The sequence below is a fragment of the Centruroides sculpturatus genome, unplaced genomic scaffold (genome assembly GCF_000671375.1).
Source record: "Centruroides sculpturatus isolate CEXI.00-Female unplaced genomic scaffold, Cexi_2.0 scaffold2197, whole genome shotgun sequence".
NCBI lineage: Eukaryota > Metazoa > Arthropoda > Arachnida > Scorpiones > Buthidae > Centruroides > Centruroides sculpturatus.
In genome coordinates this window covers 1-63,056 of record NW_019386883.1, presented here as the reverse complement: position 1 = coordinate 63,056, position 63,056 = coordinate 1, and the positions used below count along the sequence as shown (strand labels likewise).

General features: G+C 33.0%; 1 protein-coding gene across 1 annotated transcript; it reads right to left on the bottom strand.

Moving 5' to 3' along the window:
• Positions 1–9,057: 9,057 nt before the first annotated feature.
• Positions 9,058–61,142, bottom strand: LOC111615884 (INO80 complex subunit D-like). The gene is made up of 11 exons (XM_023357326.1): positions 61,122–61,142; positions 59,565–59,830; positions 58,260–59,224; positions 38,437–38,533; positions 32,591–32,824; positions 24,904–25,004; positions 21,249–21,382; positions 18,123–18,300; positions 15,829–15,966; positions 11,782–11,919; positions 9,058–11,339 (listed from the first exon to the last, which is right to left on the bottom strand). Exons 2-11 carry the CDS (start codon positions 59,783–59,785, stop codon positions 10,279–10,281), a joined length of 3,267 nt encoding a protein of 1,088 aa, XP_023213094.1. The 5' UTR covers positions 59,786–59,830; positions 61,122–61,142; the 3' UTR covers positions 9,058–10,278.
• Positions 61,143–63,056: the final 1,914 nt, after the last annotated feature.

The following is a 63,056-nucleotide window of genomic DNA, read 5'->3' as shown; positions in this document are numbered from 1 at the left end:
TAGCGATAATTTTAAATTAATTATAAATTGTTTTTATTTGTAATAGGAATTTATTATTGATATGAATTTATTATTTATACCACAGAATGCTATACAGTACAATAACTATTATATGCCTTGATTAACTTCGCGCCATACGTATAAAACATCCCGTGACTCTGTGAACGTTGCGCATTGACTCACTGGAAATTTGTTGAAGAAATGACGGATATATTCAACATTGAGGTTTATCAGCGAAGGTAAATAAACAAATTAAACTATTTTAATTAATTAAAATATTTATAGAATCTAATATAAGCCATTGATCGCGTGTCAGTATATCTGTATGCCTAAAACGCCGACTAGGGGCGTTATAACGATGATTTAAATTAACAATAAATTATCATTACTGTATTTGTATTAGAATTTATTATTGATACTTGCTGTTACCTGCGACTTCGCCCGCGCGGATTTTGCAAGCAAACCCTATTTATATTCAGTATTTCAACAACCATAGTAATTGTTATATAACACCTACTGCTGAGAATGATGAGAATTGCCGAGAATCAAACGAACTAATTTCAATTTGGTCAATTTTCTGGAACGTTTACAATCGTTCTATAATCGAACCCATTTGGTTAAAAAAATCGAAATACAGTGAAACCTATGTATAGCGACCACCCACGGTTTCTTCAAAAAGTGGTCTTTTAGACAGGTGGTCGTCCAATACAGGTGGTGCTGTAATACCGTATTTCCGTACGTATTTTGCGCACTTTTTAGTCATTTCCACTAAGCAAAACTCGAGGTGAGCAAAAATAAGCGAATTTTTTCAACGATAGGGCTATATTGGTATTGTATTTTATTCTTATCGGATAACTCGATTTATAGGAGTCCTCATGATTTTATAAGACAGATTTAATACCAATATTTTAAAGATTAATACAATAGTCGTATTTTCTCGATTATAATGCACACTTTCTTTTTTCCGACTTAATTCGACTTGGTTGTTTTCGTTCGCTCCTCAGTTACGTGTATTACGTCATCGATATACAAGAGTGTCGTATCTCTACGTCACTTATGTTTTGGTATTCGTTAGTTTAATCTTGTTTTAACTTTAAAAATTCTGTATTTTTTAATATTTAATATTTTCTTAAGTACAATAAGAAAAATTATTAATTAATAATAAAACGATTTTATTATTTTTTCTCATTGTCATTGCGGAATCGAAAAAATGGAAGGTTGCCTGTAAAACTGATTTTTGCATTAATGCGTTTATTGTTTTTTGAATATTTTGACTGCGAAAATTACTTGGATATTATTTTTCTAAAAATATCCTGGAAATAAGGTTGATATAAAAACTATTTATCGCACATGTACTGTATATGAGCTTCAAAATAAATAAATAAATTTTATCAAACGATGAGATCAGTCGATTAATTGTATCGTGTACAATATTTTACACCCCCAAGGAAAATACTGTAGGTCTACGGTAAAATAAATTTCGTTTTCCCACAGTTAAACTTCGCCGCTAATTGCTGTTGTGATAACTTTAACACGATCTTCTAACGACAGTACTTTGCATTTCTTTCGTTTTTCATTGCTGTTGTGTTAACTTTAACACGATCTTCTAACGACAGCACTTTGTATTTCTTTCGTTTTTCGGACAATTTCGAACAAACTGAAATGAATTTCCTTTGTTGCTAGACTAATTCATTAACACCTGCACCTAATTTCGAGGGTGGGAGAAGTTCCCGCGATGGGTTCGAACTAGAGTTTAGACTAATTCATTATATTGGGAGGGGGAAACGTTATTGAACAATAGTTTAGACCAGATATATTCGCAGAAGTGGTCGCTTATTACAGTTTTTTTTTTCTTTCTTTTTACTCTTTCCGCCCTGTGGGCACTAAGAGGGCCTCTTATAGCAGGCACATTATGGGTTCGGCCAGACTCACAACGGGGCGACCGGGTGGTGAGGGACGGGGCCCGACATATCCGAACGGTCCACCCCCGAAAAATTCCTGGGAATTCCTCGACCTGTCCGGATTCGATCCCGGGTCCCCCAGAGTGGTAGGCTGTCACCTTGACCGCTCGGCTATCCGGCCGTCCGCTTATTACAGTTGTTGTATGTTGTTTCGGATCAAAAATCGATGCCTGCGGTCACGTTACACAGGTGGTCTTTTAATACAGGTAACTTATACGAAGACTCTATGGATAAACTATTCGGTGCCAGAAATTTTTGCCCGTTTTGACAGATGCCCGTCGAATGCAGGTTGTCGCCTAAGCAGTTTTCACTGTATATAAAAATATTTATAACAATGTCTGAAATATTATCAGTTTAATACATCTTAATGCTTTCCATCTCCCCCGCAGTTTAAAGCCTTAATGCTCTACTCCCCCGCAGGGAAATTTCCAAAAAGTCTTACTTGTTAGTGTGCATTCTTATGACGTACCCTAACTTTGTACCAAATTTTACCTCTAGGTTCAGCGGTTTGCTCTGGGTGATGATGAATCAATCAGTCAGTCAGGACAAGTACTTTTATATATTTAGATGAATTTATTATTTACACTACGGAATGACACCACTGCTGCTAGAACGCCTTTTCAGTTGTGGGAGAAGGTTAAGGATTACCTTCCCCCGTGGGGAGGGGGTAATCCTTAGCCCCCTTCCCCACAAAGGGGAATAAATTCCCTCATTGATATAAATTTATTATTTACTAGCAGGTAGGCCTGGCGTTGCTCGGGCAAAAGTAATGATAATAATACAGATTGAAACAAATTACACTGATACTTGTGTTACTGCCATTCAGTATAATCAGGCTTATGCAAATTTAAGATTTAATTAATGAGAAACCAAAATTATTTACATGATATATTTCTATGATCAAATAAACTTTAGAATAAGGAAACTTGTTATTAAATTCATGAACATCAAAAGGATACGTTTGTCACAATGTCTTGTATATGGCAGTGACCGTTTATTGCAAAGAACACCATCATGTTGATAACAGCAGACACTTTTTTCTAAGCCAACTGATTTTATTCTAGAATTTATATTAATAAATTTAAATTATTACATCAAATTATTAAAAAATTACAAAAAATATACATTTAAAATAATTTGTTTCTACAGTGCTACATAAAAACAAGCCAAATGATTGTTGTATTTTAATTGGGCTACTTTACCAAATTAATTTAATGTTTGAGTAATTTAATTATTAATAGTAGTGGTAAATTAGCCCAATTAAAATATGACAATCATTCGGATAATGTAGAGAGAGAGAGAGAGAGAAGGAGAGAGACATGAATAAATTAATGATATCTGAATAAAACCTAAAAGTTTCTTTTTTTTTTTTTTTTTTTGTTTTCCAAAAGATTTAAATTATTAAGATATAGTAGTTTTGTATTGATTGATAATGGTTTTAATTTTAATCTTTTGGAAAAATAAAAAAAAAGAAACTTTTAGGTAAACGGTTCAGATATCATTAGTTTATTCATCTCTCTCTCCTTCTCTCTCTCTAGTCTTCAATTGATATCGAAAGAAACAAAATCAGCTTCGCTCTAGAAACGCCGTACACACAGAGCCCCAACATGGCGACTGCCGCGATGCATCACGGTATCGTATCTTGACCTTATGTTTATAGACCTTGCTTTCACTACAGCGACAGATCGGATACTTATAAAATTGGCAGGAGTCAATTGCAAATAATACATACCCTATTATTTATGACACGTCAGTTGATAAGACAAACGAATTATTTACGAAACATCACTGTATAAAAATGATATAATAGAGTATATAGTAGATGCAGTGTTCCAAAAACATTTTAATGTTAAATTACATGAAGAAAAAGAAAGTTAGACCATGAAAATATTTACAGTGAAAAAAATCTGTTATTTCTTCTGCTGTCAGCCTCGTGGAATTGTGCGTATTCTTGATCGGAGTTAAAGAATCAACATAACTGAAAAATTAACTAACTTTTCCATGGAAAGTTTTAACGTTTTCTAAGTTATGTAGAATTTCAGCAAATATTACCGTCTTTATTTATTTCACCATCGTTGTCTTCATCCCCTACTTCTTGAAAGTCTATAGTGGCATGAGAAATAATTTCAATAATTTCTTGAAAACTTAAGAATGATGTCAGATAGAGCGCATTTCGAAATTCTAACCGGTGTTACCGGTAAGTGCTGGCAATTACTACGTTTACAAAATTTAACCTGAATAACCAACCGCGTTGAAAAATCCCGGTTATGACGTCACCGGTAGTTCTGCGATACTTACCGAAGTAACCAAGGTGAGAGAGCGGTTACAGTTGTTCTGTTAAATTACAAAACGGCGGACACATTGTATTGTGTGACGAATGTGGCCGCGACTTTAAAAATTTAGAAAAAAAAAATAAAACAACATTTTGTTTTCGCGACACAAAGCGACCAAGATCAGAAAGCCGTGTCGTCCCGAATTTCATATGAATTTCCAAACGCGCCCAGTCTTGGGGGCAGGATTCAAGTACTGTACTGTAATGTACTGTACACAACTTTTCGCTTAATATTGGGCATTTGATTAGTTGTATCAATTGCGTAGCGTTTTATCATAATCAAAACAGGATTTTATTATTCTAGTGATCTATTCTGACATAATTGAGGAAAGTGACAAAATCGAGTTGCAAGTCTGAACTGAAATCTGAGCATTAAAGCTTATCCGGAAAAACGGCTTCTACTGTACTATTTTAGATGCAGTCTACACAGGGTACGTCATGAAAACGCACACTAAGAAGGGATTTTTCGTAATTCCCCCGCGGGGGAGAGGGAGAGAATTAAGGATCAACCGGAAAAAACGGCCTCTACTGTACTATTTTAGATGCGATTTTTTGTTTCCAACTACTTTTAGTCTTCATTGAGTACTTAGGTGTATTAAATTAATAACATTTCAGACATTGTTATAAATATTTTTATCTATTTCAGTTTTAAAAATGTTCGAACCGTTTTAAATTCGAATTTGTTATTGCATATTGGTTCGATTGTAGAACGATTGTAAACGTTCCAGAAAATTGATCAAATTGAAAATAGTTCGTTTGATTCTCGGCAATTCTCATCATTCTCAGCGGTAGGTGTTATATAACAATTACTATGGTTGTTGAAATACTGAATATAAATGGGGTTTGCTTGCAAAATCCTCGCGGGCAAAACCGCGGGTAACAGCTAGTTTTCTATACAGTAAAGCATCGTTTAACCGAAACCCGGTTATCCGAAAGAATTCCAGTCGGCAAATTTAAATTTTCGCTAGTGATGTGGCGCTGTAATCTTTGGCTATATTTTGGGCTACTCCAATATTTTTTGTGTTTGTGTGTTTTAGCTGGCAGCACTGCCACTTTTGTGTGGTGTTTTTTTGAGGACTGTGTTTCATGCTGAATCAAACGTTTTCGATACTAGATAACTTCTAAAGTATAATTTTTTTTGTTTTTATATTTTTCAATATATTTATTTTGTTTGTACAAAATAAAGAAATAATTTTTAACGATACAATAGCCACGATTATTATTTTAAAAAGTTTACGTTAGGCTTAACATCGACGAAAATTCAACGCGAAGCGACACGCAAAGAAGAAAAATTTCAACACGGTATAGGTTAATGTATTTTTCGTATATAATCGGTTATCCGAATAACCCGTCCCCAATTGATTCGGATAAACGACGCTCTATTGTATTTAGGAAAGAAACTAGCTTTTAATCGTTTCTTCCAATAGTGTTAAATGTTTTAATACAATAGAAATAAATTAATTCCATCTGCATTTTAATTATGAAGTCTGTATTTTTTCTGATATGTGCTTTTTCAAAAAGATACTTTTTCTGAAATTCTGACATTTGTCAGTGGATGCCAAAATGGTCTCATGTTTTCCTTGGATATTTGTATTAAGCCATTCTAGTAAATAAAAATATCGATTAAGTATGCCATTTTAACAAACCAAATAAAGTATTATTTTAAAGACATTTTATAAAAACATTTGTACTTTATTTTAGAAAAAGGCCAGTAATTCATCCTTAAGTTCTAAAAATGGACACAGCACTTGGCCTGAATAGCAATCTTCACCGTGCTTCCAGATGTTCATTTTTAAAACAGCATCTTAAAAATGACTTGATGTAAATTAACACTTGTACTGTACAACTGGGTCTAGTGTAGACTTTAAGGCTGCCGGCAATGTTTTTGAAACTAGGGATTCTCTACGCATAAAAAGTTGCAAATATGGAAAGTTTATTTTTAACTAAAAATATAACTAAAAATTGCAGCCCGGAATTGTAACAATGTCACAATAAGCAATTGCTCGTTATTATTAGCTAATATTTAATAGAATAAAAAATCATTATGTTAGGCTAATAAGTTTTAGGAAACGGGCCTTATATATAAATATAATTAAATTCAATGAAAATTAAATCTTAACGTGGGTCATCCTTTACGCCGGATCTGATTACACTACTGTAATCCTGCTAACGTTTTATATGTATAAGCTATACATGATTTTTAGGCTAGTTAATTTAAAATACACAACTTTTTACTATAAATAGAATCAAATAATATGTTTCACTATTGAAATGACTTTTGTTTTCAAAACTGCTTATAATTTATTTAAGATTATATGAAATATTTTCATTAATATTTCACATAATGTAGTGTGTTACATACAGTAACTCTCAATAAATATACTCGTACTTAAATAAATAAGCAGAATTTATAGTTGTATATATAATTTCTTGGTCTGCATAAAATTATCCATAATTTTATAGGTCTACAATGAGAAAAACGTAGAAAAACACTTATCCTTTAAAATTACATGCAGTTTTGTCAATATTAACGTTCGTGACATCTATTTGTGAACTGATATACAGTCGACCCCCCTATAATGTGGGTTCCTATAACGGAAATTCCTATAATGTAGCGAAAAAATTGTGGCAGTATTCGTATAAAGGGACTCGTAAAACGTCGTCGCCGACTCATGTCGTGACAAGATTGGTCGAATCTGGACCAATAGTGGACGAGTAGCCGAACTACTTTCTGCCGTTTAGCGCCACGCTACGGAAAATTTAGGCGAGTAAATTGAGTTTGCTATCGTCTGCACAGTATTATATATAAATTAGGTACTGTACATATAATTATATATTAATTATACATACATTAGGTACTGTATATATAATTACAGTAGAACCCCTCTAGTCCGTCACCTTTGGGACTGGGTGTCTGCTCGGAACGCAAAAAAGGTCGGATTATCAGAAAAAAGTAAAATAAACAATCTTCCATTTGTCCAGTCTTTGTAGCACTGCTAATTTTTCATTTAATGAAAGAGTAACGTGTTTACGTTTCACTCCTGACATGTTGAAAACACACACAAAACTGTACACGTACACACAATGTAAAACATATACTATAATGAACACAGAAGAACGCCACGGACGGTGAGTCACTGACAAGTCGGGACAAGTTTCTCGAGTCCGACCACGGTCGGATTAACCGGAGTGACGGACTAGCCGAGGGCGGACTAGAGGGGTTCTACTGTATATATTAACTTAATTTATTGTAACATTATTATAATTATATATATACTTTCGGCCGTCCAGCGCCACGCTACAGAGAGTTTAGGCGAGTAAGTTGAGTTTACTATCGTCTGTACTGTACAGTATGTAAATTAGGTACCGTAAGTCTAATACAGCACTAATTTTATACATTTCTTGTGAAAGAAACATTTCTTATTCAACGGCCATAAAAATTATTTATATTAATGATGTCTCCAAAGGTCAACGAATTTTTCGCAGAAAAATAATTTTTCAGAAAACGCGGCCGCCGTTTGGTGCGCTGCTCCGCGACGAAAACAAGCGTAAGCAACGGCGTAGTCGAACGGTGCACACTCGGTAAGTAATCCTACAATTTTTTGTTTATAGCATAGTTTATACGGATTATTCCCAAAAAATTATACGTGTTTTGGAAATGTTGAGTCGAATTAGTCTAGAATCGGTTAATTTTATAGAAGAAAACCTTTCAAACAGCCTTAGTCTGTAAACTTCACACGTGTCGGGCTGTGATTGGCTCATGTATTTAAGGATTCCTACAACGTAAAATTCTTATAAAGTGGAACGTATCTAAGCGTTATAGGTGGGTCTACTGTATTAAGAACTATATTAAATAAATTTAAATCTTTTTAATTAAAGACGAATTATTGAATTATCACATTAATCCAGAGGTCCCCAAACTTCGATCGTCGACCTCTTCAGATTCCTCGACTTTTTATCGAATCCTCCCCTCTTTTTTGGCAAAGATAGTAATAATATTCTGAATTGTCATATATACAACCCATCAGATTAAATTTTTAATGGTAAATCAACGACAATGTGATGTTAAAACATCGCGCAAATAACTTTAATAGATGCAGCCAATGCAAGTAAATCTTCGATTTGTAAAGTGATTAACTCGCGTCGTTCGGGGGTGGGGGTAGCCGCAGGTATTCGAGGAAGCGCGTAAAATGGAATACACGACCAAACTCGGTAGCTACTTATTCGCGCTAACTAGTGGCCACAAAACGTGATTATACGGAACGAGCGAGTTGGGATTGCATGGGTTTGGTCGCTTCTCTCGATAACACATTCCTGCAACTAGTCGCTGGACACGTAGCCTTAGAAATGAAATAGAAACGTAAGATATTGGTACTTTCTTCTGCTTCATTACTTGTCATTTTTAGTCGACTTCCCTTCATCTATAATACCACTAACGTTTCAGAACGTACTTTAGCAATTAAAAAATATTCTCGCTAAATTTCTACACGGGAAACTGTATAGTTTCATTGCACCCACACCAAATTTACTTATTTTTTAAACAATAAAAATATAAATTATTGTTGTTTTTATGAACTACTGATTCAGAATTATTCATAATGAAGTCCGCGTTGTTCTATTCCGTTCCGTTTGAGACTGCAGATGCGATAATCTGCGGTCTCGACCAGCCCATTTCTGGAATTCTCGTATCTGACGCGACGAGTCAATTACGCAGGATAATGGAGCGCAATGGCGTAAAGAAAGAGACGAATTTCGTATCCCAAATGTAATACGAAAATAGATTTATTGATGAGTATCCAGTGACACGAATTTACAGTATACGTCTAAATCACGCCGCGTACACGCAACTTTCTCGGACAGTAGGAATTTACACTCGAGTAAAGATAAACCGACGAACGTTCAGGTCTGACCATCGGCTTGCCAATTCCGAGGCACCGTCGGATGCTTTCCATCGGAAATATCCTCCAGTTCGCACCTCCAACGGTTCCCCGGACGAAAGGTAGCCGGTGCCGCGCTCTTCTCGACTCGTCGTTCCGAACATGATCCGACTCTCGGAAGATGTCCCAATCGAAGACGACGCGTCGTCGGCGAATTAAAAAAAGCCGAAGGGGAAGACGACGCAATTGCGAGGTCGGTACACTGTCGATGTCCCAGCCGGTCGCAGTCATGCTACCAGGTCAATCGGATGAACTAGTCACGAGCGAGTGGGACCTGTCACTCGCTTCTATCGTCAACGGGAAAAGATAATTTAATCAGTTCACTGAACATGGCTTTTTCTATAAAAGTTTTGGAACATACAGTAGAGACTACATTTAATCTGCGATCGAGGCAGTTCTGGAAAGGCGGCATGTTTTCAGAAATATAACGACCAGAGACGTCGTTTTTAAAAGGATTCACAGATAAAAACCCGTCCGTAAAATGCGTTGACCCAATCTCGCACGCTCTGCTCCGTCGGTTCTTCCGTTGACAGCCGGGGCAACGCGCGGCGTACCGATCCTCGTTTCTCTTCGCGTCGAAGCGACAACGATAAAAGTGTTACGAAAAATTTTAGTTAATATCGAAATGATTTTTCGGTAAAAATAACAAAAATTACTTACAGATCGTCGTCGAGCGTGGTCCTCCGTTTAAACTAACAACAACTGAATGTACAAAGAAAAATGTAACATTTAAATATCTGTACAGGAAAAAAGCCATTCTCGAGAACGGAGCTATACAAATATGGCGAGCGTCCTCCGTCGATAAAAAACAACGACTCGAAACACGGAACGAAGACGCACGCGACTCGGAATTGAGCGGAATGCCGTCGGCGCCAACGCGCCGGTCGAGACGTGCCAAGACGGAGGACGCCCGACGTCTTCACGATTACGACTTTTCTACAATTACGTCCCGAAAAAATTTCTAAATCTTACGCTTTAAATTCTCACTAAAAAAAGCATCGTCTAAAGTTCCATCCGACGTCTCTCCCGTCGGCCAGGCGACGGTGTGCTAGGAAGCGCCTTCCTGCGCTATCACCGTCGCGCCGTTCGTCTGCTGCAACGTTCCCGTCGCACTGTTGGACGCGTGTAGATTATGTAGCAGTTCGTCACTAGCACCACACGTTGCGCCGTCGCCGCGAGTGGACGTCGCCGACGGCGTGCTACCGGAGACTAGCGAAACTTCGGCGCTGAGAGCCTGAAGGGGATACTTGCCCACCGAAGTCAGTAACTGTTGAGTGGCGGAATAGGTGGCCCCCGCCTGAGAAGTAACTAGAAATCCATTCTGATAATTCATTTGCGACAGGGCCAGCACCTGTTCCGAAGAATTGAGCAGCCAGTGGCCCGAAGAATTGGCCACAGAAGGTCCTCCGGTAGAGGCGGCCGAGTTTTCTTCTTCCCTGCCGCCACCGCCTCCACCCCCATTACTGGGAGCGGGCAGTTGGGACGTCGGGTATGACGTCTGCGAAGACGAATTGTTCTGTCCCAGGCCATATAGAATCGACGACAGAAGGGAAGGCGTGCCTGGCAGATATCTGTTCTCCACGGAGTTCTGAGTAGATGCGCTTCCTTCCATATACTGTGTGCTCATTCCAAATCCAGATTCGGGAGATATGGCGTGAATGCCTGCCAATCCGTTCAATACTTGAGTGTGAGCCACTTCCGACGTAAGAACTGGAACGGAAGCCAATGGATTATGCAAATGTCCTTCGGTGACCGAAGTGGTCAGAGTACTTTGTGCGAGGTTATCCGACGTGATACTAGAAAGGGCCTGAGAGAGCGAATTCAAGTCACTGGTAGAAAGGCTGTTGGAGATGACACCCAGTCCTTCTATGGGTCCTTGCGCTAGCTCGTGGAATGCGTTTTCATCAATGGCGCCGGCTAAGTTATCTGCACTCAGGAGACCACCGTGAATATCGATAGTACCGGCCAATTCGTCGATGTCTTGTCCCGTGGCCGATAATTTGGCCAGAGATTCTTTAGCCAAATGCACGTCTTTCGACACGGCTGCCAGCGCCCTCTCTAATTCTTCCGTCTCTTCCTTACTGGGAATGTACTCGCCGTTCCTCGCTTCTAAGAAAAAAGTCACATATTAGTTTTTAATTAAATAATTCGTTAAGAAAATATTTTAGCTTAACTCTCAGAATTATTAACATAAAATTTATTTACGAAAATATGACACTTTTCTTTTACAAAAATTGTTTTCACAGCATTGTCTCTAAAGAAATTTTTTAGAGGACACAAATGGCTCTTCAGAGAATATCAAATAGTAACGGTATGTTTTAAATACGCGAACTGAATTTTCAAATGTATATTTTAAAGTAAAATATTTTCAAAATAAAAAACATTTAACGTAAATCCATAAAGATTGTAATTAGTAATCTTTTCATCTAAATGAGGATCGAATTGAATTCGAAATTAAAGGAATATTTCTGAAATTAAATGAACGACGTTTTTATATACTCGTACTTATAATTAAACATAACTAACTATTAATAATTACAGCATGATTTACCTGAAAATAAATCGCTAAAGGCATCATCTGGAATTTTATTTAAAACTTCCGTAAAATCGTGTTCTTCTAAAAGTTTAGTTGCTTGATTAGCTAATTCGACTGTGTCTAAAGGTAGTTCTAATGATTTATCTATGGTACCTATTAAAAAATTTTTAAAATATTTTAATATAAATATATAGACATATAATCAAGTAAAGTATCAGAAAAAAACGGCATGGTTGCATTTTATGTAATCTATAGAATTACAAATTTAAAAGTTAAAATGAGGTGTTATATGTTTACATATGATTTACAAAAGTTTCAAGATTAAAGGCTAATTTACGAAATCAAAAGTTCACATTAAATAATTTTTACTTATATTTTTCTTTTTTGTGTTACAGAAAAACAAAAACTCTTAATGGTGAGAAACTGATTAAAATTGCTGAACAATATCAAGATCAAATTATAAACATACCTGGTAAGCCATTAATATGAACTTACCAGAAGAGAAAAAAAGTAAAATAATTAATTGAAAGCTTTGTGAAATTACCAAAAAGACTACTGAAATACTAAAATTGTCAAAAAACAAATCTAAATAAGATAGTTAACTCTGAATGATAAAATTCTAGACATATTAACCAAATTATCTTGGATCTCTAATAACAGTTCATGTACATACTTTTTAAATTATTGCACACTAGTATCATGTCTGAAAAAATGACAAGTTTCACTGGTGCAGAGAAAGCATATTGTGAATTAAAATTTCATGAAATGAATAAGCCAGGTAACTCTAGTACAGCAATGGTTTCTTCTGATTGGTATGATTTTGACCAATGGTAAATGTAAAACCTAAAAAATGATTTACACATGATATAAATCAGCGTTTTTCAACTGCTGGTCTACAAAAAAATATTTGACTGTATTGAAACTTGGCACAGTTGATTATGGGTGACTTCTAAATAGTAATCTAGAGTTACTGTATGTAACAAATTACATCAGTAACTCTAGGTAAGTATACTTAATAAATAAGCATAATTCATAGTTGCATATAATTACTTGGTCTGCATAAAATTATCCATAATTTTATACAAGGTCTGTTCAAAAAGTATCGGACCTTATTTTTTTCCGTGTAAACCAATGATGCGCGAGAGGCCTCCTTTGGTGGAGTTGTGGAGGGGACAGTCATGCACATCTCTGAATTTTTTCCCGCCTGCAGGAAGCGTCAGTCGTTAGCAATCGGCCTATGAGTGAGGTCATGTAGAGCGCTGTCGTCGGATTCCACTAAGCTGAAAAATGACTGAACAACGCGAGCAGCGGTATTACATCAAATTTTGCCAAAAACCTTGGCGATACCCGAGTGTAAATCATTCGCAAGATTCAGCAGGCTTTCGGGGACGATCCTCGAGGCCAAAAAAAAGCGCGGCAGGTCTGCAGCAATATCAAAGGTCATGTTGACAGTTTTTTCGACTCTCGTGGGGTGGTGTGTCGTGAGTACGCACCACAAGGCCAAACCATCGCAAAGGAGTACTACCAGGAGGTCCTTCGTCGTCTTTCCGATACAGTGCGACGCAAACGACCGGATCTGTGGTCGATCAAAACTTGGCAGCTCCATCGTGATAACGCATCCGCCCATTCTGCGCATCTGATTCAGGCTTTCGTTGCCAAACACAACACTCCTGTGGTTCGTCACGCTCCGTAATCTCCCCACATGGCTCCGTGTGACTTTTGGCTATTTCCCAAGCTGAAAATGCCGCTAAAAGGAACACGAATTTAGTCGAGAGAAGACATCGTGCGAAATGCGACGGACCGGCTGATGACCATTCCAGAAAATGCGTTCCAGCAGTGCTTTCAGCAATGGCAGGAACGCTGGGAGAAGTGTATACATTACCAAGGAGAAGGGGATTAGGGTTTTGTACCTCAAAGTCAATAAATTTATTTTTGCCGACCAAAGGTCCGATACTTTTTGAACAGACCTTGTAGGTCTGCAATGAGAAAAAGGTAGAAAAACACTTATATAAATTCAGTAAATCAACCTGAAGTTTCCACCTCCAGCAGTGGAAACTTTTGTGCAGTGCTTTGGATCTTTCTTTTTGAAAGATCCAAAGCACAATTCATTCAACCAAAGCTATGGTGCTCACCACAACTTAATTGTCATTTTGTTGGCATCTTCAGCACCAGTTTCCTCCTTTAAATCTTCCATAAAATTCAGAGGTGGGCCAATATGAGCATTAATTCATCACGAGGCATTGGTTGAAGCACAGATGGACAGCTGGAATAATTTATCTAGCTTTCTGATTTTGCTGTAAAGTCTTATGTCAGTCACGAAAAAGTATCAATCATTGACATGATTTTGTGTTTCCCACCAGACCATAAGGATGGCAAAAGACATTAGAGAGGTTGCGGCGCAAGTTCAAACGTTACTTATACACGGCAAACAGAAGTACATAGTTTACGTTTTAACTCCAAGAAAAAATCGTTGCGGCGCACGTTCACAACATCACATGACTCAGTGAACATCGCGCATTGACTCACGAGAAATTTGTTGAAAAAATGTCAGATACATTTAACATCGAGGGTTACCAGTGAAGGTAAATAAACAAATTAAACTATTTTAAAGTATTTATAGGATGTTTAATAACATTAAATAATTATTTTTAATTAGTGTGGTGTCTCCTACTGTACGATCAGACGATAGGACTACTTCATACTTTTGTCGAGGGAAGCAGTGGCTTATGTAAATTCAGAAAATTAATTTTTAGAAAATTTACAAACGTATTACACTGTTGATGGTAGAAGATGCTGTGGAAGAACAAACCTACCTTAAGATAAGCTATTATGAAGGCAAATATATGTAAATCCTTTCATTAGCTAAAAAATTGAATAATTAAATAATTTCTGGGTTAAAATTGTCTGTTTCTTTACAATATTATTCATAACTGCTTAAATAATCATTATTTTAATAAAATAAGTCATAATTTAAATCCCCAAACACAAAAAAATGAAGAAGTTTAAGCCGATCGTCTGTTCGCCATGCTAGATGCAGCGACTGCCATTATCGACCATCCAGAATTGTCAGATGGTGGCGCTCAACGGTCTGCCGTTCATGTTTTGGGCTGAATATGACGGCCACAACCTCTCTACTGATTTGTGTGTGACCTTCAACCATCCAGTCAGTGTCCATTTGCATGATTTATAGCATATTTTAGAAGTTTTGTCTTGATCTCCCACCTCACTGCCAAAATAACAATGGTACACTTTCTTCACTAGAGACATCGGTGATTTTCATTGCACTTTCAAACTCAACAAAAATTTAAATATGTGTGTTCTAAAACATTAATATTCGAAATAAGCTTATTCCAGAAGACATTCCAACTCTTGTTGTTCCTTTTAAATTGAAATTGATTTCTTTCTGTCCTGAAAAAGGTTGTTTAAGATGACCGAAAATGTTTGAAAAATAAAACTGTACTGCATTTTAAAAGTTTGAGTAGTAGTACTGTGGTTTTTGACAAGTGCAATAATAAACTTGTCATTACATTAAAATTTAAATCCAGTATTCATATTAAAGATACTTCTTCACAATAAACTACTGCTCTCCTGAAAATATGTATTATTATTTTTGAAGAAAATGATTTCATTTGCAAACTTTCATTTTTTTAAAAAGCAATCTTTATGATGTTTTAGAAAAAGCTAACCAGAACATTCTAGAATAGATTGTTTGAAATTTGTTTGAATTGAATATCATGCTGGTTCTCACAGTAAAAATAACAAAAATCATAAAAGATTTAATTATGAAAGTTTCTTTCCTATTTAAATCCTTCATTACAAATGTATACATGATAATTTAAAATTTTTAAACTGTTATGGAAAAGCCATACACATTAAAAAGAAATTAATAATATTTTTGTGTTCAGTATGACTGAATTAGCTAAGACATCAGCTATTTACTAATACTAAAAATCATGTAGACCTGGGTTATATTAAAAATTGACTACACATATACAAAATATTGCTACTTATTAATAACTGTATAGTCTACTATACACTAAATATGCATACTTATTAGCTCACCTGGAGAAAACTGTTCTTCTAAATCAGTAGCTAATTCTGTATCTATGTTTCCTCCTAAATCTTTTGTTAAAGCCACACTTGATACATTGTTTTCTGTTTCACTAATTTCATTATCATGTTCTAAACTTTTGGACATTTCTATATCAAATAAAATTTATTTATGATTAATGTTCTGAAAACAAAATTACTTTAATAATGTATTTTAAAATAACTTAAACAAATATCAAAATATAATCAAAACTAAATTCATTTTGAAAAAAGACAAATTTTTTGTATTTTTTAAAATATACTTTAAAATAATATCAATTGATCAATAACAAACACTGACTATACAATTACTAAATATTCCTATGTAATAACAAGGTAATATTAAAATTTCTTGCTTACTGCAGATTTTTCTTTATTTTCTCTGACTTTTATGTTTTTCATGTGACAACACAGAACTTACAATCTGTCTGCATGAGGAAGGCACTCCAAAGGATGATTTCCTTTGCAGTTTAAATCTGATTTTCTAATCTCCATGGAAATATTTATCTATTCTTATCTGAAGCAGCAAATATTTTTAAATTTCTAAAAGTTTTGAAAACAAATATGTTCCAATCGTTATTCTCACAAAAAAGAAAAAATGAAAACAATTCATTAGAAAACATCTGTCAAACAATACAGAAATTACTTCAGTAAAAAAGTCTATTATTTAAACTTTAAACAGTTAAAAGGCTACATTACTCTTAAATAAAAAGAACCTTTCCATTTACACAGAAAAAAGAAAGAAAGAAATTAAAGTAATAATGAACTCTCTAACATCTCAAATCATTCTTGTATATGAACAGATCTATATATTACTCAAAAATTTAAAAAATAAATAAATAAATAAATAGTAATAATAATAAGATTCAAAATTTTTCTGGAGTGCCATTAAAAAGTTGTTTCTTTGATATACTTTGTACAAAGAGACAACAACAGTTATTTCTTTATAAAGACATTTCTGCTTGTATAAGTCAATGGAAATTATACTTGAAACTTTATTATCAAATCAATAGTTCCTCTAAGATATATGACTGAGTGCATGGTCATTTTTTAAGAATTGTATATTGAAAAAATAAATTGTGCAGTTATTGTGATAGAATATGTTAACATTATTTTATTCATAAGTTATAATCATAGTTTTCTTCTTATCAAAGTTTTCTCTAAGCTGTACAGCCACTGCTCATTCACACACTTGATTCATTTTTAGCAATAGTTGAGTTGCCCATAACAATCTGACTGCTGCTCACAAAAACATTATGAATTACTTATGCAAGTAATGATGTTTTCAATCAATCAATGTTCTCTCTAAGCCAGGGGATTAGATAACTAATCCTCTGGCTTGGAGAGAACACCCATCAAGTCTTATAATTTGGCTTTTTTATTACTGGTTCCTTAAAATCACTAAAAATGTTTATTTCAATAAAAATATATATAGTAGAGAATCGATTATCCGACCCCCGATTAACCGTCACATCGGTTAACCAACCGTTCTAGCTGGCAAATTTCAAATGTCCTCTAGTGATGTAGCACTACAATATTTGTCTATGTCTTGGCTACTTTAATATTATTTTTGTTAAATTTTTGAGTGTTTTAGCTGGCAACATGGCTCGACCATTGAAGGGAAGCCAGTATTTAAACAAGACTTAATTTTCTAATTATGAATGGTTGTTTGTTTTGTGAGCAATAAAATACAGTAATTTAAAAATAATTTTTAACGATACAATAGCAACAGTTATTATTAAAAAAAAACTTTTGTTAGGCTTAACATCGATGAAAATTCAACGTAAAGTTGGTTAATAGCGATACACTAATATAATAATTACATGGGATATACTATATTAATAATGTATTTTTTTCATTTTTTTTGGTTATCCGATATTTTTTCAGTTATCCAACCAACCTGAGTCCCCAATTGAGTCGGATAATCGATGCTCTACTGTAATTCATAAAATGTATTTGTCCTAAATTAAATAATTTTATTGTTCTCTTTAGTCTAATCCAAAAATTAACAAGCCTACTTCAAAAACTTCAAAATAATACATTACATCATAGCCATTAGTAATTAATAAAGATGAATTTTTACTGTTTTATATTAAACACAACTGCTGTATCTTGAATCATATTAATTTTATTAATATGAATCATATTAATATTGAATCATATTAATTTTATTAATATGATTCAAGATATATATTAATAATAATTTTTATTTGGTATAATTCCATATTTATGTTATTTGATGAAAAATGTAAAATAATTACTTTTACCTGTTTGTGAACTATTTGAAAGCTGATCAGCAGGAGGAGATGAAGTTGGAGTCGGACGGAGTTGGTTTTGTCTTTTCTTTTTCTTACCACGTTTAGGTGGTCTTGTAAGAGCTGAAGGCTTTGATTTTTTTCTTGGCTTCTTTGGCTTTGGTTCTGATGCCATTTTATTATAATTATCCTAATTTACATAAAGTTTTCATTAATATTATTTAAATAATAATTTGTTACATATAATTAATATATAAATAATAATAAATAACTTACTAGTTATATTTAAATATATATTTTTAATTCTTTGTTACTAATATTATTTTTTAGAGAGAGAATATCAATTGTCTTGTGACATTTCCTTTTGTATTTGTAATACTGTACATGCATATATTTATATTAATAACATATTCTAAACCAACGGTGGGCAACCCCCGGCCCGCGGGCCAGTTACGGCCCGCGAAGAGTTTCTATCCGGCCCGCGAGATGTTTAGAAGAAATTATAAATAAATATTTTTCGATGTAATTCGTCTAGTTTAAATTGAATATTATTTTCTGAAGTGTTGCGGCAGCAATGACAGGAAAAAATAAGGGAGTCATTTCCTTATTCAAACAAAAAATGGGAGAACAGAATTTTTCTAAATTATTTATATCTCATCGCATCATCCATCAAGAAAATCTATGTGCAAAAGCTATGCAATTAGAAAATGTAATGTCTGTCGTATCCAACTACATAGTGCTGTTTTTATTGTGTTTAAGTCACTTAAATTTTACAAATAGGTGAGCCGTTCACAGCCCGGCACACGCATTTGTAAAATCTAAGTGACTCATACAACATGGAATTCATATAAAACGGAATAATCAACAGTGTTATAGGGGGGTCGACTGTAGTAATTAATTTATTTTTATTTATTTATTTATTTATTTCATATTTGCAGACTAAAAATTTACAGGTCACAAGGTGTCAATTAACTACTATGGCCCGCGGAAAAACCGTAAAATTTATTCTGCCATGTTATAAAAAAGGTTGCCCACCCTTGTTCTAAACTAACAAAAATTATATGAAGTGATGCTAAATATTGTATGATTTTCTCTTAGAAACAACTTTTCATCCAAAAGTTATAATTTATTGAGTTCCAAATATTTTTGTGCTATTGTTATTCAAGATTTTAATTTAATAACAAAAAAATTTATCATGACTAATCAATTCCTTTATTAGGAATATGTTAAGATTAATTCATGTATGGAATATGTTCAAAAAGTTCCAGGAATGAATGAAAGAAATCAAAACATGTTAGGATATAAAGAAATTTATTTAATATTTTTCAAAATAATCATCCTGATCTTCAATATACTTTCTCTAACAACTCCAGTTCATGAAACATCCAGAAAAATCAGTTTCTTACAGGAACTGAAGAAATAGATTTTCTTCAGTAATTGTCTTGTGTAAATTGTATTGACTCATACAGTTTTCCTTTTAAAGTTTTTTCAACTTTAGGTAAAGAAAACAGTCATTAGAAGCTAGGTCACATAATAGATGATTGTGAAAAAATAGTGTTCCAATTTTAAAGGAACAATGGTTTGGGTCAAGAATCATACAAGAATTAACTAGAATTAGAACTAAAATTCATACAAAACTCAAAAAAATTTTGCAGTCCTTGTAAAAAGTAAATTTCTTTGTACTATACTTAAAAAGCAAACTAGTTACATTATAGACTTCAAATAATCTTTAATCCAGCAATGCATTTATACAGTAAATATTTGCTGTATAATTGTATTGCTGAATTAAAAATTTAAGTTATACAGTAGAGCCTCGAAAACGCGGCTCTACTGTAATGTGGATCGAAGGGTGGCCGAGTTTGTGAAAATGCCGGGTTATCGGGAATGGGGTTAAAAAAACTAAGTATGAGTGTTTTCTCAGAAAATACTGTACTGTATTTGTATGTATTGTTTACTTGAGAATGCAACAGAGAATAAACTGCTCATATACCCTTAAACAAACGAAAAGTACGACCTTTATGAAGGCATAGAGCCTTTACTACATGAAAATGAAAATTAATGAATACACTGTGTACAGTAATTTACCTGATAAGACAGACCCCAGAAAAATACTTTATGAGGCATAAAGCTGTCTATAATGAAAATTAATTAACTAAGGACTTTTTGCCCTGCCAGGGTGTGGCCGAGTTATCGAGTGCCGAGTTTTTGAGGCTCTACTCTATTCTTTTTATTGTAACATAGTTTGATTTTTTGACCCATTCTTGGAACTTTTTAAACACACAATGTGTTCCCCAAAATTTTTGAAGTCAATATTCCTGACAATTCCAGACTTTTCCTGAAAGTTTTTAAAAAATTCCTGATTCATGTAATACCTGAAGTGCCTGTATACAGTGGTGCCTCACTAATTTATTATTTATGACCATTTCTACTATGCCAACTAACTCTGCTAACAAAAATTCAAATGGCATTTTCTTATAAAATGGTAGTCAGTACTAAATGATCATCTTTCAATATGACCTATTTTGTGGCAAAACCTTGGCCAAATCTGATTCCCATCAGATATGACCTCTCTTGTCAGTATAAATTTAAAAAAAAAAAAAAAATACAATTACAGTAGAACCCCTCTAGTCCGCCCTCGGCTAGTCCGTCACTCTGGTTAATCTGACTGTTGTAGGAGTCGAGAAACTTGTCCCAACTCGTCGGTGACTCACCATCCGTGGCCTTCTTCTGTGTTCGTTACAGTATGTTTTACACTGTGTGTACAGTACGTGTACAGTTTTATGTGTGTTTTCAACATGTTAGGAGTGAAACGTAAACACGTTACTCTTTCATTAAATGAAAAATTAGCAGTGCTACAAAGACTGGACAAAGGGACTTGTTTACTTTACTTTTTTCTGCTAATCCGACCTTTCTTGCGTTCCAACCATACCCCCAGTCCCAAAGATGATGGATTAGAGGGGTTCTACTGTACTGCAAATTCCTATATATTGTACTGTGTATATAATTTCATAAAACATCCTAGAATTCCAAACTTTAAGTAATAGTATAGTTCAACTATAAAATTAGTAAATATTTATATAAGGTCTATAAATCTTAACAAATATAAATATAAAATATATGTGAAAAATCTATACTCACTCTTTTTTTAGCATGTTCTGGGCATAAAGGTAATTCATGACATATGTCAAACACTGGAACACAACACTGGGTATTATCAGAGAATTTAGCAGTACAATGTTCAAATAATAGCTGATCAACATTATACATAATATCTAAAATCTTGATTAAAGATTTTTGCTTAATAATAGTGGAATATATAAATAATCAATGTTTTACACAAAAGTTCAAAAAAACACTACAAACTTTATATACAAAGTAACATTTTAATATTATTTAAATAATATTTTGTTTATAGAAAAAATAATTTTATGTAGAATTTAAACTTTAAATTTTTTTTAATAAAAAGATCATGTTATTAACCTTCTATTACTTGTGCTGAATTTTTTTTAAATATAAAAGTCTGTGAAGAGTGACAAATCTTATAATTTTATTTTAAAAATACACAAAAATAATAAACATAAAATAAATTATTACTCAGTTTTAAAAATTTCTATAAATAATCTATATATATAAAAATGAATGTATGTCTGTGTGTCTGTCTGTCCTTCATGCATTACCACACCGTTTATCCGATTGCCGTGAAACTTTGGGAAGTTGTTTAATATACTCCGGCGAAAGTTTGTGGCATAGTACGATTGCCATGAAACTTTGGAAAGTTTTTTAATTTTTTAATACACTCCCACGAAGTACATTTATCCTATGGCGCGCGTTTACACGAGCATTCGCGCACAGTGTGTTCAATCGATTTCAAATTATGAAGACCATTTCCCCCTTCAAAAAATATCTCTATATATGCATTTGTGAACTGTTATTTACGATATTTATAATAGTTTTTGCTTAATCACTTTATTTCGACTTTTTTTGCTAATTATGTATTCGCTCGAACTTCGTTAAAATCTTAACTGTACCCCGAACAACGACCGAAGTTGTAGGAAGAAATTCGCCTATTTTACCGATCTAGGTATCGCCCTTTTTCAAATTTTAATATCGACTCGAAATAATTTAAAAAGACAAATTACAATAAAACGGTTTATTATCTAACTATCAGAAATTTCCCAACATGCCAAGGAAGAGNACGGTTTATTATCCAACTATCAGAAATTTCACAACATGCCAAAGAAGAGAGGAAGGAGCAATTAAATAATGAAAATTATAAAGGATTTTAAAAAATATATAAAAATGAGGAATATCGCACTTCTGACAATCGCTGCAAGTGTGTGGGTTAAATTTGGAGAATCCGTGCTTCTCGCATGGACAACTGTATGTGGCCAGCTCACGCGTCGGAAAACCTTCTGATTTATTCGTGTACACACCAGACGAAAAAACAAAAAATATTGTGTATCCACAAGCACTCCAATAAATAAATAGAATTGAAACGACACTTTAAAATGTTTTCCCGATGAAAATGAATAATAATAATAATAATATAATAATAAGTTTCAATAAAAATGATAAAATGAAAATTTAATTTTATCATAACGAGTTTGCTTGAATTTCCTTTCTTCTGAGATCGCAGCAATGCACGACGGGTAAGCTAGTTTTACATAAAAACTAGTGAATAAACTCATTAGAAATTAAAATTTATTCTCAAAATTATAAACAAAAAAATTAAACAAAAAGTTAAGAATGTAAAACAAATATGTAAAACCCTGCTCAAAAAATTAAGGAATATTATAGCAACATCTTAGAACCATAACAGAACTGACAACTTTATTAAACTTACTGTGAATAGTTTAATATTAAATTTTATGACAAGATTGCATAAAAAATCAATTCTAGTAAAGTATATATTATTCTCTAATTTCTGAAACATTAATTTATCTAACATGATAAAAATGAGATTATAGTTTTTAATAATTCAGTATGAACAGTTAACTAGCTTCTAAAATATAAAATTTCTCTTTGTGTTCATATAGCAAAACTCAGAATGGCATAATTGACTTTCCTATAAAATGAATTTGATATTGCAATATATCCTAATTGTTTTGAGTAGAGTATTAATATATCTTTTAATAATTTTTTTTATTTTTCCAATTATCATAAATATAACTAGCATCGTTCTAGCCATAAAATTTTCACAATACATGTATGCTTAATAATATTTTTAAAACTGTGGTACCTTATATTTCAAACATCTCTAACTTCAAATTTGTCAAAAATTTGCTTTGGATTTCAATGAATGCTTCAAAGTTTGAACTGAGCATGCAGTGAAAAAATGCACTCAAAGCATAAAATAAGCTTCTAAACAAAGAATGCAATCTCAAATTAGTAATAATGTGATAAATTTCACAACTGTTATAATCAAATCACACATCTAAATCAAGTAAGAAGATATGTTAAAAATATACAAGTATATTCTGTTTAATCCAATAAATAAAACCTTTACTTTTTAACCATGGCATCCAAGAAGTATGTGGAAACAACAAAATCTAACAAGAGGAAGGCTGTAATATCAATGAGTGAGATGAAAAAAGGAACTTATTGCAAAGCATGAAAACAATACAAGTGTGATATCTGGTGCCCATGTATAAGATGCCAAATTCTATAATGTTCGAACAGTAAATGCAACTTTCATTTTGTTATATAATATTTACATATCTCATTTATTGTTTTCATGTTTTAATTTATTATTAATGCATTTAATTGTGTCATTTTTACCTTGAATTATATGTACTTGTTTTAAGTTTATTGAAAAAAGTATTATTTAGGGTCTGAAAAAGGATTAATTCACTTTCCATTATTTCTAATGGGAAAAATTAATTTGAACTTCAAATGATTCACAGTTTAAATGGCTTCCAGAAATGAATTAATTTCAAAGTATGAAGCATCACTGTATACATATGAGAGGGTAGTTCCTTCTGCATTGCGTCAGAGATTTTTCAATGCTGTCTGGTGAGATGTGGTAGAAATATGGCTGTTTGAAAATGATGAGTGTCATCAATTTCCACACTGGAGAAACACACTGGAGTGTAATTCAACTTTTGTGAGCATCTGGCAAGAATACAAGCAAAATTTATTGAGAAATGAATTTTTTTGTTAGGGGACAATCATCTAGCATGGAAAGATGTGAGCTGGTATTGGTAGTGTGAGAAGTTTGGAAATGGAATTATAAGCATCTGGAATGCCCAGATCAAGCCATTTTTCATCACCCACCATACTGTCTGAATCTGGAATAATGTGATTATCACCATTTTGAAAATGATGACAATATGAAGATAGCAGTTCAACTGTGGCTGCATAAACAACTGGACATGTTCTATGAAAATAATATCCAAAAACTGTGCCACAATGTGAAAAATGTTTAGCCTGTCTTGGGAACTATATAGGAAAATAGAGCTTCAACTTGGCTCTCAAATGGAAGTTAAAATGAAAAGTATTAATATTTTTAACATTTCAATTACTAAAATTATATATTTTATAGTGACAACATTATATAACAGAATACTGTAAACAATGTATAATTAGGCAAATTTCATTAAGCTAATAATAATAATACAGATTGAAACAAATTACACTGATACTTGTGTTACTGCCATTCAGTATAATCAGGCTTATGCAAATTTAAGATTTAATTAATGAGAAACCAAAATTATTTACATGATATATTTCTATGATCAAATAAACTTTAGAATAAGGAAACTTGTTATTAAATTCATGAACATCAAAAGGATACGTTTGTCACAATGTCTTGTATATGGCAGTGACCGTTTATTGCAAAGAACACCATCATGTTGATAACAGCAGACACTTTTTTCTAAGCCAACTGATTTTATTCTAGAATTTATATTAATAAATTTAAATTATTACATCAAATTATTAAAAAATTACAAAAAATATACATTTAGTACACATTAAAATTAAAACCATTATCAATCAATACAAAACTACTATATCTTAATAATTTAAATCTTTTGGAAAAAAAAAAAAAAAAAAAAAAAAGAAACTTTTAGGTTTTATTCAGATATCATTAATTTATTCATGTCTCTCTCCTTCTCTCTCTCTCTCTCTCTACATTATCCGAATGATTGTCATATTTTAATTGGGCTAATTTACCACTACTATTAATAATTAAATTACTCAAACATTAAATTAATTTGGTAAAGTAGCCCAATTAAAATACAACAATCATTTGGCTTATTATTAAAACACTGGGCACTGAGATGTTGATAAATGTTTCCATTATCAAAAAGAGAGAGAGAGAGAGAGAGAGAGAGAATCCATAACTTATTTTCTATACATAAGAAAATAACATGAATTGCATAGTAATATGAATTAAAAATCATATCATCAAAAGAATAGATTGCTATGTAAGAAGATAAAGCAGACTGTTTATTCACAGTGTAGGTATTATACTGTATGTTAAAACATCCAATGTACATAATGTTTCCACATTCAAAATATCTAAGACGTGGAATCATGCTATTACATCTTCAGAAATATGATCTTTCATAATTTTTACATTACAAACATTTGAAACAAATCAAGCATAAGAATTTGACTTCATCTTATTTTCAAACAGCCTTAAGCTAAAGTTATATATGAAAAAAGTGCTTTTTATTTAATTACTAGCAGGTAAGCCTGGTATTGCTCGGGCAAAAGTAATGATAATAATACAGATNTCTTTCATAATTTTTACATTACAAACATTTGAAACAAATCAAGCATAAGAATTTGACTTCATCTTATTTTCAAACAGCCTTAAGCTAAAGTTATATATGAAAAAAGTGCTTTTTATTTAATTACTAGCAGGTAAGCCTGGTATTGCTCGGGCAAAAGTAACGATAGCGAAGATTAAGATTATTATGTTATAGTTAACCTTACCCATTTTCACAGAATGCAAGAATTAGGTCCCCCTGTTTCCAGACTAATTAGAGAATTTTTAGATGGGTCTAAAATTATTTCGATTTCTTGTAAAAACAAAAAAAAAACTGCATCTGCATCTTGCATGTTGCTTTCTCTTAACAATTCCATTGTTACCTGACACTTCCATTGTTGATGGAAGTGTTAAGCCTTAATCCTGTCCCTCTCCCCCATGGGGAGGAATTTTGAAAAATCCCTTCTTAGTGTGCGTTCTCATGATATATCCTAACCGTGTACCAAATATCAACTTTCAACTCCAAACCATTCAACATCCCTGAACATTCTGGAATGTTGTGGAATGCTCTTGAATACTCTCAAATGTTCTGGACTGTTCTAGAAATTTCTAGAGGGCGAAACTTCCAGCCCTTATATCTTCAACAGCACGCCCTTCAGGTAAAAACGGAAACCTTCTTCATGGATGGGGGATAGAGAGCTACCAAACCATATAACTCCCTTGATCGTACCGGGACTCTTTTTTGAGTTTTAGTAGCACGCACATTGTAGACTTACCTTTATAATATATATTGAATTGATTTTAGTTCAATGTTGTTTATCTTTTAAACTTCCTTTCATTCTTTATTTCTAATATACAATTTAACAAGCTTTAATTCTAATAGTTTGTTTATTTTTTCTTAAAAAAGTTAATCAGTAAAGAAAATTTGACTTCTTGAATTAAGCCAAGTTATAACCATAAAAGCTTAAGAATTGTGATTAAAGTTTATAATTAAATTAAAAACACTTTTAATTACTTAATAAACTTATTAAAGACAATTATATAAGGAAATTTAAGAACACTTTAAAATTATAAAACATAAAACTAATATAATTGCAATAGTAGAATTTAGTGAAAGAAAAGTTGTTTTTTAATACAAAATGATATAGTAATATATCATTTTGTATTAAATAATATAGCTAACTTTTTAATATGCAGTAAATGAACTATTTTTCAAAACAATGTTAAATACATAACAAGCAATTATTTATTGTGACATTGTTTTTTAATAATATTTTTAAATTATTTTTTGATTTAAAATATATGCTCTCCGCCTCAAATTAGTAGTGTCTAGCTCCTGTACATCATACTTTCCTGCTATCAATAGAGACATGTTTGATCATCTATCTAACACCTCTCGAAGGAAAATTTTTGAATTGAAATAATGTGACTTTGGTTTATACTGGAAGTTCATTTATAGTTAATTGGGGCTTCCTGCCCCTAAGCTTTCCCTACCTGGTCTCGACTTTCATCTATCTAATTCCATTCTTAAGATTAAGGAAGGACAGACACAGCCAGATGACAGTGGAAATTTATAAAACTACAATTTTTTTCAGCCCAACCAATTACATATGCTTTCCACTAGCTTCTGCAAAGAGATGTCAGTTCCCTCTTATGAAGAGTAAATTGCCTGCTTCAGTTTCTCAATGTTATTTTACTGTTTATCACTAACATACACAGTCCTGCAGAAAGTTTGCCAGAAGTTCTCAATAGAGTTTAAGTCCAGTGAAATTGTTTACCATTTGCTAAAATAACTCCATTTTCTAAAAAACACTACCTCGTACACTTTGCAACATATTTGGTTGCATTGACTTACTGAAATATCAGAATGGACTTCCAATCACCACCCCAAATGGCAAAAAGTTCTCTTCTAACAGATATTGGTAGTCAGCAGCTTTCATTTGGCCTGTAGAGAATGCAAGATTTGTTTTACCACTATAACCAAAGCAATTTTCTAAGGTCATGTCAGTAAAATATCAAGTCATTTGGACCATCTAGATTGAATTTCTTCTCATTACTAAAGATGATTATCCTCCATTCATTCTTCCAATATATAAATTCTTTTGACCAGGCCATTCTTCTGTTTTTGTATTGTCCTTAAAGTCAAGGTTGTTGTTAACAAGTTTATTTTCTTACCTACATATAAGCTTCCTTGGTCTACCAGAGGACTTCTTCCCATATAGCTTTCCAAGTTTCAAAAAATTGTTTACCACACATTGGGTACAACCAATCCTTTTTACTAATTCTGTACATGATAATCCTTCATCTTTAAAAATTGTAATTTTTCCTTTCTCAAACTCAGAAAATGCTGCTTTCCAACCCATGTTAACCACTTGCCCCTCACCAATTAATTAATTTAATGTAATTAAGCATTAAAAATACTTAAAACTGAAAAAAAACAAAAGAAATGAGTTAATTTTGAAGAAAAAGCTTCAAAGTTTATTTTCCTTTGTCTCGCCTTTCTGTGAAATTTCACACTGATGAGTCATTGTTTACACAGCTGGATGACCTTGAGAACAGCTGGAGTCCGATTTCCCTGACACTCTCATAGAAGTCTGGATGGGTTTATAGTAGGGTTTATAGTAGGGTGAATACTAGTTGATTTGCTTATTAACCCAGCAACAATATGAATAGAGAACTTTTAAAAACTGGTAGTGGTCATATGATTTTGCAACTGAAAACTTCTTGTTTCACTTTCTTTTTCTTTATAAACATTTATAGAAAAAAAATAACTGCTATTTATTACATCAAATATAAAGCTATCTTGTACTTATATAAAAATTAAACTTGAACTTACAAGGTCTGTTCAAAAAGTATTGGACCTTTGGTCGGCAAAAATAAATTTATTGATTTTGATATACAAAACCCTAATCCCCTTCAAAGTAGTCTCCTTGGTAATATACACACTTCTCCCAGCGTTCTTGCCATTGCTGGAAACACTGCTGGAACGCATCTTTTGGAATGGCCATCAGCCGGTCCGTCGGATTTTGCACGATGTCTTTTCTCGACTAAATTCGGGTTCCTTTTAGCGGCATTTTCAGCTTGGAAAATAGCCAAAAGTCACACGGAGCCATGTCGGGAGAGTATGGAGGGTGACGAACCACAGGAGTGTTATGTTTGGCGACGAAAGCCCGAATCAGATGCGCAGAATGGGTGGATGCGTTATCACGATGGAGCTGCTAAGTTTTGATCAGCCACAGATCCGGTCGTTTTCGTCGCACAGCATCGGAAAGACGACGAAGGATCTCCTGTTAGTACGTACTCCTTTGCGATGGTTTGGCCTTGTGGTGCGTACTCACGACACACTACCCCACGAGAGTCGAAAAAACTGTCAACATGACCTTTGATATTGCTGCGGACCTGCCGCGCTTTTTTTGGCCTCGAGGATCGTCCCCGAAAGCCTGCTGAATCTTGCGAATGGTTTATGCTTGGGTATCGCCAAGGTTTTTGGCAAAATTTAATGTAATATTGCTGCTCACGTTGTTCAGTCATTTTCCAGCTTAGTGGAATCCGACGAGAGGGCATTACATGACCTCACTCATAGGCTGATTGCCAACGACTGACGCTTCCTGCAGGCGGGAAAAAATTCAGGACTGTGCATGACTGTCCCCTCCACAACTCCACCGAAGGAGGCCTCTCGCGCATCATTGGTTTACACGGGAAAAAAAAGGTCCGATACTTTTTGAACAGACCTTGTAGTATGTGTTTTCATTAAAAAAAATTAAATAAAAAAAAAAGTGGTCATATTATTTTGCAAATGACCTTAATTATAAATACCCTCACTTCCCTGAACCTGTTACTGGTGCGTAACATAAATATGAAATATACAGTGGGTGACAAACGTTTTCGAACTAGCTCGCAGTTCTTCCTCAGGTCAACTAGCTTAGGAATGCTTCTGAACAGAGCATGTGGAATTTGACAAGATCGAATTAAGAAGATAGCAACCAAATATGGATACCTGACCGTGATGCGCCATTTACTCGAGCAATACCAATGCTTGGAACACACCTCCACCACGGGTGGTAATGTCAACCAGGAACCTCACAGTTTGCCATGTTCCCATCACATTTAACCCGTATCTTAGAATGTCCCACAATTTTGATATCCTAGGAATGAAAAAGACCCTCCATATTGCACCAGGCTTCCCGGCATTTATTCCTTTCCACTGAAAGACAACAGGTGGGCCAAAGACTTATTATACAACAGTTCTAGCAAGTGTTCCCTAAATACCCCTATAAGCAAACACCGAGCGGATATCCAACATGGACAGTTTACCACTGCACTTGCTACATATGCATCTGATCTGGATGTCGAGGTGCAGTTTGATAGAGCTACAGTCATCGCCAGCACACCTTACCAGGACCACCTTAAATGGCTAGAATCCATAGCCATTTACAAAGCCGGCCAAGTAGCAACATGCGTCAACTGGAAGGAGGAGCTAAATCTGTCGCTAGCCTGGCAGTCTCTTTTAGATGCTGATCTGTGGCTACCTCTACCAGCTCACAATCATGCACGTCAAGCAAAACTGACTTTGCCGAAATGACATTCAATCCTGTTAATTCCACACGCTCCGTTCAGAATCATTCCTAAACTAGTTGACCTTAGGAAAGAACTGCGAGATAGTTCGAAAACGTTTGTAACCCGCTGTATATTTCTTATATGCGTTACGCATCGGTAACAGGTTCAGGAAAGTGAGAATTTTACTCCAGTACTGAAGTTAGTGTAAATTTGTGATTAATTATAAATATATACAGACTTAGAAAACTGTAAAAAAATTTTTAACCTGAATTTTGAATGAAAATTAACATTGCACAAAAGCATGCTAAAATGATATAGTAAAACCTATGTAAACTAAAATTGCACAGTACTGAATTTTTTTCATTTTGGCAGGTTTCTGTTTTGAATAGGTTTTAGTATTTTCTTAATTGTTTTAATCTTTAAACTGTGACAAAAAATTTCACACCAATCACACTGATTTTTTACAGTAAAATCATTTTTTCATATATAAAAAATTTACCACTAGGCTTAATTCAAAGTAATTTCAAATAAAAATGGGAATATTTGAATGCAAGAATTGAGAACTATTGGAAAAAGTTCTTGTTATTCCTCATCATTTATGTTAAGCATTCAAATATGTCTCAGTTGTGATCCTTAACAGCCCACACAACAGCACACAAGCCAACTCAAGTACCAAAAACTAGAGTCTTGCTTTGCTGTTGGAAATTCTAATTGCATTACAGCAATACAGAAACTAAATTATGCTGTAATCAGACTTCTCAATGAATTTTAATACTTTAATTAATCATTGATTTCAATCTCTGTAATTATAAACAATTTTAATAAACTTGTTTTTTGAATACTCAGTAGTAGTTACTAATCTATATAATGCAATGACCTGATGGCCAAATGGTGTATGTCAGTCTACCATTATGGGGATCTGAAAACAAATCCAAATAGATTAAAAAGTCTCAGGAATTTTTTGGGGGTGATCCATTCTGAATATTACTCCTCATTATTCAAACAAACCAACAATGAGTTTGATTAAGAGGCTGTTTTAGTGTCCATATGGCAAAAAGAATTTTAAAAACTCTATACAAGGCAATAATACAGTAGAACCTCAAAAACTCGGCCTAATGTGGACCGAAGGGTGGCCGAGTTTGTGAAAATGCTGAGTTATCGGGAATGGGGTTAAAAAAAATAAGTACAAGTGTTTCCTCAGAAAATACTGTACTGTACTTGTATGTATTGCTTACTTGAGAATATAACAGAGAATAAACTGCCCAAATACCCTTAAACAAAGGAAAACTACATACTTTATGAAGGCATAGAGCCTTTACTACATGAAAATGAAAATTAATGAATACACTGTGTACAGTAATTTACCTGATAAGACAGACCTCAGAAAAATACTTTATGAGAGCTTTTATACTTTTATAAAGCTGTCTATAATGAAAATTAATTAACTAAGGATTTTTTTCCCCTGCCAGGGTGTGGCCGAGTTATCCGGAGTGCCAGGTTATCGAGAGCCAAGTTTTCGAGGTTCTACTGTACTATGTTAACTTACTCTCATTGTTTTCATAAATTACATTTGCTGTTTGTTCTCATAAATTCATTTCAAATCTTGAAAGTTCTCAATTGTTAGTAGTAACTGATTCTGTCTCTTGTTAACTCCAATCAACTCTAACATTAATAAATTTTTTAAACTGTTCATGAAACACTGTCATGCTCTGCAGTGATCATTATACTGAAGGGGATTTTTAATTATTTGTCTACAAGTGAAATCTTAATTTTCCTCTTTATTCAGGTTATGTTCTTCATATCTAAAAGCCTCATCTGTTTCCATGATGGAAAAGCCTATGGTAAAATTTAACATTAAAAAAAATCTCTCTATTTCAAAGAATTTTTTCCATTTAGGCAGGTTTCAAGTTTATTCAGGTTTGATTTTAGACAGGTTTTACTGTAATTGAAATCTTAAGCATTCTATATTTTACAATTACTAAAAAGTATTTACCTTTCATTAACAATTCTTAATTAATTAAAATAAAAATAATCATAAATCTATAGTTTTAAAAAAATCTTTAAACTTAAGAAAATTTTTAAAATTAAATAAAATTGTTTTTTTTTTTTAATTTTTTAAAAGCCATAATGAAGTCAGAGATGTGACTGAATTACATATTTTAGATTAATATGATAGATACTTTAAACAGACAAAATTTTATGTAATTACATTTTCTTTGGTCTTGATACAAGCTTCAACTTCTTAAGAAGAAGATGAGCTGTCCTGTTTGGATACCATTTCGCTGCTTCAGTAAGATGATGCACCAGTGTTATATTATGCACTTCTTTCTGTTGATGTAAACTGTGTATCCTATTCAACTGTTCATAACCTCGACCTAATTCCTTTTTCAAGTGACACTGTTGTAATGCTCTTGATGTTAATGTATTATTTGTATGTAGACCACTAAATAAAAAAATTAACATATATTATTAAAAAAAACTGATAAAAAATAAATAATAATTATAAATAAGTTCAAAATTTAAACTCCAAACAAACCTATAAGAACAACAATATTAACTTTACTAAAAGTAATAATTTATTAAAACTTTATTTCTAGAATATTCAAAATCAGAGCTCTGTATTATAGTCATCTTTGAACTTTGTTTTTAGAGAGATTATTTTCAAATTTTATTCTTTTAAATATAATTTGATATTTTAATGTTTATTTGTACTAGAATTTAATGCTCCTAATCCTAGAAGTGAATTGTAAAACTCAAAAGAATTAGGAATTGCCATAGTATATATTGATGCCATTAATAATAATAATTATTATTGGCATCAATATATGTATTAAAGTTTCAAAATTATATTCTTAAGTATCTCTAATTTTAATGGAGAACTGGTTGGAGCACCATATAAGGTGTTTATGCTGATTCTTCAAAACTACATCTGATAAGGGAAAACTATTTTTGGAATCATCATTCTAAAAATATTCAAGACTAGGTCAAACATTTAAGGCACTAAAATGTGTTAGCTAGTGTTATTATTATTACATATTTGTATTATTATGTTGGGTTTAATGGGTTATACTCGGTTCACAACCGATGGCTGTGTACTATGCCGGATCAGAGTCAAGGCATAGCAACCAAAACAAAACTAAAATTAAATAAGTGTGTCAGTGTCAGTATTCAGGAATTTCCTAACAATATGGCATGTATTCAATTTAGTGGCCTTCTGTAGTGTGATGTATGTATTTCTATTCAATTGTAATGTTCCCAGGCTTTTGTGTAGTGTGTGTGGTATCACATCTGTACAGGAGAGAACAACAGGTACAATAAGCACTCTATCCATCCTCCACAGATGTCTTATTTCCTGGGCGAGTTCTGTGTACTTGCTAATTTTTTCAGTGCATGTGTTTTGTACATTGTCAGTGTTTGGAATGGCTGTCTATAATGTGTGATGTCTGGTCTGTTGTGGTAAATTGTTTTATCTGTGATTATGGCTCTGTCATAGTACATTTTGTGCGTGTTCTTTTCCAATACTGTCTGTGGAATATACTTGTAGTATGGTTCGTGGATGTCTAATAATTTGTGTTTGTTTGCAAGCTCTTGGTGTATTATATTTGCTACTTGATTGTGTCTGTATAAATGTCTGAAAGTTGCTGTACAAATTTGACAAACTCCTCCTCTGTATTCTCCCATAATATTAGGATATCGTTGACATAACGTAAGTATAGCGACGGATAACTGATGGTAAGAGGGGAGTCGAAAATTCTACGCTCTACTTCTCTCATAATGAGCTCGGCCAAGACTGCAGATAGCGGGGAGCCCATAGGAACTCCTCGTTTCTGTAAGTAGATGCTCTTGTTAAAAAGGAAATAATTGTGCTCAGTGATGAATGCAAGTGCATCACGTATGTGATGCACGTCATTTTCAAGCATATACTCTACAATCAGTTTCACTTGGGAGAGGGAGCATGAGGATTCAATAGCATTCCTGGATCTGTGTATACAAAAGTCGGTTGAGGGGCCGCAATTTGCTGTTCACCACAAATCAGACCTGTTACCGTATATTATCCCGGCAGATGCTTTCCAACTGTCGCGATACATCAATGCTGCCATTGCTGCATCACTTGTTAGAAGAGCATTACTGCTTCCATCGACACAGTTAGCAACAAAAATGGAATTAGACATCATTAAAGTAGCGGTATCTCTTGCAGGATTTACATATGGCAAATATGAGCATGTGCTCCGTAAAGTAAAAGAGGCCGTATACCCATGTACCACGCTGTACAGAAAGGAAAAAGCATCCGTGATCCAATCATTATTGCCGTACCTTGGACCAATCTCTTTCCCCTCAGCCACATATTTTGACGACATAATTTCATACTACCCATAACCCCCCTACCAAACCTGCGCAGATGTATCTGCAACGACCGGGACAGGCTAACCACTTTAGAAAAATCAGGGGTTTACAAGATACACCTAGAAAATCCGGTAACGGGAAATATTACAAGATACATAGGAGCAACAACAAGAATGCTCGCCTCCCGCCTTGCTGAGCATCAGGATGACGTAGCCAAAGGAAGATGTTCTACTGAGCTCGCTAAAAAAGTTCTCGAGCAAGGCTACAACCCGTTATGGTCCAGAACGGAAATAATTAAATGCTGCAACAATCGAAGGCTTGTGTTTATCTGGGAAGCGCTTCTCACGGCTACTTCAGAAGCGTGCAATGTTCCCACCCTCGATCTACCCGGGGTGTGGATTGCCTTATATCGGCGCCTAAAAAGCGAAACGCGCCTAACATCGTATCGCCAACGCGGTAGCATTTCCACGCATGCGCCGCTAACATCGTAAAATATAAAAATTCGAACATATCAAAAATTATTTGCACGTTCTTAACGGAATTTCCGGACGCCTGTTTGAACTTAAATATTTTGTTCCTTTGGAACATCCTGCACGTTTGGCTTGTTAAAATTTGTTCTTTTCACCTGAAGACGACGATTATACATGCGTCGAAAGTACTTGTGTCAATACTAAAGGAACTTTATTAACGCTGAACTCAGTGAATTCGTATCTATAAGTTACACAACATTGGCGTGAGTTTTTAAATTTATTTTTACTTTTTCTATGTGTAGTTTTTTGCATTTGTCTAAGCCAAACTCCATTTGTATGTCCTTGGTGTATGAGTGTGTGATTTGTAGGAGATGCTAAAGTTGTTTTTGTGTAGATGCGTAAAGTTTTATGTCGTCCATGTACATGAGATGTGAGAGTGTAAACTGTGCTGTTTTTTCATGTCTGATATTATAGCCATATTGCGTGTTGTTTAAAATGTTGGATAATGGATTCAGGGCTAGGCAGAACCAGAGAGGACTCAAGGAATCTCCTTGAAAAATTCCTTGCCTAAAGAATATTTCGTTTGTTTGTATGGAAGTGTTACTAACCCTGAGATGTAGTGTTGTTCTCCAGTGCTGCATAGTGTTTTGGAAGAATGCAATGAGTGATGGATGTATTTTGTACATGTGTAGAATATGTAGCAGCCAACTGTGTGGAACACTGTTGAATGCTTTTCTGTAGTCTATATATGCCATGTGTATGTTTCTGTGTTGTTTGTGTGCTTGCCGTAGAATAACTGAATCTATGAGTAACTGTTCTTTGCATCTCCTGTGATTTCTATGGCAACCTTTTTGTTGTTCTGTAAGAATGTTGTGTTCTTCAACATGTTAGTATATTTTGTTTGTGATACAGGATGTCAATAATTTGTAGAGTGTTGGGAGACATGTAATTGGTCTGTATTGTGTGGGTTCTGTGGTGTTGTTGTTTTTAGATTTCATGTAGGTGATGCCCCAAGTAAGAAATTTTGGCATGTCTTGTGGATTGATGATGTGTGTTAGATGTTTAGCTAGTTCCTGGTGCAGTGATGTAAACTTTTTTTACGTGATCTTCATTAATAATAGAGAGGTTGAGGCGCACGTTTTAAACGTGTAAACGTGTACGTGTGACGTTCGGCGCCGCTTTCCCATAAGCCTAAAAGTTTGACAATGGTGTTTGGATAGTTGGTGGAATCACGCTCAACATTCCAAACACCATCGTCAAACTTTTAGGCTTACGGGAAAGCGGCGCCGAACATCACACGTACACGTTTACACGTTTAAAACGTGCGTCTCAACCTCTCTAATGTTAAATGTTTCTGTCTGTTGATGTATTTGATCAGCAACCTGTTGTTTGATAAGGTTGTTGTGTATAATTGTTCTTTTTTCATTGACAACCCTTTGTTTGGTGACAGTGAGGTGAGGATATTGTTGTGTGAATCTATGGTGTAGTTGTTGTCTGTATGCTGTCATGTTTGTTTCGATGATGTAGTAAGTACGGATGATAAGCTCGTTCATTTCTGTTGTCCATTTCATCCATTGGTGTGGTTTTCCAGCCTTTGTGGTCTGTGGATGCATTGCCACAGAAACACCAAGGCTTGGTTGATTCCTCACATCTGTTGAGGGCATTGCAGTAGCGATGCTTGGGCCAGCGCTGCTTTCGCCACTGGTAACCAAGGGAGACTGGCCTATTTTTCGAAGGTGAGCCTCTGCCTAACCCACGAACTCGGACCTTGTTAACCTGGGCAACGTCCGAGCCAGTATCACACTTTGATATGGTTACTACCATGATAATTATCTCCACAGAATGTGAGTGTGGTCACTCTTGGCTTCATTTCTCCCCATAGACCTTACTGGCATGGGTGTCCCTACCAGGAGCTTGCGCTCCAGCCTGCATTGCTCTATGGTTCAATAAAATTACTGGGCTCTCCCACCACGACCAGGTGGTGACCACGGGAGAGGTATTATTATTATTATTTGATAAATATATCAGAAATGAATACATGAAGTTTAGATGGTTTCTTTTTGGTTTGTTTGTTTAGTTCAGTTATGGTACAACACTTGGGTGATCTGCCTAGAGGAATGCCTTCTGGGAGGTCTTTTTAAGAGTAACTGGCCCCCTATTCAGGAGTTACAGACATGGGGAAAACCGGAAAACTCCACATGGTCAGTCCGTCCTGGCAAGGTGAGAACCCATGACCAAACTACCAGTATTTAAGGAATGAAATCAGTTGGCCACAGGTGGGCTGTTTCTTTTTGGTATTTTTTTCATTTCATTTATTTTATAATTATATATATAGAAAAATGATATTTTAATGCTTCAGATAGTGCCTTCTAAACTGCTCATATCAGTGTCATGTTTCCTAAAGAACATGCTAGAGGGATGCTAGAGGGCATGGTGAGACATGTTATAAGAAGACAAGGGAAGGGACAATTTTGTTCACCCTGTTTGAAGCCTAATAACTTCTGCGGTTTTTAAATTGGAGTCGGATGGTTTAAGATAGGAGTTATTAAGCTTCAAAGTGGTTGAACTAAATTGTGTCCCCAATCACATTCTAACATCTTAATGGGTTTTACTTTACTATTATAAAATGACAAAATGCTTAATTTTGAGGGTAGAGATGAGTTTTATTTTTAAAAAAATTGTGAACGCTAATAATGAGTAAAATATTCATTAAGTTTGACCGCACTGGAGATATGACACATGACCCCTTCTATGTCTCCCCCTGTAGACCTTTAATTAAGAACCAAAATTTAATAGCATTAATGCCTTTTTATACACAAGCTACAGTGCCAAATTTCGTTTCTTAAACTTTATCCATTCTGAGATATTGTTTAATATCTCAGAACAGAATGAAGAAATTAAAAAAATTAGACACCAACACACACATGCGTGCAAATTCTTCCTCTTTAACTGACATTTTTTTTTTTTTGGGTTCGGGAGGTCTTCAAATGTGTAGATTTGCAAAAAGCTTGGAGGATCAAATTTGGCACGATTCCAATACTTTTCTGTTTTATATACATAACAAGTTGGGAACTAAAAAGGAGTCAGTGTCAGCAGATTTTTTGACAACTCTGACTCCACAGCCCTGTAAAAAGATTTAATTTCTGTTCTAGCAATTTTCTGCAGGTTATACACTAATGTTTATTATCCACATGAAATGATGGTAATATTATTATAAAATTATAATTTCAAAAATAATTACCTTGTGGTTCTATCCCATATACTAATCCATTGTATATGATGTAATCGATGATTTTCTTCTTCACTATCACTTCCTTCACTTTCAGAAGATTCAAAAGCTGATAACATAAAAAAAATACTTTATTATCATTTATTATCATCATTAACTTAAGATGTAAAGAAGTTAAACAAATATCATAGTAATAAAAAGCTAATATTCAGACACTGATATAATAATTTTCAAAATAAAACTACCTTCATCTCTTCTGATGAGAATTCTGCATTTTTAAATTTTCATCACTAATAAACTAGTTTTCTTTTTAATGATTTTTCAATAATGAAATAAGAACAATATAATAGTTTAAATTATGCAAATGAGTCAGTTTTTTTTCTATTCTCCAATAAGAACAGAGAATATTAAATAATCTTTCTGCACATTGTAAAAATTATAACATTAATGTTAGTGTCTAAAACTAAATCATTAGTTTTCAGAAATGGTCCCACATTAAAAAACTAATAAATATTTTTTCTAATTGGTCCCACATTAAAAAACTAATAAATATTTTTTCTAATAATTTTAAGCTAACAATTGTAAATCAGGTAAAATAGTTCAGCATAATTTTTATTTATAATGGAATGTTTGAAGACAATACAAGTTACTCAAAGTATAATCAAACATACTTACAGACACACAGATGTACAGATAAATTTTAAAAGATAAAAATAAGTAAGACTATTTTGCATAATAAAGATGTAAATTCAATAATTAAATCTTCAATAACTACACATAACCAACCTGTTTTATGACTAATTTTGAAACTGTTCAAAAAGTTCAATATAAGTTTTTAAAGTATATTAAATTTTTCAATATTAGATTATGTAATGAAATCAAAGTTGTATGATAATCATATATAAGTTAGGTAGATTAGTTTTAAATTAAGTTCTAGATTTTTAAACAATATTCATTATCAACGAATTTTATATTTAATTTGTAAAATATTAAAGGGTAAAAATAGATGGTGACAGAATATGAATAAGCTCTTTAATGGAATAAATTTCTCTCTTGAAAGATTAATTATCAGGAAAAAATTAACAAAGAATAGTTAAGAATTAATTGCAAATTCTTATTTAAATCAACTTTGAAGTTTAGATTATAATAAATCACAGGTGTGTAGTTTTAGATAGTAGTAGCTTAATCTGTATCTTAATTGCAAATATTTATTAAAAAAATTAAAGTTTAATCCATCAAAATAGATCAGGGTTATAAAAACAGCAGGGAGTATAGTTAAACATTGTGTCATTTCTCAGAAACATGTAAATATATAATTGTTGGTCTGATGGGTCAGTTGCCTGCCCCCAGCTGGCCATATAATGTAGATCAACTTTAATTTGCAATTGGAATTTGAAATCAGCATATAATCCACATCCTCTTTAAATTATCTTTCACAGATACCAAATTGGTTATATACCAAAGCTTATGGTAATACAAACAATAATAATGTGAAAAGTTCTGAGATCTGTGAAACTAATCATAGTTTTCTACCTATTATAATTGAGTGTGTTTCTTTTCAGACTTAAGTGATTGCAGTCCTTTATTAGTCATGCAACATAAATCATTGTATATTTTATGACTATGAGTAACTGACTAATTTCTCTGATAAATTCACTTCTCAGTTGAATTTGGATTTTTGGCTGTTTTTATTCCTTTTGTTTTGTTTGATTTTAAGTTTAGGATATTGAAGATGATTTCCTGGTTTTGCAAGTAATAGAGATGTAGCCAATACTGATCCAATACCAATATATCAGCATATCAAAATGTTCCTGATAAGTTTGTATTGGTTTGTTTTACAAATCAATACATCAATCTTTTTCCTTATTTTTTCAGTGTGCATGTTTCACATTGTTTGCCTTAACTAGCATCAAACAAGGCAATGGACACACCATGCCATAAACCATTTATCCTCATTTCTTCTAATATCATTTCCTCCACTACTGTTATGTTGTATCTCATTTAACTGTAGTAGTAAAAATATTAACTAGTAATTATTAATAAAATTATTAAAACAGACCCTAACCCTGTAAACATAATTCATGGTAGACAGAACACTGCACATGATTCACGACCAATGCTTTTGGTTGCAAAACCAACCAATGCTTGGTTGCTTTTGGTTTAGATTTGATGAAATATGACAACTTAACATACAGGCCATCTGCCAACAAAGAATGCATCTCAGGAAAACTTTCTATGGAAACCAGCATCTATTTAGATATTAGACATGTGAAGAAAATCTGGAAAACTCCATGTGGCCAGTCCATAGGTAAGGTGAGAATCAACAACCAATTGCTAGTGTTTAATGTTGCTTTTGGCAAGCATCAACTTGGTAAGGGGTGCATGCTGCTTTGTGGGAGGCTGAACACATTTTTAGCAATGAACACAGGCAACTGTGTAGAATGTTGCAAAATCTGAAAATTTATTTAATTTTAATAAATTTGGTAATAGTTCAAGCCAGTTGGTGATCTAACAATGGTTTTTTTCAATTTTTTCCAAAGACAGGGCTAGAGTCAGGCAGAGACCAACTTAGTCTTAGGTTCTGTGCCAAGTGGCATGCTGGGCAACCAGCTGTCTCTGGCAAATGCAATCAACTGCAATGGTTTCAGCATCATCCCATGGAATGCTAATCTTTAGATCTTTTTCTTATGTAGAGTGCAAGGTTGTTCATGATCTACCGTGTTTCATTTTTCCACCCCATTTTTCCATTTTAAGTCTATTTTTGGTAAGCATTTATCTGGCAGATGAAGTACATACACTGCAAAATGTATTCTGCGCTCTGTAAAAATGTCCTGTAGTTCGTGTAGACCACTTCTGAGGACTTCCTCATTTGTGATATATATAGTCATGATATGTAATTCTAAGAATCCTTCAAAGACAGTGGTGATGGAAAATGTTGAGTTTCTGAGTAATCTTCATGTTTCACAGATGTAGATTGCAGTTGAAATGACAATGGTGTTGTAGAGGCATATCTTAGTCACTATACTGATTGCTCATTTGGAACAGATTGAAAATAGTCACTGAAAGACAGCTGATGCTTTACCAAGTTAACATTTTATATCAACTTCAACACCTTCATCTGGTGATAACATGCTACCATGGTAACAGAACTCTTCCACTTCATCCATTCCTTGACACCTGACTATGATTTTTATATTTGTTTGCCTATTTATAATCAACTAACTGACACCTAAATGCAAATTCCAGCACATAATAAACAAAGAAATTTTAATGTTCAAACATTTTCGGTTGTCTTTTAGAGGCCCTCATCGGGAATGAATCCAAAAAAAAAAATTTATGTAATGTAAACATAACAATTTTTTTATCGAACATCATTTTTAAATGTTTAAAAATTGGAATGCAGAGAAGTTTGAAAGTTAGAAATTTTCAAAGGATAGAACTGTTTTTTGTGCATTCATTCCTGATGAGGACCTCTAAAAGACGGCCGATAGCATTAAAATTTTTGTTTATTATGTGCTGGAATTTGAATTTAGGTGTCAGTTGATTATATAGTTCCAGTTTAAGTGTGCCATTTTTTGTTTGCCTATTTATAGACATTATTTTTGTTTTATCACTGCTGAGCTGCAATCCCACCCTTCCAGCCTCATGTTCAAGGCTTGTGGTCATACTCTGCATCTTTGGGTGCATTTCTGATATCAATGCAATGTCATCAGCAGAGTTCAGGTCTATGAATTGTGTGAGGCTCTGGACAGGTCCAAACCCTCACTAAAATTTGCGGAAAATAATTGTTTTAGAGAAAAAATATTTAGTAGTTAGAAATAGATTTTTATTATATGAAAACGACTTTTAAACAATAAAAGAAAGTAAGTCCGTCGATCATTTCCGGTGGGAGATCGAATTAAACTTCGATTTTGACCTCTCCCGCGCCCCCGAAAGGTTTCGGATTGTCATCAGGTGACGAGGAGAGACCAATCGGAAAGGGGAATCTGAGAGAAAACGGATAAAACCCCGGAAATTCGAGGACGCGAGGGCTTCTTCTCCCGAAAGTTCCAAGTGACGGATCTGTTGTTGTGTGTGTGTCTCGCACCCATTTTCGTCTCCATCTCCTGACCTCGGATCGACAACTTTCCATCAACGGAAGTCGACCGCATCGTCCTGGAGTCGTCGAGACGTGATGGAATGGTTCCTTCGCGAACAAGGGACACTCCTTCAAAATGGGACTATCTTGGAAAGGAGAGGAAGACCCAGAGGCCGCAGCCGCCACAGAACTTCCAAGATCGCAGTAATCTTGTTAGCTTCTTTCGTGTTTAATAAACAGTTGTGTTGTTTGTAAACGAAGCATCTATCTCTGACTCAACTGCTTCCACATGGCGTTGATTGTTACCGCTCGGCAATCCAAACGGCAAGGGCGACGATGACGATACGTATCAACTATTATCGTTCGTCGAAAGACTTTTTTATTTCTCCCCCCTCGGCCCCCACAATTGCATCTGTCCTCTCCATAGAATTCCTGCACCAGGGATAATAGACAAACTAGACAATTACAATTTCCTATGGTCCAGATCTTAAAGGAATCCATAAATTGATTTGTAAACTTTTATTTCTTTATTCAGTATTTGATTATAAATGGTTAGAGAACAAAGAGAATTTTCTGTGCTTTCAAGCTTTCACTTATTACTGACACCTGTAGAGTATGGAAGCAAGTATTGAATTGAATTGCTTGGAAAATTATCAGTATCAGATTGTATCAGCAGAATTCAGTATCTTAACATCTCTTCTCTATAAAATAGCAGTTAATTTATTTGTTGTTTTTGTATTCTTTAGTAGCTAAGGTAATTTTTTTTGTTTTAGATAAAAACAATAAGCAATGCCACTTACTAAAAATAAATGAAAATATAAAAACTGTCTGTTGGCTTTACTGATCTATGTGTTTAATTAACAAGTATGAGCACTTTTGACAGTATATAACCATCTTCTTCAAATAATATGATAGATAGAACATTATAAATGCAGAGATAGAAAACATCTTCAAAATTTCTCTTTGCACATGAGCATGGAACATAATTTTAAAATACAAAATTACATGCCGTTACAAAATACATGCAATATATGATGGCAATGGCTAACAAAAATAATAGAATTAATACACACAGAAGTAACTGATAAGAATATAAAGAAAATTTAAAATGTAAACACTGGAGCCCACTTGTCACATAACTGCATGACCTATTAGCATGTTGAACAGTGCAACCCATAGCTCTGGAATATCAAGAGTGGAAGAGTCATGGGAACATTGAAGTAATAAACAAAGACTCCCAAATGAACAAGATTCTCCAATCCCCATAGCATTTTACCAGCAAAACTTGTGACCGAAGAGAATCAAAGTTATATTCCATCACTTTTTTGGCTAGCTCTGTTAAACATCTCCCATGTGTAATATCTTCACAATGCTTTACTAGATGGATATGGAGCATTCTGGTAGTGGCACCTGTATATAATAAAATGATCCAGTTAGTGAATTTTGGAAAGGTATAGCATAATCTCCAGACTTCTCAAAAAGAGTAATGCCCATCTCTTTCATTGCAAAATATCCTACACAACATGGGCTGGGGAGCTAGTGATAGTAGGTACCTAAATTTTCTAAAGGCTCAGCATATAAGTAAAAAAGGGAGACTGAGGTACAGGATGGCTGGCAACACAAAGACTGGTTCCTTCGTATTTATTTAATACGTTGATCATGAAAATGATGTATTTAATGTCCATTTAATGCTCATCTATGCAAGTCGTTATCTTTCTGGTTGTGGCTTCTATATAAAATATACTAGCAGGTAAGCCCAGCATTGCCCAGGCAAAAAATAACAACATTAAGTTTATTACATTATTACATACTTCTAACCTTTCTATTATATTATATTATATTATAGTATTTGATTCACACAACTACAAAGGTTATCTTATGTAAGAGTTTATCACACCGAGTGCCCACTCTAACACATTTTAAAAATTCTTTAAATTTTGTACAGTAGAGAAATATAGAATTTTAAAAATGTATTAGATTGGTCATTCAGTTTGATAAATAAACCATTACATAAGATAACCTTTGCAGTTTTATAAATCAAATACAGTAGAGCATCAATTATCCGACTCAATTGGGGACTCGGGTTGGTCGGATAACTGAAAAAATCAGATAACCAAAAAGAATGAAAAAAATACATTAATAGTATAGTATATTAGTATATCCCATGTAATTAGTATATTAGTATATCGCTATTAACCTACTTCGTGTTGAATTTTCATCGATGTTAAGACTAACAAAAGTGTTTAAATTTTGACAACAGATTATATAAACTACATGATAAGTATGTTCTCATTAATATTGCATTTATAGAAAAATTACTGAGCTGCAATTTTAAAAAATTATAGACCTATAAATTCCCAATGTCGTCCATTTGTCTCTGTTCTTCCTTAATCTCAAGAATGAAGTTAGATAGATGAATGTCAAGACATGGAAATTGTAAGGGAAAGAGGACCAGATTAACTATATATAAACTTCCAATTTGTACTATAAGTCACATTATTTCAATTCAAAAATTTTCCCCTGAATGGAATTAGATACATAACTAGCACAACTCTATTGCTAACAAGAAAAGTATGATGTACAGGGACAAAACACTACCACACTCCACACAGGCAAAATGCTATGTGCTACCTGTCGCAATAATGGCATAGTGGTGCATCTATTTTGCACTATATCATTGTTGCAGTAATTCAGTGAATATCATATATATTTTTTAAAATGATATCCTTTTTTGTAAGAATTATATTTAGTTAATTATTTTGTTAATTTTTTTCCCAATAGATAGGGCTACAAGTAAAGCTAGCAATCAAATTCAGACAGAAATTAATCAATATGTAGAATTCCAATCAATAATTTGGGGTGAGATGTATGACATGATCTAAGTTGGAAGTATTTGAATGTAACTGCAGTTTCGTAGCAATTGGTCAAGCAGTCTAGGAGTGTATAGCAAACAAACAAACATTCTCATTTATAAATAAATAAATAAATAAATAAATATATATATATATATACTAGTATTACCAGTGTTAATTCACATAGGGATTTTATAAATTCCAGATCTTTCCAATAAAACAAGTTGTTCCTATTGTTTGTTACCTCCTAAAATTTGGTTGGGAATGTATGGCTGAAACAACTATTTTTCTAAAATTTCTTGCTAATTTAAAACATACATGTCCCAAGTATGAAATACAAAATTCAGTAAATGTCACTTTTGATTTTATATCCAAACAAGAAATAGGATAAAGTGACCAAAATATCTAATGTTTAATAAATAAAGTTATATTTGTCAACAAAGTAACCAAACATTCAAAACTGTTGATTTAATGCAAGCTAATTCAATGTCTTCTTTGGGTATATAATGCAGTAAGAAGCCCTACAGATCAGGGTGGAAACGACATCATTTTTATAAGAGGTTGGCTGAAAAGAAGTCTGTGGAATGCAAATGCTAAAACTGGTTTTGGAGCAATTTGTGTAGCAGTTAAAGTCTCATTTTAGAGCAGGAAATTCAAATTCAAAGACTATATCTTCACAGATGTTTAAATGTACAGTAATACCCTGACTTATGCTACCCCGACTTACGCGAACCCGGAGTTACGCGATTTTCAAATCTCGTTGATTCGTCTTTTGTTTGAGCGCCACGCAACCCTTGATTACTCACTCCCCCCACACTATTGTTCAGCTTACATGTTCGGATGTGTTGCGCAGAATCCACACATAGCTACAATTTATTTTGTGTTATTTATTTCTGTGTTTGTTATATCTACGGAGACTCGAGAGATTCTACTATGTCATCCAAACGAAGTAGAACTGATTCTTCCGCATCAAACAAGAAAAGAAAAACTTTATCTTTGGAATGTAAAGTTAACATTGGATATGTTCGTAAAGTCGAACGAGTTAAGTGAGAATGAAGTCATCGTTATTCCTATTTCGTTAGACTTTTTGAACGATTCGTTACTAACGTTTCGTTTGACTTTACGAACGTACCCATTATTAAAGACTTCGATACAAAAATGAAATTTTGTGAATTGGCAAAGAAGTTTGATCTACTGGAATTGTCGGCAGAACAATTATAAAAGGCAAAGAAAAAATTCTCGAAGCTGTGAAAAATGCTCAATCTTTAAATTCAAGCATCATTCGTAAACGTCACAGTATTATCACTGAGATGGAAACAATGTTAAAATTATGGCGTAATAATCAAGTAAATGTGAAAAATTGTAAAATAATATAGGCCTAATTTGTTATACATATGTATTATCTAAGATTTTATTAAACATTTTTTTCTAAATTATTGTTTTCTTTAGTCTCCGGCCCCAATTAAAAATTATTTGTATGTATTTATATGCGAAATTATACCCCGACTTACGCGAATTTGACTTATGCGGTTACCGCTCGGTCCCACCTATCGCGTAAGTTTGGGGTATTACTGTATTTATTGAAATAATTTAATAATTAAATATTGATAGATTGTATATGCTGCTAAAAATAGAAAAACTATAGAACTCTGTTTGAAAAATTTGAATAAAGAACAGAACAATTTTTCAAAATGCTGTTCTCTTTGTTAGTTGAATTTTTTTGGTGATGCGATCTAATGATGATACCAAATACATTTAATCAAAATTAAAATACAAAAGGACTTCTTTATAGCATTTTAGTATTTTATTGTATTTTGATAGAATCAAACAGATCTAAACTAGTACACTATTCTCAAATGGCAGTACATTCAACAAATATTTGGCAGATATGACAAAAAAACAGCAAGATCTTGAAATGTTTATTTTCAGACTAATTCCAAGATTTTGTTTCATTTTCAGTATTAAGACTAAATTCTACTTTCTTTTTCTAATTTTCTCTAAATCAATTGATTTAGTACTAAAATTTCTTTTATCTTGAAAGAACTTCACTAATAAGAAAAGACCCATAATCTTGACTAAAGTATTCATACCTTAGAGCAATGATTCCCAATCTTTTCTACAGTATGCCTCAACCATCAAAGGCTCACATGCAATGTTGCCTTCCTCCACCATACATGTAACTATTTATTGCTCTGTATTAGTATTTATTTATTTTTTATTACAAATTAAATGATACCAGTAAAATTTGATTGAAAATATGAAGCAAAAATATGATTGCACTACTAAAAATACAAATATATCTACTTACACCACTTTGCACAATTAAAATGGGTAATATCTGTACATAGTGTACAACTAGAAATTTATTCTTTCTGAATAAAGTTATAATAATGTAAATTAAAAAATGTTTTAAATATTTTTGCAAACTGTAAACATAAATGTGAAATTTGAGCTTGTTTTGAATTTCAGAAAATTATCAATGTTTGGTTCTAACTGTCAGTCCTATGCACAGATAATTTTACTGCCGGAGCTATGGATTTTACTTGAGTTACAAGGCCACTATTCTTCCCTGCTATAGTTGCAGCACCATTGGTGCATAAACCTATACAATCAATCTTTCAACTCAGACAAATTCATTAAGTAAGTGAATATGTCTTCACATGAAGTTGTTGTTGGAATCTTTTTACAAAATAGTAACTCTTCTCTTATATTTCCTTCTGTGGCATATCTCAAATAAAAAATAAGCTGAGCCTGTAATGAAATATCAGTTGATTCATTGAGTTGCAATGTAAATATTTAACTTTGTTTTACTTGTTGAATTAAATGCATTTTCAAATCCATAGCCAAGTCATCAATTTGCCATGAAACTATTATTGTGGAATAGTTTGTAATACTTGTGCAGCTTGCCTCTCCATTCATAATGTGACACATTTCTAAAGTTTCCAGAAGAAACAAATTCTCAGTAATAATATTTAGCAATTTTCATAACCACTACATAAGAAGCTTTCAACACTTCCTGTGATATCATGGCTTCTTTTGATATTAGTCTTCTGCCATTTCAATTCCATCTGTTTTTGAACAAAAAACTCATGATCCTTGTATACATAATTTTCATGCACTGTTTTGCAGATATCTTTTAAGCTTCACAAGCTTTTAAGGCTGTTATTGGTGAGATTTGCTACAAAAACAAAAAAAATCCAAACTTGTTATAACTTGGGTCATATTACCTGCACTTTTTCTTTCCTTTATTAGGAGCTATACTTGTGTCATCCTTCTACTATTATTAGGTTCTCTTTAGTCTCACTACTCGGTTCTCTTTAGTCTCACTACTCAGTTCTCTTCATGTAGCAGTCCATTCTAAATATCAAAATGACTGGTTCAGTTTAGTTAGTAGATTAAGTAAAATATATGGTGACAGTCCCAATGAGCATTACTTGTGTGAAGAAAACAAAAGATAGTGATGGAAAAACATCATGTGCTTTTGGAGGGCCATTGCATTGTGTTTGTCCGTTTTTATCTACATACACTCACTTGTCAGTGATACACCGAATAGCATTACGTGCATCGATTTGCTCCTCCCCTGAAAGTGTTCCACACCTCCCAAGAGAGGCACACCTAACCAGTTGGGAATCACTGCCTTAGAGCACATTACCAACTGAATAAGATTAATGAATGTTTTCTATAAAGTGTTCATCATATGAAATGTGAATAAGAGGTTAATTTTTTAAAAAAATAATTTCAAAAATCCAATAAGTTATAAGCATTTTTTGAAATAATATAAATGCCTCTTGGATTTGGTGAAGGCAAGAAGTTTCTTTCTTTGAATCATAATTCTTATAAAATCTTTGAAGAGCATCAAACTGTTCAATAAATCAAATCAGTGATGACTTTTTTATCTATGCAACTAATTATGAAAATTAGTTGCAATCAATTATATTTATTTCTTTTCAAAATTATTTTAGTTAAAAAATAAAATTTTTAAAATTTGTATTTACAACTAGGACATCATGTGACTTTGTTGTATCATGATAAAATTGAGACAGAGCTGGAAAGAAAAAAGTGATCCCTGCACTTGTTAGGCATAGAACAGATAATTATTGTACCTGCCATCCACAAGAAAGGCATGGAAGACATGATCCTTGCACTGGCCAACACAAGAGGAGTGATCAAAAAAAAAAATCATCATTGATTGCTTTGTTCTTGTGTTTTGTTTGTTTTTTGCACTAGTAAAATAGGTGCACGCAACGCTGTTTTTATTTCTGACCCGTAGACCTAAATTCTATTAGGTGCACTGAGTTGCATCAGAGAGCACAAACATTGTCACTTTAACCCCTCTAATCGAAAATAAAGTCACAGAGTCATTTTTTTTACATTTAATTGGTCCCTCATTATGTTTTTAGATTCCTCATCCAAAAAAATAGAATATGATAAAGTTTTATCAAAATCAGCCATTAAATTTTGAGAACGATCTCAATTCTATAGTGAAGCCCATAGACATGCTAGTGACCATGAAACATCACAAGATAAATTCACACGATTTGTGTGATATTGTTTGCTGCACATGTTCATTAAATGACCTTATATCTCGAAAATGAAGTCATGTATTCCCATTTTTTATTACAGTTTTGGATTCCTCATTGCAATGAATGGAAAACAACAAAGTTTAATAAAAATCGATCAAACAGATTTTGAGAACAAACACAATTCTGTAAGCCACATAGAAGAGGCTTTGCTGATGCTCCACCTGAAATATTTGGGAACCAATCAGTGCAAATGAAGTTTTGATTGCTTTATTAGTCATTTTTACAAATTGCATTTAAGTCATATGTAATTGATTGGAAAACTGTGCTCAAAAAGTTCATTTTATAGAAAGAAGTATACACATTGGCCACCTAACTTATAAGTGACAAATTGTAACTTATCTTCTTCTCTGTCAATATCAAAAATGAAATTAACAAAAGTTTTATAGCAAAATCAAGACAATGCCATATGAACCAGTTTAGTAGTCTGACAAGCATATACATCACATCAAGGGAAGTAGGCTTTCTTGCATATTTCATGTGTATTGCAGAAAGTGTACTTGCAGTTTTGTGACTATTGAAAACAAAACCAAAACTGTGTTTCTTACTTTCTTTTATAACTGTCTAAAATAACTTTTATAAAGCTTTTTCATAAAGTCTAAAACATGTGATCACATTGAATACATAAATTTATAATTCCAACAGAGTTACATTTACAACAGAATAAATTTTTCTATAAATTTTCAGCATCCTTTCCCCACTTTCTGATGATCACTCAATTAGAGACTTCCAGTAATCTGTACAGTAATAAACAGAATAGTAGAGATTCCTAAAATAAAAAAGTTACCAGAACTGACCATTTTTATTGTATTCAACAGAATCAATTAGCTTCATTTAGTTGATTGTGTCAAAAAAATTGACTAATCTATGTTAACAATAGTGTCAATATACTTAATTCCAGCACATAGTTTATGGGTTGCAACATGACAGGTCACAATTTCGCTGGTTTAGCACTGCTAAAAAATCAATGCACCAAATTTTAGAATCAGTTTAACTTTGTTCAACATTAAAATTGAAGAAAATTATAATCAACCTCAAATATAGGACAAGAGACGATTTCTTTTGTCTTCTTAAAACTGGGAAAAATCATCAACTAATATTTAGGCCTACACAACATTATATTTATGATGATAATTTTGTAATCCTAATGAAAAAATTAATTTTAAAAACAATAAATCATACTATTAAATGACCAAATTAAATTTTTTATTTTTAAATTTTGTTTTCATTTTTAGATTAGTTCATTATCACTACTTATATTGAAATCTTGGAGGTAAGGAATAAAATAGGTTGAAAAATTAATATTAGTTAGCTACCTCCTTTAATTGATGTCTTCTTAAATATGCTCAAAAATCCAAAACCAAAATCCAGCAGTTTATTACACTAAACTTTACTTAAATATTAATTATTATTATTTAATTAAGAAATCAAATTTGTAAATTTAAGAAATTATTTTAAGGATAAAATTAGTAAATTCAATTTATTTATTTGACTAAATTTCAACAATAGATGCTGTGTATTTTACAACATAATTTAATGAAAATTCCTTTAAACTCTTATAACATGTCAAATTGAAAGTTTCTCTCACTTCACTCAAACTTAAAATTTGAAAATTTCCAACTTGTTTAAAAATGAATGTACAGTATTATTCTCAGGATTTCTGAAAGTTACAGACTATAAACTATCAAAATTAACTGAACATTAAAGCTGACCCAACGAGGATAACAGTCATGCCCAAATTTTTATAAATTTGTTCTAATAAATACGTATTCTTTTTTCATTACTGAAAAAAGGAAAAGATAAAACAGGCATAAACTATTAAACAGAACAATGATTATAAAAAGTATACTGTAGTAAGAAATTTGTGAGGATATGATGCAAATCAAAGAAAAGAACTATTTTGTAGCAGTGTGACACAGTCTTTACTTTCTGAATGACCTAAGCACTGTGGTATGGTTGCTGAATGTGAAATAGTTTGTATTTGTATGAAACTCACAATGTACAATATAAGCTATTTGGTTATGTCAATGTAAGTTGTTCACATTAAAACTTTGCAACCAAACATAATGTGTTCTATAGTCTCATGCATTTCCTGCAAGTGCCATCTGTGATTGTGTGCTTTTTAAGATATGTTTTCTGTGGTTTCTTGTAATTATGACCTGGTCTTGTATGGCAATCATAAACCTTCCATCTCTCCAAAGGGGCACCCATGAGTCAGCCAACAGTTTGACACAGTTCTGTCAATGTAATCCTGGCTGAGATCATTGGGATGCCCATCAAGAAGCTCCTTTTTAATCTAAGACTGTCTGAGAATGTCTGTGCATTTTACGTACTGTATTAGATCCAGGTCAGTGTTGTGTAATTTTAATGGTTCACTGCTAACAGTACAAAAATCTGCAAAAATTACAGCTATGTGTAAATATGATACTTCTTGTTTTCTACAGGAAAACTCACAGCATGTATTTTTTTGAAGTGAAGGTTTGAAATATCTGTGAGGTCATTTCCTTGTAAACAGGTTCCTTCTTTACAAGGAAGTGTTGGCCTTTCTTTGGACAACTCACAGTAGTGTTTGTTTATGTTTTGTTGATGTTTGCAATTTCCTTTGGAATTGTTATTGTTCTGTGTTCTCTGATGTATTACTGAACATAAATACGTCAATACTGAGATATTATTATTATTATTGTGTTTAGTGAGTTATACTCGTTTCACACTGGTGGCTGTGTACTATGCCGGACCAGAGTCAAGGCATAGCAACCAAAATAAAACTAAAATTAAATAAGTTTGTTAGTGTCTGTATTCAGGGATTTCCTAACAATATGACATGTATTCAATATAGTGGCCTTCTGTAGTATGATGTATGTATTTCTATTCAATTCTAATGTTCCCAGGCTTTTGTGTAGTGTGTGTGGTATCACACCTGTACAGGAGAGAACAACAGGTACAATAAGCACCCTATCCATCCTCCACAGATGCCTTATTTCCTGGGCAAGTTCTGTGTACTTGCTAATTTTTTCAGTGCATGTGTTTTGTACATTGTGAGTGTTTGGAATGGCTATGTCTATAATGTATGTGATTTTATTGTGTTTGTCAATGAGTGTGATGTCTGGTCTGTTGTGGTAAATTGTTTTATCTGTGATTATGGCTCTGTCGTAATACATTTTGTGCGTGTTATTTTCCAATACTGTCTGTGGAATATACTTGTAGTATGGTTCGTGGATGTCTGCCAATTTGTGTTTCTTTGCAAGCTCTTGGTGTATTATATTTGCTACTTGATTGTGTCTATGTAAGTAATCTGTCTGTGCCAAGAGCTTGCAACCAGAAGTGATGTGTTGTATAGTTTCTGGCATGATGTGACATTTTCTGCATGTGTCATTTGTGAGTGTTGTATCTTTGAGTATGTGTTTTCTGTAGTTTTTAGTATTTATGACCTGATCCTGTATGGCAATCATGAATCCTTCCGTCTCCCCAAAGAGGCATCCCCGATCTAACCAGCTGTTTGACGCAGTTTTGTCAACAAAATCCTGGGCCAGGTCGTAAGGATGCCTGCCATGGAGAGCCTTTTGAGCCCATGATTGCTTAATGTTGTCTATGCTTTTTATATGTTGTGTCATGTCTGTATGTTGTGAGTGTAAGTTTAATGGTGTGTTATTTGAGTCTGCTAGAGTTACTGCTTTATGTAACTGTGATGTTTCTTGTTTCTTGTAGAAAAACTCTCGCAGTGACTGTATTTGTTTGTAGTGAAGGTTAACTATGTCAATCAGGCCACGTCCGCCTTCTTTACGTGGAAGGGTTAATCTTTCTGTGGCGGATTTAGGATGATGTTGTTTATGCTTAGTAAGTGTTGTTCTTGTTTTCCTTTGGAGTTGCTCGAGATCTGTGTGAGTCCAATGTATAACTCCAAAAGAGTATGTGAGTACTGGGATGACATATGTGTTTATTGCTTTAACTGTGTGTTTTGCATTTAACTGTGTTCTAAGTATAGCGTTTAACCTACTTTGGTATTCTTTAATTAATCGTTGCTTTATTTGTGTATGTTCTGTTAGTTTGGCCTGTTGGAATCCTAAGTACTTGTAGAACTCGCCCTCTTCCATGGATTCAATAACGTCTCCATTTCCAAGTGCAAAATCTTCTTTCTTCAGGATTCCTTTTTCTATGTGAAGTTTTTTGCATTTGTCTAGGCCAAACTCCATTTGTATGTCCTTAGTGTATGAATGTGTGATTTGTAGGAGTTGATGAAGTTGTTTTTGTGTGGATGCATAAAGTTTTATGTCGTCCATGTACATGAGATGTGACAGTGTAAACTGTGTTGTTTTTTCATGTCTGATATTGTAGCCATATTGCGTGTTGTTTAACATGTTGGATAATGGATTCAGGGCTAGGCAGAACCAGAGAGGACTCAAGGAATCTCCTTGAAAAATTCCTCGCCTAATGAATATTTCGTTTGTTTGTATGGAAGTGTTACTAACCCTGAGATGTAGTGTTGTTCTCCAGTGCTGCATAGTGTTTTCGAAGAATGCAATGAGTGATGGATGTATTTTGTACATGTGTAGAATATGTAGCAGCCAACTGTGTGGAACACTGTCGAATGCTTTTCTGTAGTCTATATATGCCATGTGTATGTTTCTGTGTTGTTTGTGTGCTTGCCGTAGAATGACTGAATCTATGAGTAACTGTTCTTTGCATCCCCTGTGATTTCTACGGCAACCTTTTTGTTGTTCTGTAAGAATGTCGTGTTCTTCAACATGTTTGTATATTTTGTTTGTGATACAGGATGTCAATAATTTGTAGAGTGTTGGAAGACATGTAATTGGTCTGTATTGTGTGGGGTCTGTGGTTTTGTTGTTTTTAGGTTTCATGTAGGTGATGCCCTGAGTAAGAAATTTTGGCATGTCTTGTGGATTGATGATGATGTGTGTTAGATGTTTAGCTAGTTCCTGGTGCAGTGATGTAAACTTTTTGTACCAGAAATTGTGAATGTTGTCTACACCAGGTGTCTTCCAGTTGTGTGTTCTGTTAACAGCGTAGCGAATGTCGTGTACGTTTATTTCAGCACAGGGCATAGTTGGTATGTTGTGCAAGTTTCTGTTCTCCTCCTCGATCCAGCCTGCATCAGCATTGTGTGTAACAGCATTGGACCAAAGAGAAGACCAATAAGTTGTGAGTTCTTCTTCTGTTGGTGTGCCACTGTGCTGTGTATCAGTGTTTGTTTTGGTACTGATTTGTCTGTAGAAAAGTTTTTCATTGTTTGTGAATAATTTATTTTGTTGTTTTCGTAGTGTACATGTTTTGTATCGTTTGAGTCTACGTGCTTTGGCTGCGAGTTTTTGTTTTAGTGTATCGATGTATTCTGTAATGTGTGTGTTGTGATGTTCGTGTTTTGTGTGTGTTTTGATTTTCTTGAAAATGTTTTTGAGTTGTTTCTTTAATTTGGGTGTTATGTTGTTTTTAGTGTATTGTGTCAGCCTGCCTAATTGCTGTCTAATGTCATTTATTTGTGTTTCTATTCTTCTCTGCCAGGCAGGCTTGTGATAGGATTGTGTTTTGTGTGTGTCTGTCTGTGAGTGTATTTTCAGTCCATGGTGTGTTACTACTGTGACTGCCCCAGCATAAACTAATGTATGAATGTCTGAGAGTGTAGAAATTGAATGAATGTAGTTTGGTAGTAAGTGAGTGTTTACATAATTTAACATTTTTCCTACTTTCTTTGACGTGTTGATTTTTGTTATTCGTGGTCTTTGTGTGGGATCTGTACCAGTATATTTAATGAGTGTTTCCTGAAATATAAGTGAGAGCGTATTAACTAATTCTATGTCTATGTTATCAGTGATAGATGAGGAAATGCCTGTAGTATCATTACTTGTACTTGTTGTATGTGTGCTATTATCAATGCTTGTGGCTTATTATTATATTTCATTGCTTTTATGTGATAAAAAATATGACAATAAAAATGTTATTTGTATTTTTGATAGATGAAATTTAGGAGATTTCCTCTCAGTATTCTGTGTTTTTGTTTCACTTATTTTATAATTAAACTAGTTGTTACCTGCGACTTCGCCTGCGGTGGTTTTGCAAGCAAACCCCATTTATATTCAATATTTCAACAACCATAGTAATTGTTATATAACACCTACCGCTGCAAATCAAATGAAATGTTTTCAATTTGATTGATTTTTTGGAACATTTACAATCATTCTATAATCGAACCAATATGCAATAACAAATTCAAATTTAAAATGGTTTGAACATTTGGTTAAAAAATCAAAATATATGAAAAATATTTATAACAATGTCTGAAATGTTATCAATTTAATACACCTAAGTACTCAATGAAGACTAAACGTAGTTGAAAACAAAAAATCACGTATAAAATAGTACAGTAAAAGCTGTTCTTCACGTTAAGCCTTAGCAGCGGGGAGGAGGGAGAGGTTTATCCTCTCCCTCCTCCCCGCTGAGGAATTTCAAAAAATCCCTTCCTAGTGTGCATTCCCATCGCGTACCCTACTAAAACACAGTTAAAAACAAAAAATTGCATCTAAAATAGTACAGTAGAAGCTGTTCTTCAGGTGAAGGCTTAATGCTCTCCCTCTTCCCTCCACGTGGGAATTTCGAAAAATCCCTTCTTAGTGTGCGTTTCCATGATGTACCCTAACTGTGTACCAAATTTCACCTCTTTAGGTTTAAGCAGTTTGCTCTGGGCAATGATGAATCAGTGACTCAGTCAGTCAGTCAGGACAAGTAATCTATACTAATATTATAAAGAGATAATGCTTGTAAGTTTGGATGTAGCGGGTAATCTCCGAAATTACTCATCCAATTTCAAAAATTCTTTCATCAGTATTTAGCATGGAACTTCAGGTTGGGCATAGGCTGTATATTATTCTGTTAACATTCATATAAATTAAAAGATATCATCTAGGATTAAGGCTTTTATGTCCAACAGATGGCGCTACGAGTACAACGACCTAAGTTTGCTTTTCTGTGAAGCATTATGCTTTCCTGTGAGGATGAACTAAAGCAGATCATCTTCTATCTATCTATATAAATAAAAATGTAATGTTCGTTTGTTCCTATCGATTCCTTTGAAATTTTCACACAACGCTGCATTCGAATACGCACATGTTTTTATATAATATATGTGTCAAAATTTCCCCCACTGGGGGAGATGGACAGGATTAAGACTTACTGTAAAGAACTCCACTTCTATTTATACTATTTTAGATGCGGGTTTTTGCATTTTTGATTGCGTTTTAATAGGGTACATCAAGAGAATGTACACTAAGAAGGGATTTTTCGAAAAATTACCCCCCCACAGGGGAAGTGTTATACATTTATAATAGATACATTTTGAGCCACAACAAATACGTGGCGGGGTCTGCTAGTTTTATATATTTAGATTTACAATGAAGAATCTTAGACAAACAATTTTAATGTTTGAAGCATTATCTTCTAAACAGTATACTAGTAAGTGATGCTTTCAATGGCTGCTCCAGAGGTGCAAGATGTACAATGGGGTGGGCTATGCAAAGACTTTTGTTTCCATTCCAGCAATTTTCTGTAGGATATACACCATGATGAGTTATCTGTATAAAATTATGGTACTAACTTTTGAGAAATCAAATCTATTTTGCCATTTAAGCTAACTCAGTCTATCAGTTAGCAATAAATTTCCATCTTTACAAATAAATAAAACTAGTTTACTTCAATTATACGAGCACTAAGGTGGCTTTTCTTTTTTGCTAGACTTATTATGCCATCAGTAAAAGGAAGACAAACTTTAGAAAAACTTTTTATTCCTTTGAGAATGTTTACTTCAGTAATATTTAATTTTATGTTTAGAAATAATAGTTAGATCAATTAAAATGTTTTTAATCAATATAAGACACACAACATTGATATAGAATGATAGATTTTCCTGATGATCATAATACAGAACTGATTTTTACGTAATGAAAATTCACTGTATTCTCATGCACATAACTTGCAATGATGTATGTAACTTGTAGAAAATTGCTAGAACAAAAATAAAACCTATGCATAACTCCCTACTGTATATCTCATACTATGGAAGCAATCATTACTCCATAAGCACAAGTTCATAACTGCAATTTAAATTCAACTTAATCAGCTCCACAGAAAAACCTGCATCCTTTTCAAATTGTCTTTTAAGCACAGATAATACATGAATTTTAAACATAAAAATACAGAACATTTTTAGTAATAAGAAAGTTGAAACTTTAATTCATTAAACATCAAGTTGTTTGCATTGAATTTACATAACTAATAATAGTATAAATAGAAATAATAAATAGTTAAAATAATATTTACCTAAAGGATATAAGTCTTTACAACATTTCTTTTCACTTTGCCAAAACTCTTCTATTCTTTGAAGAACTGGAGGAACTTTAATGGAAGTAATTTCTGTGACCTTGCTTTTTCGTGGTTTCACCATAACCATTCCAGTTATTGAATTAGAATTATTTGAACACCTATCTGAAGTTACAAATTTAGATATTTGATGGTTTGATGTGACCTGAGATTTTAAGTTTGATGTTTTGTGCATTGCTGATGACAATAAAAAACTTATATTTGATGTGTCTGATGCATTATCTACTGGAATTACACTGTGAAGATCTGAATTACTTGTATTTGTAGAACAGTTACTTTTACTATTACCAAGTAATTTATTTAATAGTTTATTCCTTCCACAAACAGGGTTTGTTTTTGGACTACTACTTTGTACAGTGAAAGCTGCTGCTGGTGATAGAGGTTCAGACTTAATATTTATTGAATTACCTCCCACTGTTGCTACAGTATTGTTCTGATGACTAGACTCCTGAGATTTTTTCAATTTATCAAGCAGTTTATTTTCTGCAATTTTAGCCTGTAATCTATTCATTGTTTTTGATAATTTAGGTGTATGAGATTTCGATCTGCATTCAGCTGAAACATTGTTCTTAGACTGAGTTACTTCATTTTTTATTATATTTTCTGAATTTGCACTATCCAAAATCTTTTGTGTACAATTCCAAGGTGTTCGAGCCACTGATAATCCTGTTCCACCATTATTATTACCATTTTCAGTAACAGGATCAGGAAATGCATACGGATCATCATTGAAAGTTTCTTCAGTATTTGTAATGCTATTTTCTTTCTTTAAAAGAGCTCTTAACTTATCAGCAAATTTTAACCTCCCATCTGAAGGTATAAATAAATCTCTTTCTTTCTCTTTTTTGTTTTTACGCTCCTTTTTTGGAAGCATTCCAGCAACTTGCATGTGACTATTGCAGAACCTTTAAAACAATTTATAAGAAATTACAATCAATAAAAATGATTAATCACATCATAAATCATTATTTTATAAAATATTAAATAATATTGATATGGTCAATTTGAGAAATTTTAAATAATTTCAATAATAAAAAAGTTAAAACACATATATAGAAGTACTTTTGCCTTTGTTACTAAGGTTTTATCAGTTAGTATGACAGAAAAGAATGTAATTTTAAATTTAACTTTTAATAAAGGGTATGTGCTCTGTATAAATACTAAATAATATAAATTATATTATTTAAAAATATTTACAAGTTTAACATTCAAACAAATATGTAGTTAAATATCTTATATACTTACTCTCTATCTTCATTAGATGGAATTGGATTTGTGCATTTTTGATTATTGTAACGAGCAACATGAGCACACTGTTTAAAGGGAGCAGATTTATCTTCCAAAATATGTCGAATGCAAAATGCATATCCATTTAATCGACGTTGTTTACACAACTTTACACTGTATGAACAGAGGGGCTTATTATCCACTGGAGAAAAATGAATATGTTTCCCCTCAAACATCATTGATACAAACTGGTCATATACTATTTTTTCCTTCACAATTCATATCTAAAAATAAGAATAAACATTTGAAAATTTTTATATAACATTATAAATTTATTTAACAGAATTTATTTCAAATAATTTCAATAAATTTATATTTGAAACTTAAAACTATTTAAATTTATTGAAGACCATTAATTAATTAATTATTTTTAAAATATTGGGTTGTTTAAAAAGTCTGTAGTGTTTTTGACAAATATGCACTATTAACAGTCTTGACTGATGTTCATATGTTTTATTGTTCTTGCATCCATGTGTAACATGTAAGTGTCATTGTTAAGCATCATTTGAAAGAAAAAGAATAGAAATTGGTCAAGTTGTGTTTGTTTAACAACAGTAAAAAGATGGAAAACAAGAAAGTGCATTTCCAACATGCTTTTCCCTTATTGCAAGTGTAAAAATGCTGCACAGATCCAAAAAAGATATATGCTACTGATGCAAGTGTGGTACTGTATATAAGTGGTTTTTCTCATTTCTGAACTGGTAATTTTTCTCTGGAAGATGTGTAGTACTCTGATATATCATCTGCTATTGATATCAGATAAAGACATTAGTTGATGATAATGCATGTTACAGTAATCAAGAGATTGCCAAAATTCTAAAAATATCAAATAGTACCATATGTGAACATTTTGGTAATATCTTTGGATATATCTTGGTTACATTAGTTGCTATGATGTATGGGTGCTGAATGACTTAACAGAAAAACATTTGATGGACTATGTCTCAGTAAGGAATTTGCTCTTAAAACATAACAAAAATGAGCCATTTTTAAAGTGTCGCTTGTAAGAGACAAAAATGTCAAGTGAAAAAAAGATCTTCAGGAGAGTGAGAGAAGCTACTACTCCACTCCAAAAGTCAGATTACATCCAAAGGAAGTTATGCAGTATATTTTGTGGGATTGCAAAAGATTTATTAATTTAATTAAGAACTTCTGAAAAACAATGAAACATTTAATTCAGATAAATGTTGCTCCCAGTTACATCAATTAAATGATGTAATTAAACAAAAATGGCTGGAATTGATCAACAGGAAATATGTCTTTATCAACAGCAACAGGACAATGCTAGATTGCACATGCCAACAAAGAGTGGGCAAAAGCTACTTGACTTTGGTTGGAAGGTTTTACTCCATCCATTCTATTCACTGGACATAGAATCATCTGACTATAATTTGTTTCAGTCTTTACAAACTTCTTGAAAATAATTAAGTACATTACAGGCAGTAAAAACCACTCCAAAGAATTTGTTGCTAAAAAATAATATAAAATTTTTCAAAAAGGGATCAATGAAGCTACCTAATAGATAGTGAAAAGTCATTGAAACAAATGGTGTACACATTATTTAATAAAATACTAATTCAGTACAACGTACTGCTTTGAATTTTGTCAAATTTCACTATGAACTTTCTGAACAATCCAATAATTTACAAACACAATAATATTAATAATAATAATGATTATTATTATTCGTAAATTATTGGATTGTTAATTATTATTATATTAGGACTCCCATAAAATTTAATTTTATTAATAATTTCATTTTTAACATTATACATTGTTCACTAAAAGAAAATAAAAACTGTTTCTCAAACATTTGTTTTTGTGCTTTATATTTTCACAATATTGTACTTATTCATGTTCATTGTGCAAGTAAAACATTAGAAAAGGCACATTTTGAATACTTTATAACTAAAAAAATGAAATTTCTATTCGCATTCTATCATAAAAAAAATTTTACTGGACCAATGCAATTTCCATTCCCACAGGCCATGCTCTAACTATTTCCATTATGTATATATATGTTTATAGCTAGCCTATTGCTCTGAAATAACAGAGCACAGATTTTAATGTATAGCATGTGTTGCAGCAGCACATGCTATACATTAAAAGGTGCTCTTAATGTGTTAAGGAATCAAGAAGAAAATCTAATAATTTTTAGTTATATTAAATTTAGTTATATAATTTAATTAATAATAAAGGATTAAATAAAGAAATTTAAATTTAGAAAACAGCAAGAGAGGACTCAAAGTTAAAATTATGTATAGTGCTATCTGTTGTGGATTTTATTAAAAAATAATTTTTATATTATTAATTATTATAAAAAGACAAAAGTCTATATTTTAAGATTAGAGATGAGTTCTTAAAAAATGTGAATGCCAATAATGAGTAAAATTTTCATTAAATCTGACTCCACTCAAGATATGACACATGACTACCTCCTATCTCCAATTCCTTTGATGTTTAGTCAACAAAAACACTTTAATAGCATCAACAGACCATACTATAGAAATAATCCTGTCAAGTTGCAAAGTTTTCAAAATTTTAGGTTCATCTAGTCCAGAGATATAATTCAAAATAGATGCCAACATACAAACACACAATTTTATAAGAAATTTTTTTTAATAAAAACATAAAAAAAAATCATTTTAAAATTATGTCAACACTCCAGGAGCCAGAAAACTAGCTCCTGAAGTGTTGACACATCATCAAGAAATGCAAAACAACTGAGAAGGTCAATCACCATAGTTTCTGTATGTTATATTCTATAACAGTCAGAAAAGTAAATGCTTTTTGTTGGGAGAAACCAATCCATGGAAAATACCTACTATTTTAACAGGTGACAAAGTCAATGAAAAATTATATTTCATCTGGCTAAAATCTGAAAATATATTTCCTGAGACAAAAACGTCATGATTAGTATTCAGGATCAAGTTACTAAAACTTAAATTTTCCTTTCTCATTAGCTCTTTATTATAAATTCCATCCTCCACCAGTATTAAAACAATTATTGATTTATACTTTATTGGGATATACTTGTTCTAACTGATAGAACTGTAAAAATTACACCTCAAATTATGTTAAAAAACTTCTAAAACTACATCTGTCATTGATATTGCAATTCTATTATCTAAGAATTCTGAAAAAACAAAATTGGAAAAAATGTCTAAGTATCAAAAATTCAGCAAAACTGACAGCAAAACAGTTTTTGTCATACTAATCTCCATTATGCTACAGGAAATCATACAAGAATCACTGGCAAGGAATCTCCAATATTTAAGTATTAAAAATATACAATCCACCACAGGCATAAATCTATAATTCCCTGAACTTGTCATTTAGTACAAAAATTCCTTAATAGCATGGAATAAATCTTTCTGTCTTTCACTGGACTGATTCAAAACTAATTTATAAGAACAATAATAAATACTAAAACAAACCTGAAAAAAATTA

Excerpts from the sequence above, each read along its gene's own strand:
- LOC111615884 (XM_023357326.1), bottom strand. The coding sequence starts at position 59,785 with ATGATGTTTGAGGGGAAACATATTCATTTTTCTCCAGTGGATAATAAG. Across the intron at positions 38,534-58,259 it reads TAAAGACTTATATCCTTTAG|CTTTTGAATCTTCTGAAAGT; the intron begins GTAAATATTATT and ends TTATGTTATCAG. Across the intron at positions 15,967-18,122 it reads TTCAAATAGTTCACAAACAG|AAATGTCCAAAAGTTTAGAA; the intron begins GTAAAAGTAATT and ends TATTTGATATAG.